General features: G+C 38.8%; 6 protein-coding genes, 1 long non-coding RNA gene and 1 pseudogene across 10 annotated transcripts; 3 read left to right on the top strand and 5 right to left on the bottom strand.

Moving 5' to 3' along the window:
• Window positions 1-7968: 7968 nt before the first annotated feature.
• On the bottom strand, window positions 7969-8811 carry LOC112171656 (agamous-like MADS-box protein AGL80). Its single transcript, XM_024308804.1, has one exon. It carries the CDS (start codon window positions 8809-8811, stop codon window positions 7969-7971), a length of 843 nt encoding a protein of 280 aa, XP_024164572.1.
• A 21957-nt stretch (window positions 8812-30768) lies between these two features.
• LOC112170315 lies at window positions 30769-33187 on the top strand. Its single transcript, XM_024307565.2, has one exon. The coding sequence runs from the start codon at window positions 30858-30860 to the stop codon at window positions 32940-32942; it is 2085 nt and encodes a 694-aa protein (XP_024163333.1). The 5' UTR covers window positions 30769-30857; the 3' UTR covers window positions 32943-33187.
• A 242-nt stretch (window positions 33188-33429) lies between these two features.
• LOC121049832 (probable LRR receptor-like serine/threonine-protein kinase At4g29180) lies at window positions 33430-34323 on the bottom strand. The gene is made up of 2 exons (XM_040508055.1): window positions 33742-34323; window positions 33430-33569 (listed from the first exon to the last, which is right to left on the bottom strand). Exons 1-2 carry the CDS (start codon window positions 34173-34175, stop codon window positions 33551-33553), a joined length of 453 nt encoding a protein of 150 aa, XP_040363989.1. The 5' UTR covers window positions 34176-34323; the 3' UTR covers window positions 33430-33550.
• Window positions 34324-34893: 570 nt separating this feature from the next.
• On the bottom strand, window positions 34894-36100 carry LOC121049833. Of its 2 annotated transcripts, XR_005801431.1 has the most exons (4): window positions 35960-36100; window positions 35464-35872; window positions 35242-35359; window positions 34894-35095 (listed from the first exon to the last, which is right to left on the bottom strand). It is a non-coding gene; the product is annotated as an uncharacterized LOC121049833 (long non-coding RNA). The 2 variants fall into 2 exon arrangements; XR_005801430.1 differs by having other exon boundaries at window positions 35242-35872.
• Window positions 36101-36571: 471 nt separating this feature from the next.
• Window positions 36572-40153, bottom strand: LOC112173162 (cyclin-A1-1). Its single transcript, XM_024310735.2, has 9 exons — window positions 39852-40153; window positions 38554-38962; window positions 38211-38440; window positions 37891-38024; window positions 37690-37765; window positions 37513-37589; window positions 37207-37390; window positions 36962-37096; window positions 36572-36887 (listed from the first exon to the last, which is right to left on the bottom strand). Exons 1-9 carry the CDS (start codon window positions 40029-40031, stop codon window positions 36828-36830), a joined length of 1485 nt encoding a protein of 494 aa, XP_024166503.1. The 5' UTR covers window positions 40032-40153; the 3' UTR covers window positions 36572-36827.
• A 3475-nt stretch (window positions 40154-43628) lies between these two features.
• On the bottom strand, window positions 43629-48692 carry LOC112172480 (cyclin-A1-4). 3 transcript variants are annotated; one of them, XM_040508015.1, is made up of 12 exons: window positions 48543-48692; window positions 48222-48455; window positions 46652-47081; window positions 46325-46461; window positions 45719-45826; window positions 45324-45457; window positions 45119-45194; window positions 44944-45020; window positions 44821-44854; window positions 44420-44569; window positions 44186-44320; window positions 43629-44002 (listed from the first exon to the last, which is right to left on the bottom strand). In XM_040508015.1, exons 2-12 carry the CDS (start codon window positions 48423-48425, stop codon window positions 43931-43933), a joined length of 1557 nt encoding a protein of 518 aa, XP_040363949.1. In that variant the 5' UTR covers window positions 48426-48455; window positions 48543-48692; the 3' UTR covers window positions 43629-43930. The 3 variants fall into 3 exon arrangements, with proteins under 3 accessions (XP_040363949.1, XP_024165607.1, XP_040363950.1); XM_024309839.2 differs by having other exon boundaries at window positions 45719-45811; XM_040508016.1 differs by having other exon boundaries at window positions 46883-47081.
• Window positions 48693-50058: 1366 nt separating this feature from the next.
• Window positions 50059-53675, top strand: LOC112173232 (replication factor C subunit 4). The gene is made up of 12 exons (XM_024310822.2): window positions 50059-50208; window positions 50303-50381; window positions 50486-50565; window positions 50940-51062; window positions 51173-51242; window positions 51329-51402; window positions 51828-51948; window positions 52069-52131; window positions 52283-52342; window positions 52900-53025; window positions 53113-53196; window positions 53401-53675. Exons 1-12 carry the CDS (start codon window positions 50165-50167, stop codon window positions 53494-53496), a joined length of 1020 nt encoding a protein of 339 aa, XP_024166590.1. The 5' UTR covers window positions 50059-50164; the 3' UTR covers window positions 53497-53675.
• Window positions 53676-55297: 1622 nt separating this feature from the next.
• Window positions 55298-70930, top strand: LOC112171655 (annotated as a pseudogene).
• The last annotated feature ends 262 nt before the right edge of the window (window positions 70931-71192 follow it).

The following is a 71192-nucleotide window of genomic DNA, read 5'->3' as shown; positions in this document are numbered from 1 at the left end:
ATGCAAAAAATGGTTGAGTGGTGATGGTTCATAGGCGAATAAGTGTTGGATTGTAATTCATATATATAAATATATATATTTGTGCCCTAAAACATGAAAATTACTTGTTCTAAAAGTCTAATTTTGTGTTGACTAATTTAATTCTATGTTTTATAGAAAATCTTTACATAAGGAGAAAAAGTGAAATTCCGGTGAATTTTCCATGCACCACCACTTTTGGCGGCACAAGTACTTCATGAAGCAATCCCAGAAAAATAGGAGTTTAAATGGAGCAATGAAGCCATGAACCGTAAAGTACTGATGCAAAGGACTAAGTTTGATCACTCTTTTGGCCGAAAATTACAACAAATGTCCACGAAAATCGTTATGCAAAATAGTTGCTGCGAACAAGAAAACTGCAGTTTGAGAATTAGCTTTTCGGGAACAGTATTAGAGAGCATTTCTTACATTCTTCCAACTGAAGATTTACATAAAGGGCCAGTATTCCTTAAAGATATGATGTTTTACTTCAACATGAGTCAAAGAACTAGTCAGAATCATCAACGAGGCAACAGAAAATCAAGTGCAAAATAAGCTTCCCGATAAGACAGAAACTGTCAACTTTTCACGAAGTGTTTGGGAGATCTTTTCTGACAACTTATTTGGAGTTTGTCTAGAAGGTTATCGATCATTCTTAAAGGTATGATGTCATAGATTATGGATAAGTCAAGAACCATCTAGAATTACGGCAATATCAAGTCAATCCTTGTCCAGGAAGGAAGCTTCAGAGAAAAAAAACATATTCTAGTCAAAATAGGGCAATTTGGCTGAAAATCTTCTTTGAGCGGATTTCTTGTGCATTTTTAGAAGGTCTATGATGCTGCAATTATCAAGGAGAGTCGTAGAAGAATTCTACAAGATTATGGCAAGATTAATCTATCATATTATCTTTTGGATAACAGGCATACCTATGCACACTTTCTCTCATATGCTTTTTACTTTGACTTTGGTGACCCAAAATCACTTCAACACGCTTCATTTTCCTGCTTTCCATGCACAATAAAGAGAGCAAGTTGCTCATCTCTTCTCCGTTAGCCATATTTTTCTACTATACTCTTTCAATTGCTGATTATTACTTCCCTCTTTTTATTCCATCTCTTCCATACCTTTATCTCTTGTTTTTGGAATCTATTACCACTTTCATAATCCACCTCCATGCTTCTTACAATTCTTGAGCTGCTATCTTGGCTTCTCATCATCATTTTCACACCTTTATCTTCATCTATTTAAACATCTCTTCTCACAAGGAAGAATCATCCATACCACCCCATTGCATCTCTTTTCACTCTCCATCTTCACCACAAAAACTCCATCTTCATCTCCCAAAATCCAAACTCATACTATCCATACTACTCTATCTCCTCCATTACCACCACCATTTCTTATCCTCTACCTCCATTAACATCACAACCACTACATCATTTCTCCACTATTTTTTCTATCATCATTTTTTCCATCTAGTCCACCTATTCACACAATACATAATACAAGTTTCACTATCTTTTATCATCAAATCTTCAAGAGCAAGAAGGAGAGGGAATCGCCACTACCATCATCACCACCAAGACATGAGCTTGGGGACCATCTGACACACCACTAAGCCAACTCTAGCCCTTTTACTCTAGATCATATTTTGGTGTTTAATTTGATTATGAAGTTAGTATATGTAATTATGAGTGAGTAGTACTTTGTTGGGGTTAGGGTTGAAATCCCTAGCCAATCTTGTATGGATTGATGTTAAGTGATGCAATTTTTTTTTAATATGCCTACATGCTAGTGTTGAGGAAAAATATGCACACAGTGAGCGAAAATGTCACCCAACATAATTTCACTCGTATTCATTAAAAGAATAGAGTTTTAATTAGTTCGGGTTCGACCCATTCAAAACAGAATGTGTCTCTTAATTACGATCTCTTGTTACAGGGAAACACCCTTTGATTCCATTTATGAAGAAACCAATTGCGGATGTGTGTTTGTTTGTTTGTTTTTGCGGTTGCACCCGGATATTTGAATGGGTTGCCTACGTACCCTGGGAGAGGGATCAAGCCACTCGTAGTTCAAGAATTCTAATGGGTGAATGACCCACTGGAAGGTATTGCTTTTTGGAATAAGAATAGTGTTTGGACAAATTTGGGGTAAGTGAACCAGGGATTCGATTTGTTTTGGATTTGTTTGGAAAGGCTGTGATGTTTCCTGGTGTTTGGCGGAATTTGACTGATGAGGTCAGGGATTCGGATTGGATGAACCAGGGAGTCATGGATTTTGTTTGGACTTGCGTTTGCATCTAGTGGGTTGCTAGATTGCCTACATACCCTCAAGAAGGGATCAAACCGTTGTAGTTCTTGTGAATTTGTATTTATGGTGTTGGGAGAATTTGACTGGAGTCAGTGATTCAATTTAGGACTGGCTGAATTTGACTGTTGGAGTCAAACATTTTGTTTGAATTTATGGTTGCATCTAGTGGGTTGCTAGATTGCCTACGTACCTATTGTGGGATCAAACCGACCGTAGTTCATAAGAATTGGTATTTCTGGCTTTATAGCAACTTTTGTGTTTGACGGATGTGTATATATGTTTATTTTTTTGAATCTGTCAGATGTATTTCTTTTGCACATATTTAAATCATAGAGTGCCTGCTGATCTAATTTGGGCACCCAATATGCCGCATTTTGTAATGGGCCGTGGAATGGCCTTTTGTGTTGTATTCGACTAGGCCCGAACTTCTAAAGTAAACTGTCTCGAAGTGGGCTTTGTAGTGCTTCAGAATTTGTGGGTAAACCCATAAACTGATTTGGACACCCATTTTTCTTTCCAGGCCTTTTAGCTTCGTTTCGCGTTAGGCCCAAGTAAGAAAATGATCTATACACCCATGTTCTTTCTTCGGGTTTTAGTCTCCACTTTAGATCAAGCCTAGTTGTATTTCTTTCTTCTAACTCATCAGAAACATCGATTATCACTTGGCAAATCCGATGGTTAGCAACTGGAACTAGAGAGCAAAGTGGGAGATGGGAATCAACATCCTCAATCCAATTCAGAGAAGGGAACACATCCCTGTACTCTCCATAAAATGGAGGAATCTACCAATTCTGCTTTGACACTGAGTTCTGCATCCCTGTCTTCAGCGCAGAGTCTGGTACTCCACCTTTCTTGAACTTTGTCATCTCTTCTTATGGGGTCTTTGATTAATCAGAATTCTTGTTTGTGTACTGACAGAGGCTCCTCAATTTTTTCTATTGCAAGTTCGGACTTTCCTCTGCAGGTTTGAACTTTCATTGCGGCAATTCGTCAATTAGCTGGTGTGCAGAGAGCTTGTGACCCATTTTTTTTTACTTCTGGTACAGCCCACCTCTCTGAATGATCAGTTATATGTTTTGTTTTCTTGTCGTTCATGTGTAGCACCACTTCAAACTATTATAATTACCACGTAGAAACCCAACAATTGTTCAAGTGTGAATTGTTGTTCAAATCGAGTTTTGTCTCCGTCTCGTTGCTTCCCTGCTTATAGATAGCACCTCCATTATGCTTTGTCTTCTTACTGATAACGTCATGTCCTCAAAAGATTATTTAATTAATCTTGCCATCATTTGTCTTCTTGCTTATGACATGCAGCAAGTCCAAATTTGAGTTCATGTTCTAATTAATCAATTAAGTACGTTTGCCCCATTTTGTTGTCTTCCACCACTTTAACAAAGCAATACTTTAATTGATCATTCTTTGTCTTGCTTCTGAGCATTTGAGCCTTATCTTCTAATTAACTTGCATCCACACTTTGACAATTGCTTTTGTATTTGTATGCAGACCTTAATTGTTCTTCCACCAAACTTTCACCGCCAAGACATCATTTTGTTTGATATTTTGCTTGGTGCGGTTTTCTTTGGGTTTTGTATGGCTTGTTTGGAAATGGTGTGAGGCCGTTTTATTATCATGGTGAATGGGAAGACAGAATAGGCTGAAAAGTTCTTTGGTGATGGCTGGTTACGTCTATTTTGAGAGGAGGTGAATGTCATTTTATAGCAGCGTTATGTGCATAGTCTTGGCATTGGAACTCAGTTGTACATGAATGGCTTTGTGTTCCAAGGCTGCAAATTACAGCAACCATATTGTATTAAGACCCCAGCCATTCTTGAACAACCATATTAGTCTTAATGCAGGAGGATTGAGATCTCAAAGAAGCTCGGAAGCTCGGCCGTTCATGAACGACCATAGTTGTTTCCGGTAGCCAACAAAAGGGTATAGGTTGTTCATGAACAGCCCCCTTTTGTTTGAAGCAAGCGTGCTAGACCGACATGTTTCCCTGTCAAATAAGAGAAGCATAGCATGGACGTGAGGTATACCTGAGCTTCTGTCTTGGAGCTTAACTTGTTGATGGATCTCTTTAAATTTCACTCACTGTTTTGGCAGAAATATAGCCTCTGATTACTGCTTTTCACCTCCTCCTCTTTTTGCTGATGTAGAGAGCCTTTTTATAGGCAACTGAGGATCACAGTATGAGTTGAAGATGACGATAGCTCCTATTCAAATTTAAATTTGAATATATGATCAAAGCAGCAACTAACTCCCATTATCCACGTTGAAAATCTGGTGGCTTTTGTTTTCCTTGTTGGATGGACAATTTCAAATCTCACCTATCTTGAATTGGTCTCCAATATGAAGCATATCCAAGACTAGTTTTGAAACTTGATTAATTGCTTCGTACTTGATTAATTGCTTCGTACAAAAGAGCATTACTCTACACGAGGAGTCATCTTGATTGCTCTTTTTTTTTTTCTTATTTAAACTTAGAGACCTGCAGGTGTTCTTTTCCTTTGTTTTTGCTTTTGTGTTACAATGAAGCAAGGAGTCCACTCTTTCATATTTAACAAACCCAGTAGTAGTTAACTTGGATACTACTATATTCTTCAAGGCTTGCAACGTGTATTTGCTTCCTCTTCTCACTATAAGTCTTGTACTTTTAATTGTCTAAGCACTCAACAAAATTTGAAGAACAAGGACCCCATTCAAAAAAAATGAACCTGTAAATTTTCGGTCTCAATAGCTAGTTCAAGAGTTGAATGCATATGCTTGCGAGGCTAACTTGTGCGGGGGATAAGCGGGCCTAGCGAGGCCAACCGGTGCCTAGGAGGTGTGGGGGCACGAGGAGGCGCGCATGATAGTGAGGCTAGCTGCTGACTGGTGCATGGCCGGGTTTGCCTGCGTTTGGCTGAAGGTGTGGGATTTTTAACTTTCTAAGGTTTAGGTTATTTGATTCAAAGTTAGGGCTTCATGCTGATAACGTGTTTAATTAAGAGAAAAGAGATGCGGGAGAATAGTTGAATGATTTCATTGATAATTGGGATCTCTTTATATAGAGGATTACAAGTATAAAATCTAGTACAAAGAAACCTAATCAAACATTGATTAGGAGATCTAGAATATTCTACCCTATTACAACGGAAACAAGGACAGAGATGCGGGAGAATACTTGAATGATTTCATTGATAATTGGGTCCTTTTATATAGAGGATTACAAGTACAAAATCTTAGAGAATCAAACATTGATTTTTTTTTTTGAAAGGATCAAACATTGATTAGGCCAGACATACATATGCAAAGTTTTAGGAACTGGCCACTCCACAATTGCTTTAACCTTAATTGGGTCGACCTCAACACCTGCAGAGGAGATAATAACTCCCAGAAATACAACACCTGGCTTCATGAAAGAACACTTCTTCAGGTTAAGATACAACTTCTCTTGACGAAGAACCATTAGAACTTGCCCCAAGTGATTGAGAATATTCTACCATATTACAACTAAAACAAGTAATCTTGTTTAGGCTAGACATACATATTTCGAGTTTGAGTGTTTCTATTGGGACCTCTAAATTTACTCAATTAACCTCACTCTATTATGAATTATTAAATTATATATATATATATAACCACTATAAAATGACTACTAAGGACAATAATTATACCAAAGAAATATTATATAGATTTTCTCTAGACTTTCCAATTCAATAATATTATATTGTATTCTTCATTATTTTCCTTATCTATTTTCATTTTTCAATTTCACTACATACTCATTAAAGTATTCATATATATATATATATATATATATATTTCATAAGAACTAAAACTATTATTAAGATCATGTGACAAAAAAATGTATGATATACATGTTAAATGCATATTGGTGAGGAAAAACAAAATAAATCATATTATGACCTAAATATAAGTCTATCCATTATATTTGCAAAAAAAAAAAAAAGAGCTAGCAATTAAAATATATATATATATATTTAAATAATTAATCATGAGGTACAAAGAATAGAGAAAATAAAATAAACATTAAGGAAAAATGATTAAGCTTTTCTTTTTTTGCACAGCCAAAACAGAAAAAAAAAAAAAAAAACCACAAATTACATAATAGTTCTTGTCATTTTCTTGTTGATCAAAAATTAATTTTTGAAACTCACTACCTTGTGTTTGATTTTCTCTTATTGAAAAAGAGATTTGTATTTAATTAACCGATCAAAAACCAATATGGATTCGACCTTCTCAATCCTAACCAACCATCTATAGAGCGACACTCCTCCCCACCACTGCAGCTGAACACAACGACGCCACGGCCTTGACTCTATCATACGAAATCCAAGGCACAGTCAAGGACAACGCAGCCGCTAGTCCCTAGGCTAAAGGTTTTTTTTTTTTTTTTTTTTTTTTTTTTTTTTTTTTCAATTTTGGATTGGGGCTTTTTCTTCTCTCTAGTGAAACTTGGACCTTTTTTAGGAATTAGGTGAATTAGTCATGCATTAAATTATCTTCTTTTGAGGGATAGTCATACTTTAAATTAAGTCTTAGAAGACTGGAATGTCCATCGATTATGTTACATCATCATATGTTGTTTCCAAATCTCCCTTATACATTATACGTACATTATATTATGCACGTGTCTTAATTAGTCACATATTTAAAATACCCGCTTTATATTTATTCGCGTGCCCCATAATTTTGCATGTGCTCTATATTCATTCATGCATGTCGTATGTGTTTATAGGGATTATATACAAACAAGAAATATTGTGCATGTGAAGAAACCGATCATTAGATGTTTGTAACTATTTACTTCGTTCTCTCCTCCTCACTATAAGGATGGTGAAGTTGAAAATTACTATTGGTCAGTTGGTCACTATTTTTTTTTTTTTTTTTTTTTTTTGCCAATGATCAATCTCTAATTTTTACGCTATTATTGCCTTCAAATGTTATGATAAAGACAGAAAAGATCGCTTAAGCTGCCGCATTCCTGAATTAGGAGTAACTCTTTCAGTTGAATTCAGATTATGGAAGAACATATATGCTTGTTATTGCAAAATAAACAAGAAATCATTGAAAAAATCTGACTTCGTTAACGAACTTCAGTTGTACAAAATAATAATGCTTCAAAATAAACTACAAGATTTTCTCATCACACTTAGAAACTAGGATCTCTACAGGCTCATAGTCTTTGAAATACAAAGCAAATGTGGTTTTTACATCAAAAAATAAGCAAATACATCTGAAAATGAAAAAAAAAAATATTGTTCTAGATTACATTGGAAAATAAGCAATTACATATGAAAATAAAAGGAAATTATAGATTACATCGAAAAATACATCTGACAAAAGCACCAACAATATATGAAATACATAACCAAATAATATTAAATCATATCACAAGATAAACACCAACAATTATGAAATACATAACCAAAACCAAAAATTGACCCAAAAAAAACCCCAAATCAATAATAATTAAGCAAACCAATTCCAATTCACAAACATAAGTAATCCAAAAACAATAACTATAAAAAAAAATTAAACAGTCCATAGTCCAAGCAAGAAAACCAAAGAAAATTGTCCGAAATTAACAAAAAACCACACACAAAAGAAACTCAGACCATACACTCTTCAAGGGAAACGAAATGACGAATTATTTGGCCATGTAGCATTTCTGCTGCTGTTGTCTCCGAACACTCCTGGTGGAAGCGGTGGTAGCGGCTGCAAGAAGTCCATCGTCTGCGGCGATGGTGGATTCATGATGTCCATGAACCAGGGTTGCTGTTGGAGCATCTGTTGAGGCTGCCTTTGCGCCGCAACCTGCATCATTTGGTAATGCATCTGCTCCATACTCTGTGCATCCATCGTGGCAGGGTGCTGCTGCTGCCCCACACCTCTGCTTGTTCCCTCTCCAAATGCATTCCTCGTCAAGTCAAGCTCCACAGCAGCTGGCACACCTGGCATCTGGTTAAGCTGGTTCTGCTGGTTCTCCTCCTGCTTGTGCTCCTCCATAGCCTTCTCTTTGATATCTAACTCCCTAAGGTTCTGTTCGATTATAAAAGTGAGGTCATTCAGATCCTTCTTTTCAAGGTTAGAGATGGTTTTCCCCTTCAAGCAGTCGAACATAACTTGAGTAATCTGCTTCTCCCGATTGTCTCTTTTCTGCTTTCTTATCTGCTCTCGGGTTTTGTCTATTCGTTGTCGTAAGAAGATCTCCTGGTCCATCATCCTTCTTGTCTTGTCCATTTCCGGCATATTTCGAAACCTCGTCAGCATTTCGTGGGCTTCCGGATGATTTGGGAAGACCTCAGGCTCGGTTTCAAAGGGACTGTAGATGATCGCCGCAGCCTTAATGTCACAAAGAGTGGTGATCTCTTTCATCTTCTTCATAAGGCCCTTCTTCCTTTTCCTAAATGTGTTTTTTCGAGAACTCACATTGGCTATGTAGTGCAGTCTCACCTTTCTTCTAGCCATGGCTGACTAGTTAGCAAAGAAAATGGTGAGAAGCTAGGGATCGAACAAGGGAAGGAAGAAAGAGCTTTACTTTCTTGGAGTGGAGAGAAATGAACTACTGAGTTTGCTATATATAGTGCTGGCAAAAGGGTACCTAAATCAAATTTTACTAGAGTTATGTTCTGATTTGAAAACTTTATCAATTCTTAAAATGAGACAGATAAATTTTGTTGGTGTGCTTGGGATGTGAAATTTAATGAGGGCTTATGCACGCATTGATGGGACCAAATCATTGTTAGGTATGTTTAAGTTTTATAAATTGAAATGGAAATTAACTTCATCTGAAAATTGGGCATTATTCATTGAATTTCAAAAATTAAAACCTTAGGATATGGGGATTTTAAATGAATGATATTTAAAGTGAGTTATTACAAAATTTAGGTCACAGATACCTTGCAATAGAAATGTTTGACAAGTTGTCTACATGCATTTTATTGAAACTTTTACTTTATTTGTTTTCTATTTTGGTCCGCCTTTGGTATTTATGTTAAATTCCGTTACTTTTTAAATGCATACGTACAAAAAAGCCTAGTTTTTTATGTATTGCATTTTGCATTTCAAACTCAATTGTTGTTTCCATCTTTGAGAAAATATCAATTATAGGTGCATCCAACCCTTTATGGTTTGAGAATTCCAAGCTTCCCTTATATGCTTTTGATTGTTGTCTCTGCCCTGTTCTTTAATTATCTCTGACACCACCATTAATTAAAAAAACAAAGGTTGGACAAGAACAAAAGAAAGAACTCTTCAACGAAAAAATAAAAAATAAAATTCGGCCAACATTCTATCTCGCCTTCATACCCATCGATTCCTTGATCATTTTTCTCACTTAAAACTAAGACAAAATCTTAAATTTTCAGCATCTGACTTCAACTTATTAGGAGTTAAGAACCATCGAAAATTATGGGTGAAATTTGCAATCCTTTGGATTTAGAGTTACAAAACATGTCAATCAAAGTTATGATCTTTTCGACAAATCTAAAATGCTATTGTGAAAACTTAAAGGGGATGGCCATGAGATATGTACAAATGAGAATTAAAAAAAAAAATACAAAATTACAAAACCTCGGGGGACATAAGAGTTAAGTCTTAAAGCATGAACAAATCGAAACAAAATTTTTGCTAAATCATTGTTTTGAAAACTCAGACTATTTGTATTAAGATAAGAGAGGGGAAAATGTGGTTTTGAATTCCACTTAACTGAACCAACTAAAAATGAATCGTATTTTGTTGGAGAAATACTTGATGACACGTGATTCTCTTTCAAAAGATGCTATAACAAAAATTAAAATTAAAATACTTATGATATACAGATCTTTTGTGTTTATAGAAAATAAGGATGAACAAGAAGAAGATGACTAAGAGATTAGAATTGATTAGAGAACTAACTGCCTGATTCTCATTTCGAAAGATACAACATAAAAAAAAATTCTTAAGAAAATATGATGATATACCGGTTTTTTATGTTGCTTTGAAAATAAGGATGAACTGAAGAAGATGACTAAAAGAGGGAGATGAGTTTTCTTCCTGTAATGGTACTTTGGTGCCTCATTCATCAGCCTTTGAGTTGAAATTAGCAGAGAGACCGGGAGAGAGGAGGCTCGATGCAAGAAATAGGAATTAGGTCATTTTCATTGTCTATACTCGCATATAAATATTGAAAAATATTTACCACGTAGACCTCATAAAAACATTAGCCACGTATGCACCAATAAAAGTATTAACAAAACCGGCACAATAATAAAAATAAACCACCCATACAGATAATATTGTTTGTGTTGTGGTGATGTAGGTTAGCGTGTGAGTCATTACCAGATAGGATTGTGATATATGGATTGTCATTAAATCCACTAGCGTTTTCGCCATTGAATTTGGACTCCGATTCGTTATTGGTTTCCCATTTGGAATCCTACTCTCTCATTTTTTTTTTTGAAAGAATAAATAATTTTATTACTTATCAATGACCACATGGTACGTTATATCAATTGTTGTCTCATACCAAAATCATAGATGGCACAAGCACAAAAATAAATTGACCGGTAACCCTCATTGCAAAAAAAAAAAAAAAGAGCTCACTTATTCGGGCATAAAAACAAAATGACCCAAACCCTCACGACCTAACTCTCCTTTATAGTAAATCTAGTCGCCTAGAGACCTCAATTGGTGTACAACTAAAGAAACTAAGAACTAAGCCGACAAAGACCCAAATCCAATTGCAAGCAAAAGGAACTAAACTAGATTGGGACAAAGCCCACTAGAACACCAGAAAAGGCCTGGAGAAACTAGAAAATAAAGTTTTTTGGACTAGTTGCTCAATCATGGTCCAAAGGAGAACCTAGCCCAAGGTCGAAGCCCCGGCCCAAACCCATCTCCACCTTGCAGCATGTATGCCCGAGCAGCAGCCACAACCCCCGTCGTCGCCCTTCCAGGAAAGCCACCTCCCATTTCCGCTGCCACCCAAGTAAATGAATCCGGATGCCCACCAAGGCCGAGCCAATCAGGTATGGAACACCCAATACACCCCACCATCTACTGGATACCAACAACACCTCCACAACCTCTAACCACAGTCCCCGGAACTCTGTCACAACCTACAACATAGCCAAAGAGGATCGAAAAGGGATGAAACGCAGGTGAGCCAAAGTTAGTTTCAACCCCGTCTAGAAACCCAAGAACCACCACTGACCTAGTAGACCACTACCCGTTTGGCACCATCGCAACATCACCTCGACCAGAGGTCGGTAGTGACGTTGGGCCACCGCCGGACGAGCTCTCTTGAAAAACTAGAAAAGCGCTAGGGTAGAAACGGTGGCTAGAAAGGCTAGAGATAAGTAGGGTTTTTTAGAAGTTATCTCCCACTTTTGCAAATATGAACCAGTCTCAAAAAAACATCCCCCACTGTGTGATTATTTTTTTAAAAGAGTTATCTCTGTTATGCTATAAATTGATTATTATAATCGTTTCTTATCATATAATTGCTTGATCCTTCATATCATGGACTACAATTTTTTTTTTTTTTTAATTTTTATGAAGAAATACAAGAAGGCAACAACATAGCTCCCCTAATACAACCTACATGTACATTATCTTCAAACATAAGAAGAAAGTAACGAAAGTAATTAAGGAGCAGTCATGGAGAACGCGCTTGAGAAAGAAGAAAAGTTCCTGCTCCTTGTTCGGCAGTGAGCCCTTACGGTGCCATCGTCGGACGAGTCTTTTTCCAACTTGGGTGGGTCTCATGTGAGGCTAGGTTCCTCGATGGTTTTCTGTGAGTGGAGGGAGGAGAAGATTGCGGCGGTTATCAGGCTTTGGTTCTTATTTCGCTGGCCGAATTGGCGGATTGGCTTGGAGGCATGGGATCGGAGGCTACCTGGTGGCAGCAAGCTTGTGTCGACGCGGTTTGGATCGGATCAGAAAGATCTGATCTGGATTGGGTCCCATGATTCAGATTTGGGGAAGGGTTTGGGTGGAAGGGAGCTCGTTTCTCCATGGCTCGACCGGGAACGTGGTGCGACGATGACCGCGGTCCGGTGAAGGGGGTTGTGCGGCGCTGAGCGTGGTCAGTCGGTGGTGGCGGGGCTGGGCCAAGCTTGGTTGGCCGACTGCGATATGCTTACTTCCTGTGTGGCTACTTGGGCTTAGGCCCAACCTGGGTTGCTGGTCTTTTTATTTTTGTTATCAGTTTTATTTACTTTAGTATTTTAATCTTGTCTCGCCTCTGGCGTGTAATAAGCCCCTACATGTATCTTGTAGGGTTAGTCGGGCTCAATGCCTGTGTGTGCACTCTTAGTGCCTTGTCTGGCCTAGTGAGGCGACGTTCCATTGTTAAATGGGTGCAACCTCTTAGTGGCAGGATGAAACTAGGTGTTGTCGGATTTATCCTCCAATGGCAATATAGGAGCAAAGCTGTGCTAAAGCTGATAATTATTCTATGTTGTAATCGGGTTACATATCGAGTTATCTTTCCGCTGTGTCACTGCTATGTTAAAGCAAAGGAAGTAGCTAATTGTGCACTCTTTGCTAGTTGGTGTTTGTTAGAATACAAGTCTCCTGTAGTGATTTTTGATATTATTTCGAAAATACTCTAGATGCTTATTGTAATCAGGGGTTTAGGCTCAATGTATCCCCCTTGTATTCGACAATTTCATTAATCAAGGCTTGAGAGCAGCCGCACCAGCCCTTTATTAAAAATAATAATAATAATAATACAACCTACATTTAAAAATAAAAATAAAAAGCATTTTCTACAGAGAGAGGAAGAATGCCATGCCAACTTGCAACTGGAGTAGTGTGGCTTAAGTGTGAAAGGGAATATGTCAAGAAATTGGCCTCTTTCCAAGCATGCTTGAATGTGCAAAGGACTGCATAATTTTCCAAATATCTTCAACAATAGTTTTGATTCTCCAAGAGGTTTGAATTCTTCTAGTGATGCTATCAATGACAATCTTGGAATCTCTTTCAACTTGTGATCTTTTCACTCTATGAATGGTAGCAACAAAGAGGCCTACTCTTAATGCCCAAGCTTCTACATTAAGAATATATGTTTTTCCTATATTCTTAGTTGAAGGTAGAACATGATACCATTTTTATTTTGAAAAACAAAAGCAGAAGAAGATGAGTTATTTTGGATCACAGAGCCATCATATTTCATTTTGATGTAATGATCTATATGAGGAATCCATCTAATCAATTTCATATGATTTCTTTTCTACTTAATAGGGATTTTTTTTTTTTTTTTTTTTTAAATCGACCAAGCGAGCGAAATTTATTAAAGAAAAGAAGGTTACAAAGAGAAATAAGGTAGGACAGGTATAAGAAACGCCGCTAACCTCCTATCAAAAGAATACAAATCAACAAAATCGAAAATTAGGAAGATCTAAACTGTCCCTATTACAATGACTCATCATATAATCTGAAGTTGAGACAACAGTGGCACTCCAAATCAGACAACAATTTTCTCCTGTCGTCTACAACGGTGGCACTCCAAATCAGGCAACAATTTTCTCCCATCGTCTGATAAGGTTTCTGGTGTAGTGCCACCAAGTAAAGCCATCTGATGAAGCACCATAGTTGGTAAGGGCATCAGCAACTTGATTGCTTTCATGAAAGATATGGCTATATTTGAAATGCATTTGAGAGATACGATACAAGCAATTGCTCCATTGCACGCGAAGATATGTCTTTAAAAAACAATACTCCTCTTTAGCAGTGAGCTCCCCAGATGAAGAAGGAGACCAAATCAGTTTGTTGTCAGCGGGAGTGGTAACAGAGATTGGAATCCTATTGACAAGATCACATAAATTTGGGAAGTGTAGTTGCAAAAGAAAGGGCAAGTTCCATGTCCCCTCATGGACATAATGAATAACTTTTGCATCCAATTGATGGGCGGTCCCTCCATGCACGTTGAAGAAATTAATAAGAGGCCTACCCATGTAATTATCATGCCAAAATGAAACTTTTGACCCATCTCCAAGATTCCAATATCCATTTTCAAGGTCCCAATATTTTATTTGGGGCCGTGACCACTTACCTAATTTTAGCTTAAAAATTGCCCACTTACTCCACTAATTTTTTTTTAAAACCTATTTATCCAATCTAATATCTAGTGACAGTTTTACCCCTATTAATTAAATTAAAACTCCTCTCTCTCTCTCAGTTCGTTGCAGGAACATCGTCTCTGATTACGTCCTCTGCCACCTCCAAGTCCGATTACTTCATCTTCTTTATCTTTCTCCATCGTCCCTCTGCCCTCAATCTCCGATTGGCGGTGTGCTGGATCACATTCGAAGCTCGAAGTCGTCCCTCTGCCCTCAATCTCCAATCTCCGATCGGCGGTGCGCTGGATCGCATCCGAAGCTCGAAGTAGTCCCTTTGCCCTCAATCTCCAATCGATGGTGCGCTGGATCGCATCCGAAGCTCGAAGAGGTTAGATCCGGTAGGTTTTCGTTATCGGAGAGAAGGCTCGAAGCTTTGGATAAAGACGGAAGTGCTGGTCTCAGCTTCAGAACTCCTGGGGTTTTAGGCAGAGCAGGAAAGACTCATTCGGAGCGGGACTCGGCACAAAACACTCCGGCTAGAAATCGAGCTTCGATTGGAGGTTGTACGCTAAGCAAAGCTCCGGTGTACAATGGCGGCAGAGCAGGGAGTCCTTCTAGAAAATCTCGGGAGATTTCGGTGGGGAATTCTGAGTGTTGATTTGGTGATTGGATATAGGGTTAAGGTTTTGGTGGATTTGATTAGTTTGATTTGTGTTTTGAGTTTCAGGTACTGATTCGAATTCGGCCTCTGAGATCGATGACGGCTACGCCATTCCCTTTTTTTTTTGGGCAGACCACATGCCACAAGTTGTCTAGTATGAGAAAATATGCAGAAAAAATGTTTTAATTCCAGTTATGTACTAGAATAGCATCTGTTTGGTAGATCTACAACTGCCTGTACTAATATTGAACTGTTGTAATTGTCTTGTTGCAAGTTTATTGGTGGGCAGTAATAAGATTACTGGGGGGCAATAAAATATTTATTGGGCAATAATAAGATTATTGGGGGGGCAATAATATGATTAGGGAAAATTCTCATACACTCCAAATCTAGCAATCTACTCCCCATACACCCCAACAACTTATTTTTATTCCCACTCACACAAAACTTTCCACTTTTTCTCCCTACTTTTCAAAACCACTCACTATTCATCTCACTAATACCCTTTTCCATCATCTTTTTCTTTACATCTTTATTAATTTTTGATAAAGCGTGGTGGGCCCATCTTGAATTTATTTGTCTAGATTATAATTGCAGCTATAATTCATCCTCTGTATTCAAAGGTAAGCAGTTAAATTTTACTATCCATAATTTTGATCGTTGACAGACTTGAGTTAAATGTTATCTGTAAAAGTACTAGCAAGGAATTGAAGAAAGAAAGAGAAAAGTTGAGAAAGTTGAAAGACTTTAGAAACAGTCTTAAAAGAGAAACTTCTGGCTATTGGGATATCATATTCCCTACCCAGACAAGAATTCATAAAGTTGAGCAAGATATTGAAAATCTCTTGTATATGCTTACAGAGGAACAAAAACCTCTTGATTATTTGAGTATTGGTTAAATCCGCAAATCACTGGTATTAGAGCTTGTAAAATAGCTCAAAAAGGGGAATCCCCAATGGGGACAATGTCTGATTTAATATTAGAGAAATTGAATTCTCTACTAAAATCCTCTAATGAGAAACATCAGATCCTACTGAAGGAATTATCTAGATGTCAAGATCATTTAGACAAACTACCTGCTATAATCTACCAATTAGAAAAATTGGAAAACAAACTAGATTATATCAAGGAACTTCCAAAAACGGAAGAAGAAAAGCTAACACATGTTAGTAGAAAAATCACTGAACAACAAAAAAACGCTGGATTCTATGAAGAATATACTGAATGACAAGAAAGTGCCTACAGTAAAATCAAAGAAAACTAATAGATTTAAACCATTAGAAAAACCTGAGAAGAATCCTGTTCCAAACATGATTTTTCTTGGACCATCTACTAGTCAAACTAGTATTCGGTATGAAAACCCGAAAGATACAAGAGATGTCAAAATGATGAGCATCTTCGGGAAAAAGAAAGGAGTACAACTCCTAAATGCTGAGGAATTCAAATTCAATGAAATTGAACAGGAGGTAAAAAAACTCCTCAATTCCAAAGTTAGATTTTAAACAAATCTACAAAGGGGGAAAATTTGATGTGTTGGATAGCCACCACTTCAAATTATTGGAATTTACAACCCCCTCAACAACAGGAGAGACAGATCTACTGATGATCACTCCTGAAGAAGTTGCCTGAGCAAGAACAAAAAATTATCAATTTATGCATATTGGAGCAGTCCAAGTAGGCATAAAACTTCTGGCTCTAGAAGGCATAAACTGTTCAGTTCTGTGTGTCTTACAAGACAATAGACTAACAGATTTTCAAGCTAGTCTGTTGGGAACACTTGAGGCATCTTTATGCAATCAGGTGGCTTATTTCAACTGCTTCCCAAATTTCTCAACCAGCTTGAAAGATGCAGCTCACTGTCTCAGACTGAGAGTCAAGACAGATGACATATCAATGAAAAAAGATATGCAAGAACTGGCTATAGTATACAGAATATACTATAAATTAATCAGTACCACAGTGGAACCTAAAACCAGGATATCAAATATCCCAGGTCTCACTACTGGTTTCCTCACCAGCCAAAAAAACCATTCACAACAGATTCACAAGGTTACTTGTAATGAAGTAACTTTTCCTATTGAATGGAAACTATCTGGTCCGAAAAAAACTAGCAGAAAATGCCAAAGCGGCAATATATGAAAGCAGAAAGACTGGAGATATCAGTCTAAAATTCGACGATCACAGCAAAAGTGACGTCTGTCCTAAGACCATCAGGGTAAACAAGAATCTTCTCAGAAAAAGCTACAGCACTAGAGAAGCTAGTGTTAGTGGTACCAAGTTCTCTGTTGAAGAACCAACAGAGCCTATCACTTAAGAAGAATTGGAAGCTGATCTAAACAGACCAGTCACTATGCTTAGAGCACAAAAGCTCTATGATCTCTATGATGAAGCAGAAATCTACGAAAATCCTGAACGATTAGAAAAACTAATCGAAGAAATGAAAAAGTTCAAACCAGGAAAGGAAAGAAAACTCCTTCCCTATTAGGATATTGAAATGGAAGAAGGAGAAAGCTCTAATTCCAAAACAGTCATCACAAGGGAGAAGGGAAAAGTAAAATTTCCTTTTCAGAAAGCCCCTACGGGCAAAAATGGAGAAAGTAATTCTCAAAGATTTGTCCTAGAGGACAATATACCCAGAGTACCAATTTCTTCTCATAGTATTTGGTTAAATCTAGACAAAGCTCTAGACAAGAGAAAAACTCTTGACCAATGGGCTGATAGCCTGATGATGGCTTCTGCTCTAACCCTTGGAAAATTTGAAGCACCAGATCTTCAGGTGTACTATGAAACTACTCTCACTGGAGTAGCAAAAAAGTATTATTTCTCTTTTAAAGAGACTGCCAGAGGGAAAGACTGGCTAGAAGATATAAAAAATTCAAAATCTCCGTATGATTTTGCAGTACCCCTGTATGATCAGTTCTGTGGAGATCTCTCAAATCTGAGTGAGAAGGCTAAAGAAACGGCCAAATCAAATATCTATGCTCTCAAAATCTGTGACATGAGATATTTTGAAGAATACTTGAATGAATTTCAAGAATATTACTGTACGTTTGGCGAACTAGAGAATACTGATCTAGTTAACCTGTAGCACAGGAAACTCCCTGAACCATGGAGAACAGCTGTGAGAGAAAGCATAGCTGAAAAATCAATTGAAAGATTTTCAGTTGGAGGAATTGCCGATAGAATCAGGCAATTACTAAAAGAACAATGCAAAGCCAATCTTAGAGCTAAGATGGCCAAGAAACAACTCAAAGGAGTTGAAAATTTCTGTTATGGAATACTGGATATGCCAACCAACTGGGGATGTCATGAATCCAAGTTCCACAGAAAAAGAAAAGAAAAATATTACTCGAAAAAATTCAAAAGGAGTAATAAGAAAAGAGATTGGAAATTCAAGAAAAGTTCCAATTATAAGAAACAACAGGATGAAGATCCTAAAAAGAAATTCTTCAAGAAAAAGAAGAATCACCGAGTCAGTCATCAGAATACTCAACCTGGCAAGAAAGCTTGCAGATGCTGGTTATGTAAAGCTAAAGGGCACTATGCCAACGAATGCCCGGAAAAGGGTAAAAGATCTACTAAAACTCTGTACGAAGAATACGAGCCTATAGTAGAAACAACAAACATGAAGGGCTACGAAATAGCCTATTCTGATGATGAAGATGACAACAGATCAGTTTACTCTGCCTGGTCTGAAGAAGAAGAATCATCTGATTCTAAAACAGATTCTGAAGTAGAGTACTTAGAATCTAGACAGATGAATGTTCTACAGGTCAAAAACTGGGAAGAAAGTAAGACAGAAGCAATAACGTCTTCTTATCAGGTGAACCCTGGTACATTCATTTGTGAAAGGTCTTCCTATGTCATGAAAAGAATGGACTTCCTATGTTCTGTGAAAGGTCTAAAAAGACTTATCACAAGGAATGCTTCATAGCTGAAGCAAGAAGAAAAACCAAGAATGGTCTTGTTAGCCAATTAATAGAGCAAGAGTATGAAGAATATTTCTCTGAGAAAAAAGAGAAAGAATTAGAAACTCAGTTCCAAAAAATTATGGAACCATCTTCCGCAAAGATAAAGGAAGAAAAAATCGAGGAAGAAAACCTCGATATAAAAGAAGAAATCGAGGAAGAAAAACTCGATCCAACTATTGAACTGGTTGAAATACCATAAAATGTTCCAGAAGAATGTAAACCATTCATACCTCAGGAACAAGCTCAAGAAAATGAGCCACAACAATCGAAAGTCGTCTCTACTAGTAGAGACAGCAACTACATAGAGATTGGACTCAAATTCCCTTACCATAAAAAATATCATTTACATGCATTTGTAGATAATGGATCAGGATTTACAGTTGCAAAGAGATTTGCAATTCCAGAAGAACTCTGGAAAGAAGATAAGAAAAGAACAGCTACTGGTGTTACGTTTGATGGAAGCCATCTTACGATGAATAAAGTAGCAAAAAATGTTCATATCACCATTGGTGGAGGAACATTTATCATCCATAATGTTTGGCAATCTGAAGGCCAAGGATCAAATTTCTTGTTGGGAAATGATTTTATTCTCCAACAGAGATTCATCCAAGATGAAGAAGTGATGGGCTTCAGAAAAGGAGAAAGGGTGTACTGGGCAGATGGGCTTACTCAAGCCAAAAGTGTAGTAGGACCAAACTTTACTACACAATATCAGATATCGCAACAGAATAGTGGTGATCTTACCCCCTGCAAACCCAAATTTGAAACCATCCTCCAAATTAAACAACAAGGAGAACTACTTGTTGAAGAATCATCTTCAGAAGAAGAAGAAGAAACAACTAGCGCAGATGAAGAGGCTAGTTTCATTCATGAGCATAACCTCAAGCACTTTCAAAATAAGCTTGAGTCTCAGAAAAATCCCACTCTTGAGAAAATCAAGAAACTACTCGAGCAGAACATCGATGTAGACCCTCAGAAGTTTTGGGAAAAAGACCCAGTGGTCTGTGAATTAAGATTACATGATATGAATGCTATCTGTCATGTCAAAGTCATTCCTCAGTACAAAGAGGAAGACCAAAAAGAATTTAGAAAAGATAATGAAGATCTCCTGAACAAGAGATTAATTCAACCTTCCACTAGCCCTCATCATGCTCCAGCATTCTACGTGAGAAATCATGCACAAAACCTTAAAGGAAAAGCTAGAATGGTGATTGACTACAGAGACGTCAACAAAAAGATTGTCAAAGACGGTTATCAAATTGCTCAAGTAAGAGTACTGATCAACCAGCTCAGAGGAGCTAAGGTCTTTTCAAAATTTGATGCAAAGTTGGGTTTTTGGCAAGTCAAGATGCATCCTGAGAGTATTCCTCTCATTGCATTCGGAACACCACAAGGCCATTACGAATGGTTAGTAATGCCTTTTGGTTTAAAGCAAGCTCCCTCAATCTTCCAAAGAAAGATGGACAACATCTTCAAACATGTTGCGGAGTTCTGCGTCGTCTACATTGATGCATCCTTATCTTCTCCAAAAACAGAGAAGAACATATGAAACACCTCCATGAGGTTGTAGAGCTAATAGTTCAGCATGGAATTATCCTAGAAGAAAAGAAAATCTTCTTTATCCTCGATGAAGTAGATTTCCTAGGAATAAACATCAAGAATGGAGTAATAAAACTCCAACCTCACATCCTTGAGAAGATCTGGAAATTCCCAGATAGAATTCCTGATGCGAAGAGTCTAGAGAGATTCTTAGGAGTTATAAATTATAGGAGAGATTTCATTCCCAAAATCTCAGGACTAACAGCAATGTTATCTCCTAAGACAAGTTTCAAAAGAAAATGGAACTTCACTGCAAATGATGAAAAAATTGTGAAGCAGATAAAAAATCTCTGCAAAAACCTCCCTCCTCTACAACAACCAGAGGAAAATGATGAAATTATCCTCCAGACAGATGCGAGTGATAATTACTGGTCCGGTGTTGTTCTGGCAAAAATGCCTGGAACTAACATTGAAAAGATCTGTACATTTTGTAGCGGCAAGTTCAGCCCTACAGAACTGAATTATCACACAGGGGAAAAGGAAATTTTGGCTGTCAAGAAAACAATTTTAAATTCTCCAGCTTTTCTTGGAAAACCCTTTACTGTCCGCACCGATTGTGTTAGAGTAAAGAATTTCAAGAATTTTAAACTTGATAAAGCTGCTGATAGAGGAAGACTAGAAAATTGGCAATTATTTCTTAACCAATATGATTATAATGTTGAATTAATTGCAAGAAACAAGAACTATCTTCCAGACGCGTTAACCAGAGAACTGGCCATGTTCAGTCGAAAAGATGACGACGAAGGTCGTAATCCCAGAAGCAAAAAACCTGGGAAAGAACATGAACCTGCTGAGGATCCTAAAGAAAAAAATCCTCAAAAGATTCCTGCTAGGTCCAAAAGGACTAGCTTCAACTGATCAATCCCAGGGTAAAGGATTGGCTAGCCCGTCTCAAACGGCAGACGGTAAAGACTTATCAAGACCGTTGACGGCTGCTGCTTTGCCAAAAAGCAGACCTTTGAATTAAGAATTAAGAACCTTTGATGCTCCTGTTTTCAGAATTGGTAGGAAACTAGCGTATCACCATAAGGCAATCCTGGATAACCTTTTATTTGCCTTTCAAGAAAGAAGCAGTGGTCTGATGTTCCCAGCTCTCTTTGCACTAGATGAAGAACTCTATGAAAATGCTAGGCCACAGTTTGAAGAAATTCATACAGATCAGAGTGCTGTTAGAAGTGAAAAACTATTTGGAAGATCCAGAAAGTGCTAGAATTCCTATCATAGCTCTAAAGGAATCAGATTGGTTCGAATTCCATAATCTGATAGGAAAGCATAATTCTGAGGCATGTATTCCTCCAACTCTCTTCATTATTGCTGGACCTTATGTTGGAAGATACTTATTCAATATTCAGAGTGAACATCCTCAAGAACACAAGCTTTGGCTTGTTGAAAATGGTTTTGTCCATAATCTATGGACTAAAACGAATAATGATCTCAAGGGACTGCCCCTATAATCGTCAACATAGTCAAGAATGTCAGAAAAAATGACTGTATGCTGAGACTGAAGTTCAGATTCACCCCACCAGAATGGATTCAGAAAACAAACGGTGAAGTTGTATACATTTCTCCGTATCATTATGTGAGGCTCATTCAAAAAAGATACCTTCAGCCCGCCTGTGTTGCTTACAATGGCCAGCCAAACTCAAGCATTTCATGGATGAAGGCCATGTCATTGGAATACATCAAGAAGATCATCTCTGAAGATACCAAGAATACTTTCCTGGTAGCAGGAGAAAAGACAATTATCACTGCGTACGATCACCCTGACGTAGTCAGCAGTGACCTCTTCCTATCTCTCACAAGAAAGGAGATAGACTCGACAATTGCATGCTTACAGTGGGTTGAAAAGCTTGAAACAGACAACCACTACAAGATATATGTTGATACAGATGTCGAAGACAATGCAACAACTGATCGAATGGCCCAGGCAGACAACGACTCGTTTGTCCTTGGTCACAATTCAGAAACAGATGAGAACATGTGAAACAGTAGGTGTAGAAAGCATCGAAAGTACTTTTGGATTTTTCCTAAAAGCTACTTTTGTTTTTCAGAAAAGTAAGATGAAAAACATTTCACCTAGAGGAATCTGCTTTTCCCCATCCGACCTCCACCAGCATGAGCACTCAAGAAAGCAGGAAATCACGGAGTCGTTCTGTACATTTTGTTGTTTTGAATTGTAGTTTGAGTTCCGCTCCTTATATAAGGAGCTTTAGCTTCTTTAGGAAGGCATTCAAAAAAACCTCTAGATGAGTTCTAGATTAGAAAATTGAGAAGAATCAAAATTATCTCAAGAAGTAAGAAAGCTATAGTAGCAGTGTGCTCTTTCCTTCCTATCTAGTGTGAAGTAGCGTGCTTTCATTACAAGTAAGTATCTGTAATCATTCTTATGGATAGCTAAACAGCTTCTTAGCTATTTACCTGAGAATGAGGCTCTGAATTTCAGTCTGTAAATTATGTTTGAATAAATAATTCCAGATTGCTCATCCACCTTGTCAAGAATGTTTTAAATTTTAGTTCGATATTTTGATATTTTAAATGTTTATAAAAGTTTCTGCCTTATTCTTGTACTATTTTTAGGCTTAGACTTTCTTTTCCTAAGAAAAAATGAACTCAGCTTAAGAGCGAAGCAAGCAGCAGTGATTCCGCCTGTTAAAGTAACCGTTAGGCAGGGAGCTGTTAGGTGAAAATTGGGCATGTTGAAGGCTAGTTTTGTTTTTCTCAAAAGTATGAACATTTTTTCTAAAGAAAAGCAAAGGTTAAACCTAAAAGTCAGCATAGGACATATTAGGCACTAGTTTAGAAAAGACTATCCCTATAGGTCTTTTTCCCTAAGATTTGTGTAAATGGGCACAATACAAACTTGTTGGTGCAAGTGGGCACAATACATGTGATTTCTGGGTAAACATGAATTAACCCATATGATTATTTATTTGGATAAACCTCCTAAAACTTTCAAAATTAAAAACATCTTCATTTTTCACTAATTATTGATTCTCAATAAACTTGTTATTGAGGGGCAATAACTTTTTTATTGGGGGGGGGGGGGGGATAATAATATGATTATTGGGGGACAATAATGTGATTACTGAGTATTATTAGGGGGCAATAAAATTGGCCGTCGGAAACCGGTCACCGGTCCGGTAGCCGGATACGGGATTTGGTCTCCGGTTGCAAGATTCTGGTCGTCGGAGTCCGGGCACATGAGTCTTCGGTCGGCCACTGGTCACGGGAGTCCGACAAGGTCTCCGATGACTTCTCTCTCTAAGTGACAAAGAAAGAGAGGGAAAAATTGTCCCAAAAATAAATAAAAAGGAATTAAAAAATACTTAATTGGGTATTAGGGAAATAATCTCTGTGTTTGGGTAAGTGGGCAATCTCTTAGAGTGTTTGGGTAAATGGGCAATTTTTAAACTAAAATTGGGTAAATAATCATTTTCCCTTTTTTTTATACCTGGCCAAATTGAAAAAGTAGCGTAAGAGCTTCGAGGTTGATCATTTCTCCAAAACCTGGAGCGAATGAAACCACAACCCTCAGAGGAACTAGAGAAAACCTCCCAAGCCTTTTTCAGAAGAAAAGAGCAATTCCACATAGTTAATTGCTTAAGACCCAACCCTCCTTCGTCATAAGATGAGCAACACACCTTCCATGCTACCAAAGGCATACCTCTCCTATCAATGAAACCTGACCATAAAAAGTTTCGACACCAAGTCTCCATCCTCCGAAGCAAAGAAACGGGCCATTCATATATTTGAAAACTGTAAACCAGCATACTAGATATAACCGATTTAATTAATTGCAAACGACCCGCCATGGACAACATAGAACCTTTCCAACTAGAAAATCTCATGCGGACTTTGTCCGTAATAGATCTAAAATGAGTGGCACGTGGTTTACCTCAAAAAATAGGTACACCCAATAATTAAACGGGGCAGTCCCTTGAGAAATACCCAGCTTTGATACAATGGCATGCCTTCGCTACTGAAGATGCTTGCTAATGAAAACTCTTGACTTAACCTTGTGAACAATCTGACCAGAATTCATACTATACTCCTCCAAATAAGACATTATCACCCCCAAGCTCCTACGATCACCACGACAAAAAATAATAATATCATCTGTAAAAAGTACATGTGAGGGAGCTTGAATACCACATGGAGAGGAAATAGTATGAAGCTTCCTTCGATTAACCAAGTCAGTGATACCTCGACTAAGAACTTCTTCGGCTAAGCAAAAAAGTAATGGAGAAAGCGGATCTCCTTGGTGAACACCCCTTCCACATGAAAAGTAACCTACAGACCTTCCATTGACTAACAAAGATAACTTCGCCGATTCAAGAATTGCTTGCACCCAGACAATAAAAATCTGATTGAAACCAAACGCCTTAAAGCAAATTTAGCAGAAAATCCCAAGAAAGAGTGTCAAATGCTTTAGTGATGTCAACCTTGATAGAAACACTCCCACCGAAGCACTTATTGTCAAGTATGTTAAAGCATTCAGAAGCGGCCAAGATACAATATGAAATATTCCGCGCTTGAACAAAACCATGTTGTTGGGAAGATATGATTCGTGAAGCGATACCTGCTAGTCTTAAAGATAAAATTTTTGAGATTATCTTGAAGACAAAATTTGCTAAGGCAATTGGACGGTATTGAGTAATTGAATCTGCATGGTTCACTTTAGGGATGAGAATGATCGAAATTGAATTAAATGAATTTGATAGTGTACCAAACCTGAAAAAATATTGAACTCCGGCAATCACTTCTTGCGCCACAATGTCCCAACAAGAGATAAAGAACTGCCCATTGAAACCATTTGGACCTGGAGCACTGGATGGGTCCATTAATTTTACCGCCGGACAAAATTTCCTCCTCTGTAGGAGCTTTAGTAAGAATATCGTTTTCCTCATCAGTAACCAATTAAGGTAGGAATGACTAGAGAAATAAGTCCGGTGTCGCTAGAAAAATTCATACGAGCAAATAGATTTGTGTAGTAACCAACAATATGATCTTGAATGGAAATATGGTCATCATAAATCTGATCACCATCACGAAGTAAGTGAATTGAAGACGTAGCCCAATGAACTTTACACATAGCATGAAAGAAGTTAGTGTTTCTGTCCCCCTCAGCCGACCAACGTGCTCTTGACTTTTCTTTCCGAAAGATCCCTTGAATTCGCAAAGACTCTGATAAATTAGCCTGCAACTCTCTTTCTAATGCAAAATCAGATTCTGAACCCCCAGAAATAGCTATATCATTTTAAAGAGCTGCTAAGTTAACAAAATCAGCCTCAACCTACATCTCCAAAAACCTCCCAGTTCCATTTACGATGAGCTTTGCGTAAGACTCACAATTTGTGCTGCAAGATGGTTAAATGACAACCATAAGTCTGAGAAGAGTTCCAACATTGTCTCACAAATCTGTGGAAATCCTTATTCTCCAACCACATTTTACGAAATCTAAAGAGGCTATGGGTGCCCCAAAAGATTTAGAAAAAGACATTAAAAGGGGATTATGATCAGAACATATACGAGGCAAGATACAACAAACAAACTGATCCCAAGCATGATTCGCCAAACACCTGTCCAAACACATCTCCACATTGCCTCTGAGACCCCTCCTCCGCACCCAAGTGAATTGGAGGGATCTTGTTAACTTTATTGTATTTATGATACATGTTTGCAGAATTAGAACAATTCTTACTTGTTGAAGTAAGGTGTGGAATCGTCATTTAGCCTGACGGGGTCCTAACCCCTAAAGCTTTTTCATAGATATATATAATTTATGTATTTTATTAATTAAACTAATGACATTATGTATATGTGCTGCTACTGGATCCCCCAAATCAATTGTATGTATAATATACTTAGAGCAGCTCTAACAGATTCTCTATAATTTTTGTATTATATGGAAGCAAAAATCAAACCTTTAAGCAATTTTTTTTCTCACTCCAACATATTCCCTATTTTATAACAATCTCTAAAACCTTCATAATTCTTCCTTAAAATTTTGGAGATTGCTGTAAATTTAGGGAATTTTGTTTTCTCTTTCCTCACTATCCCTATAATGGGAATAGTTATAGGGAATCTGTTGGAGCAAACAAGTATCATTTTTTCCTAGACAAAAGAAGATGACCGTCCACCATTAGTCTCCTTTAACTAGACAAAAGAAAAAACTTTTAAATGCCTTTTGGGCCCAAATTCCAGTCTAACATCCCATAAACCAAAATAAGGTCCAAAAAGCCCAAGTCATGGAAATTGCTGTGGACACCCCGCAACAAAGTCCCAAAACTTTCAAGCCACCAGCACTGTGAGCCTGTGCCACCATTGCAGAACCTTCGCCACCCATAGCTCGCACCGCCGCCGAGAAAGAAGCAATAAAATAAGAGAAGAAAGTCAAAATAATAATAAATAAGTATTCTTAAGTCATTAGGATTTTGACGGCTTTATCTCTATATATTGGGGTTGACAATCCCACTTTGTATTCTATAACCTTTTTTTTTTTTTCTCTCTCTCTCTTAATTTGCACCAAGCAAGTGAATTGCAAAAGGTGTGATGTTTTTTTTTTGCTGTATTATATTTTTGTTTCTTTCTTGTCTATACTTACTATTTCATCAATCAAATTCTCAACTGAATTCTTGTACCATTCTTATTTTTGGAATTTTCTTAAGTATCTGGGTGTTTCGCATACACTCATTTTGTTGAATATTTTGGACCATTAGATTAGCAATATATTCAATGGTCCAAAACATTTAAAATTTGGTAACCGATTTACCCCTTATCCTCTTCAAACTATTAGTTAATTGCTTTTTATTAGTAATTAATTATATGATTAACCAATTCATGTTTGATTATCGATTGACAATTACACAATTGACAATTATGTATTTTACTTTTAAATAAAAAAAACCTTCTCACCTAGGCTTACCAAATTATTGTTAGTTAAATAGTCTTCATTACTAGTTAATTATATCATTAGTAGTTTCCTTAACCAATTATAATTCTTTTACATGTATTTTAGGACAACCACAATAATATATTAATGTAAAAATAGATAACCTTTGTTTTACATGTAGTAACTACTTCAGGTGCAACTAGTTATTATTGATTTTTGAACTCATTTACTAATGTTACCGCAATATTATCATATAGGTAAACCGCTATATTTTGAGTAAAAACACATATGTCCTCGTTGGTGTAATGAAGTGAGTTGTCTAGTTTTAGAGTTCTTACTGGCTGGACGAGAGGTGAGATGTCAAGGATTTATTGCTCCTACGCTTGTTGTCTTTGTCATATAGTTGCAGTGCAAGTTTAGAGTCAGTATATAGGTTTCCAGTGGGAAGTCTAGTGGCCATTTCTGAGTAAGAGATGTCGCCCAAAACTCGTTGTAAGCAGTTCATTATTAATGAAGTTCTTATTTGATCCAAAAAAAAAAAAAAAAAAAGTTCTCCCTTACAGAATAAGTCACCCTACCCAATTTTGATTACCCTGATTCAGCACGGTCCGGGAACTGTAGCGAACCACTCACAGCCTCTGTAAACTCCCACAGGCACCGGGAGCGAACCGCAACCACCGCAACCCACGAGATTGATCTCCCACAATGTCAGGAAGCGCAACAATAGTCACCTAGAACCGATGCCGCCTCCTGTAAGACACCCTAGTTTATTTTGCTCACACGTGTGAGGTCACTAGAGGATTCATATAGAGGCCAGCTTAGGCACTTGTCTAGACTGGATTTTTGAGTTTACACAGGTTTGGTATAGGCAAGGTATGTGAAAATGACAGAAATAGGGCAAAAACCAGGACAAACTCTTGACAATTCCCTCCAAAATCTTTACAATTGCCTCCAAAATCTATAGCTTCCCTCTAATTTTTCTCCCTTCTCCTTTTCCTTCAACCTGCCATTGTCTTGCCTTACCTTAAATTTTTTTCTAAATCCGCCACTGTGTGAGGTGCGTTCTTCTCTGCTTGGACCCATGCAAATTTTCAATATTTACTTTTTAATCATTAAATTTGGGCTCCGATTCGTTATTAATTTCTGATTTGGAATCCTAATCTCTCATTTCTCTGCATAAAAAATTGTTTGCAAATATGACCCAATTTTTACAAAAACAGTCCTCACCCACCGTGTGGTTATTTTGTTAAAAGAATTATCTCTATTATGCTATAAATTGGCCATTGTAATCGTTTCTGATCGTAGAATTGCTTTGATCATTCGTGCCGGTTGAAGTTCATCCTCGTATATAACTTCCCATTTATTCATTTCTTCGTCAAGGTTTTTTGTACGTTCATATTTCCTTTTGCTCTTATTAAGTTTAGGGGAAATTACTAGGCCCCCCCTGTACTTTGGGTGCGTCGACAGTTTAGTCCCTAACATTTTAATTTTAACAGATAACTCCCCAAACATTCAAATTTCACACAATTTGGTCCAAAATGACCATTTTACCCCTCAGTTCCTTTTTTTTTATATATAATTCTTCTCTCTCTTTTTTATTTTTTTGCTTCTCTCTCACTCTCTCTCTCGGCTCAGAAAGACGGCTCTGCTCTCTCTCCTCGGAACTTGATCGCCTCTATGTCATAAGCCCTGGCTGCCTCCTCCTCCGTCTGGAACGTCCCGAGCCAAACCCGAACCACGCGACGCTGGTCACAAATCTCCGCCGCCCATTTTCTCCCTGGTCTCTGCTGCACTCCCCTGTACTTCCAGTTTCAACTACATTCATTGAGATCAAAATCACAGTTCACCTTCAAGCTAACATAGCATGCATCATTCAGCACTAGCCAAATAAGATAATATTGCAACAATTTCAACACCACCAACTCGCACTACATGTCACCCCTTTCACTTCCCCCATTCCTTCAGCAACTGAAAGCCAGTCACAAAAATTAAATCCCACAACCAAAATCAAATGCAAAAACAACAACCCACGATCAAACAATCCCAAAATCCCTAAATTACTAAACCCAGAGGAAAAAAAATCACAAATTAAGACAGATAGAGCAAGAAATCAAAAACAGCATATACCATTTTCTCCATAACCACAGGATTGGGCGACCCATCAAGAAATTCCTGCTAGGACTGAGCCAAGACCTCTTCGCTTGTTGAACTTCGCGCTTGTTCTTCCTGACCCGGATTCATCGGGCCAACCCTCAAATCCCCAATTCCACATAATCAACTTCCCTTCTCGCTCCAAATCTAATTCAGTTGATAATTCATCCATGAATTCATAAATCGAAATCGAAATCAAGTCTTACCTGCAAAACCAAACAGATCAAACTGAATCCTCTTTTCTCTCTGTTTGCAGAAGCCAGATGTCTGTCTCTCATCTCTCTCTCTGCATGCTCTCCTTTATCTTCAAGGACCACGTCGCCGCCGCCAAGGCTTCCGCGGCTCCATCCTTGCCGCCCAAGACCGCGTTGCAGTGCCGTCATAAGATGAAGAAGCTCCGCAAGCGGTACCGTGCTGAGAAGCAGCGGGCTTCTAGGTACCCGGGTCGGTCTTCCTCCTCGTCGTGGGCTTTGTTTCATCTCATGGATGACATGGAGTCCGACCCGGATCGGGGATTAGATATATAATGGTGGTGAGTTTGGAGGTGGGTTTTCGTTAAAGGCTCTTAATTTGATGAAATTCGATGGAAATGGAGGGTGGAATGGTCGGATTGGCGGCGAGACGACGAGGGAGGCTCAGGTGAGTTGGCGAGAAGAGAGAAAGAGAGAGAGAGAGAGAGGGGAGAGCAGAGCTCTCGTTTTGAGCCGAGAGAAAAGCAAAAAAAATAACAAAAAGAGAGAGAGAAGAAATATATATATATATAAAAAAAAAAAAAAAAAAGGAAGTGAGGGATAAAATGGTCATTTTGGACCAAATTGTGTGAAATTTGAATGTTTGGGGAGTTATCTGTTAAAATTAAAATGTTAGGGACTAAACTGTCGACACATCCAGAGAATAGGGTGTGAATAGTAATTTTCCCTTAGGGACTAAACTGTCGACACATCCAGAGAATAGGGTGTGAATAGTAATTTTCCCTTAAGTTTATCTATGGTTGCGTATCTGTTACAAAATCACCATCAGAGTGTCCCCACAGGAACAATGATCTTTTCCCAGAATATGCCACGCGGCAAGTTCTATCCTAAACTCATCACGTTATCATTAATCTCCTCCACCTCAAATTATACGGAGGATTTTACTCACCCAACGCAACCACTCACTCACTGAGCTCCACACAAAGAATCAAAATCAAAGCCAACATGAAACCCAATTCAATTCTGTATTTGTTGCTCCATTTGCTGGTGCTTAGTTTCTGTTTAGCGGCGGATCATGGCCCTTCCAGCATCGTCTTCACCACCAACGGCAGATTAGATTACTATTTCGACATCTTCACCCTCCCGATCGGTCACCCACCGCACCCAACCACCGAGACCCGAATCACAGATGCCCAGTCCGTCAACTTCAACGGCCACTTCCCCTCCTCCACTTTCTTTCCCAACCAAACCCGAATCCGATCCCCCACCCGACCCGACCCCTCTCTCCAGATCATCTACGTCACCGAGAGAAACGGCTTTTCCAACATCTACTACGACGCCGTTTACTTCGATTCTCCGTCGAGCATCAGGAAAAGGTCCGCCCTTGAAGTCGTGGACCGGGTTCAGGTCCCTCTGCTGGGATTGGACGGGGTTTCGATGAAAGACAAGCCCAGTTTGACAGGGGAGTATTTGGTATACGTGTCCACTCACGAGGACTCCGGCGTGCCCAGGACGAGTTCCGCTGCGGTTTACTCGACCGAGTTGAACTCCGGTTTGACCCGGAGGCTGACTCCTTACGGCGTCGCGGACTTCAGCCCCGCGGTGTCGCCGTCTGGGGTTTGGACGGCGGCGGCGTCGTATGGGCCGAAAGGTTGGGACGGCGACGTCGAGGAGCTCAGTACAGACATCTACGTGTTCTTGACTCGGGACGGGACTCGCCGAGTCAAGGTGGTTGAACACGGCGGCTGGCCGAGTTGGGTTGACGAGTCAACGATTTACTTTCACAGAAGAGGAGAAGACCAGTGGTGGAGTATTTATCGGGCGATTTTACCGAGAGGGGGGCCGATTTCTACCGAGTCAGTGGTGGTGGAGCGAGTTACGCCGCCGGGTCTCCACGCGTTCACACCGGCCACGTCACCGGGGAACCACGACTTCATCGCCGTGGCTACCAGAAGACCCACGACGAGCTTCCGCCACGTGGAGCTGTTCGACTTGGTGAAGGGCGAGTTCAAGGAGCTGACTCGGCTCGTCGCGCCGCGTACCCACCACTACAACCCGTTCATCTCCCCCGATTCGAGTCGGGTCGGGTACCACAAGTGCAGAGGCAACGCGAACGGGAAGAAAAGCCCGAAGCTTTTTCTTCAGAATATCCACAGCTCAATTCCGAACCTGTCCGTGCTCAGAATCGACGGTACGTTCCCTTCGTTTTCACCCGCAGGTGACCGTATCGCCTTCGCGAACTTACCGGGTATCTACGTGGTGAACCGCGACGGTTCGAACCGGCGACAGGTCTACCCTGGAAAAGCTTTCTCGACCACCTGGGACCCGGTTCGCAAGGGCGTCATATACACCGGTGCCGGACCGGAATTTGCACCGGAGAGCGCTGAGGTTGATATCATCTCCATCGACGTTGACCAAATCGCTTTCAAGAAGTTGACCACAAACGGGAAGAACAACGCCTTCCCTTCACCCTCGCCCGACGGAAAACGGATCGTCTTCCGGTCGGGTCTGTCGGGTCACAAAAACCTGTACATAATGGACGCCGAGGAAGGTGAGACACTTGGGCTCCAGAGACTGACGGAGGGTCCATGGACGGACACGATGTGTAACTGGTCGCCGGACGGCGACTGGATCGCGTTCGCGTCGGACCGGGAGAACCCGGGTAGCGGGAGCTTCGAGTTGTACGTGATCCACCCGAATGGAACCGGGTTGAGGAAAGTGATCCAAAGCGGGTCGGGTGGACGGACTAACCACCCGTGGTTCAGCCCGGATGGGAAGAGCTTGGTTTTCACTTCGGATTATGGGGGCATATCAGCTGAGCCCATCTCAAATCCGCATCATTACCAGCCGTACGGTGAGATTTTTACTGTGAAATTGGACGGCTCTGATGTTACGAGGTTGACACAGAATTCGTTTGAGGATGGAACACCGGTGTGGGTCCCCAGCTTCATCAGGCCGTCGGATGTAGAGTGGCCTATTGATAGGCCTAGCTGCAGCTTTGATGATTTGCACTGCCTCAGTGATTTTCCTAGCCATGGTGGTGTTGGGGCTGTTCCTTGGCTCTTAAGCAAGCCTCAATGTGGTGCATAGTTCTCTATACTAGTTTAATCTATTTTGTGTACTACTGCAATGTACATATATAATGTTATGTCATGGATGTACATATATAAGTGTGGGGATAAATGCTATATGCCATCGATTTCTAGCATCTTAGGTGCAATCTCTTAGTTCTTCTTTCTTGTGTAGGGTTAAAATACAAACCTCTATATGGCTCTTAGACATAGGGCCTCTGTACTGCAAGTGAAGGTAAATAAGCCATTGCAAATTTCCAGGCAGATTGTTATGTTGTAGCTTTGCAATCTTGGGTCAACTATATTCTCAATTTCTTTTCTTTCAACATAAGGAGTGACCCAATTGCAAATCTGTAGGGGTGGAGCGCCTTTTATTATTGCTGGAAGGCTAGTTAACAGAACAACCCCAAAATCTATAGACATCACATTTTCTACCGAGCTTCCCAGTACTGTGATATCTGTGCCCCAAAAAAAAAAAAAAAACAACAACAATGAATTTCCAGCTAACTATGAGTACACTTTGCATCAGTAGATATGAGAGCTTCATTTTCAGTTGTGAAAACTTTGCAGAGCCCAAATCGCCTATCTCGGCTTGCATATTCCCATTTAATAGGTTTCTTGCAACAATTATGCAGATAGTCCAATCCTGCAGATCAAGTTTGCTACTAGCTAGTAAATTTCTTCCGAGGTAAACAAAGATAAAAGGTTACAAGTTCAACTCAAGACTAACGGAAAAAAAAAAGATATTGGAAAGAAATTGGCTCAATTATGAACAATTGAACTCATACATCAGTTGGCATCTAAAAGGTTTGAATTACCCGATTGTCGTATTGGAGCCACCAAGGCTGATTCTTGAAATCAAGGCGAAAGATGCTCCAGCTGCTCCAGCACCAATTTGGTAAATAATATTGTCCATATTCCCAAGTTCCGATGCTGAAATGTATGGTACTCCAGTATTATTGTTCACAAGGCACACTTGTATAATATCTATCAAGGGACCATGTATAATCTCATAGACCACATATGCATCTTTCACTGTTATCCACGGATTAACACCAAGATAAAGTTCAAATACTGGTTTTTGATCCTTGCAGTCATAGTTTCCACACATGAACACAGCTCTGATCAGATAGTTGTTCATTTTGCCTTCATCAGGTTCCAAGGTGTAGCTGTTGAGATTATATATACATCCCACATGGGAAAAATGGGACCTTGCATATGGTTTTATAAGGGTTTGGGTCACTCCATCCATTGTCAATTGGTTTTAGATGTAAACTTCAGATTACTTTATTATGGTATCAGAGCCAGGTTACCCACGTGTGCATGTCTAACGGCCACACGGGCTCCACGTCACCCAAGTTGTCCACTTGTATGACTTGAAAATTCGCCACACGTGCGGGGGCGTATTGAGAATATATATACATCCCACATGCGAAAAATGGGACATTGTCTATAGGTTTAGCAGGGTTTGGGCCACTCCATCCATTGCTAATTGGTTCTGGATGTGAACCCCGGGTTACCCACGTGTGCATGCCTAACTGCCACACGGGCTCCACGTCACCCAAGTTGTCCACGTGTATGGCTTGAAAATTGTCAATTGGTTTTGGATGTGAACCGTATATTACTTTATCAGTAACAATTAATTTTCTTGTCCTTGTGGGAAATATCTTAAGCTCCTCAGCTCCATGTTAAGACATGGATAGATGAACTCTGAAGATAACAGTGAAACCTTGTATCTGTCTGATCATGTATGTTGGATTCATTTGGATTCTCCACAGTTGCTCCACAATCAATGCTTGTGAAACCCTGAAAGTTTGTACAGAAAAAGTGTAAGAGCAGGTCCACCCGTTGAGCTTGACCGGTCAAGACTATTCACTGCTTTTTTGCCTTGTATTTTCACTATTGAGGTTGGCAGGTCAGATACTGTTCACAAAATGTCAAGAATTGTCACTTTCGTAGTCAAGAATAGTGGAAATACAAGGCAAAAAAGCAGTGAATAGTCTTGACATGTCAAGCTCAACGGGTGGACTTGCTCTTATAAATATCATGACCTAAGATAACTTAACACCACCAAAACTGAACTACACCAAAGAATTAACTGGAGTTCTAGTCATGTATGTACCAGGATTCATCGAAGCAAGCTTCCTTTTGTGGTCATGATGATTAAGACCTCTGCCAGAAATGAAAGGAGCAATGTTGAAGGTCAGCCACACCCAAAACACCAAAACAATGTGTAGCCATGGTACCATTAATGTTAACTGTCAAGGCAGTTGAAGCTATATATATGTAAATTTTGTATATTCTACTGTATTTATTACCTGACAAGCAAGTCATGCATTGGCTAATTCTTGTTTTTCTGTTCTTACATGTTCAACTCTTTTCTTTTCTTTCATGTTCCTTTGCCCATGGGTGGAGGGGGTTTGGTTTGGCTCTCCTCTAGGATTACGTGTGGATAAACAAAAATTGACAACTTTGGATGTTTGGTTCCTAAAGACAGCAAGAACACATCACAATGATTGCAATCGGAACAGAGTACTTACTTTGATGAGTTTCATATGCTGGGCCATATGGAAGGCCAGATGCCTGTTTGTGTATCAATCCAAGCCCTTATCACCACACTTGGCCATCTCCTCTGCGGTATCCCTGGCTTCAGATTTCCATGCAGCAATGATGATACCCAATCTAGAGATGGGAGTGCCAATCCCGTTTGCAGCTACTAATCGGGAAGTGCGTACCCAGACGCATTGGGTAACCCCTCCTCATGATGTTGTTAAAATAAATTGTGATGCTGCCTGGAGACCACCTTCTATGGCAGGGTTGGGAGTAGTGGTGAGAGACTCAACTGGGATGTGTATTAGTGGATCTGCCACTAAAGCCACCTGTGGATCAGTTGCGGAAGCGGAAGCATCTGCTCTTCTCCATGGTATCTCCCTGGCCAATTCACTGAACCTGAGGAAGGTTCATTTTGAATCAGATGCTAAAGAGGTAGTATTGGATCTAAAAGAATTAGGTCGGGGAAAGAATTGGAAAACCTACCAATACTGATACGCATTCGAAAGCTAGCAACTGGTTTTGAGGAGTGCAAATGGGACTGGGTTCCCCGTGAAGCGAACATGGCTGCGCATTGTGCGGCATCGCTTGCCAATGGGACGGTGGGTCCACTGCGATGGGCTGACCAGCCACCACCATCCCTAACCTTGGTTCTAAGAAATGACGGCCTCCCTTGTCCCCGGCGACGGAGATGTGAGTGGAGTTTGTACTCTGTACTTCTCTGGTTCTTTTGTGGGTTGTTTTCCTGTTCCTATCATCTGGACTGATTTTAGGTGGAGATGGACCTTTTCTTTTATGTTTGTATTTTCTTTGGCCTCTTAAGCCTTTGCTGGGCCGTTGGGGCTGTGTCCCTCAATGAAAGTGATTTCATTACCCAAAAAAAAAAAAAAACTCTTTTCTTTCATCATCATCTTCTTCTTTATTTGGTGGCCCCCTAATGAACCAAGATAGTTCAATTTAGAGTCTTGGTCGTATGAAGTCCTGACAGAAGTAGTCTTGATAGTTCAATTTAGAGTCTTCTATCAATTTTTATTCTTTATTGGATTATTTATTGCAACCCAAATAGAAACAACATAAAGCATGAGCAAGCTATAGCACTTGAGAACTTTATCAACTCGATGAGCTTTTTTGTTGGACTGAAGAACCTACTACATGGTCCTAAGAGAAACCCTAATAGCAAGCACAAAACTATTGGGGTTTTACATTACATCAAAGATAATCCAAAGAAACTAAAAGGGGGAAACTTTACAATGGCAAGGAAAATTTGAATTCATTGGCATGGAAAAAATTAGCCGCTAAAAGTTAAGCTACCAGAAGTCCAACAGAGTATTGGAGTAGTAATACAGTGCCCTTGTTATGCTTGGTACTCTGTAGGAATTGTTGGTGGGCAGTACTTCTTGGCTACATACTTGTACTGAAAATAACAAAAGAAAAATGTCAGTTAGGGAGGGAGGGAGGGAGGGAGAGAGAGAGATCTTTGTTTACCACCTTATGCTGACTGTATTTCTCTCTGATAGCAGGTAAACTAGAATTGTGGTTATCACAACATAGGCGATGGAGATCCTTGACGCATTCACGCAAATCAGAAGGCTGGTAAAGTGTGTAATGCTGCAAGGTAGCATTCTGCTTCCAAAAACAGCAAGTAAAAACTTAAGGGATTGATTAACCGAAATGGGGTATATGTTCTGCGTAAGCCATTTATAAAAATCTATATGGGAGTATGGGACACATACCCATGGTCTCTTTGAAGGGAGTGTTATGTAATTGGCCAGGAAGATTGCAGAAGCAGCTACAAGTGACGGAGCATAAGAAAGCATGCTGTAATCTAGAAGAGATAGTTCTGCAAGGTAGTTTGCCAAGCACTCCAACTGCATTGACGGAAGCTCATTGGCCCCTTGAGCAGCACGAACAAATCGCCTAGAATTCATATCAGTGATGGTCAACACCAGTACAAAATGTGTGATGTAAAATATACATAATTATAAGCTATCAATCACCTTAAGAAAAAAAAAAAAAAAAAAAAAGAAGCTAGCAATCACCTTAAGAAACATTTAGTTGTTGCGGCTGTCATTTCAAACTTCAAGTAATTCAAAACAGAAGATTCCATTTCCAAGACCTGCCACATTAAAAATGTAAGTTAACCCAGGCTTTATGTGCTACTGCAGCTAGAAAAATCTAAAATCCCACAGTTCACTCAAAGTAGAATGAAGTCTTACCTCTTCCTTGAAATATGTGTTATCAGTAATGTAACAAAACTCTTCAACCTGGGGTGCACAGATCTCCTCATATTTTCTGGAAATATAAAATATTTTGTCAAAATCATGTGCCAAGTGTAAAAGAGAACAAAACAAAAGATGAACAATCAATACATAAGTTATTTTAGCACACTGCAAACAAAGAAGGATGTAAGTTCTTACGATGCAATCATCATACAAGCAACACCAAGTAACTGTAACCGTTGTCTATTCATAGGGTTCCCTGAAAGATATCGGTCTATGTAGTTCACAGTCAAATATAATGTATCGGGTACAAGCCTGTACTCTTCAGCCACCTGCAGTTGCAATTAGAATTTAGCCTTCCTAGCAATACAAGTAAACCATTTAATGAATTTACACTAACGAGGAGTGAGTGAATGAATTTGCACTAAAGTCCATTTTTAAAGGTAAAAAGCTGTTCCTTATTCCATGTACACAGACCAACTAATAACTATGTCAAGCTATCAAGAAAGATCAATTACCTCCACAAGCCAGTCAACAAGTATTGCACGCATGCTCGGGTTAATGTCCTTCTGAATTTTGTCCATGTAATCTGTGGAAGGCCTTTTCTTCACCTCAGATGCACGCAAATGCTTGTAGATATCACAAGCAAAGGTTGCACAGAGCTGTGGATCCATGAAACGGTTATCAATGTCAGCAATGCTACCATCTCCTTCCAACTCTACAAGTAGTTCCCTACTGCAGACAATCCCTGCAATCATATCAATAAAAATTATATAGATTATAGTAAAAATTAAGTATTTTTCAAAGCCATGAAAACTAAGAACACAGGTGAAATTTCAAAGTGTTGTTCAAATATGCTACCTGTTGTTTCTGCATGGTCTGAAATGTGGAGGTGGCTGAATGTCTTTCGATCAATAGAATCAATTCCTTGAACATCATTGTTATCTATGTACTCAACTTGCGGACTCTTAAAAGAATCACAAGTTGACATTGTCTCATCCATAGAAACTGAATCTCCATCCGATTTACTTGGAGAATCATCCATGTTACAGGGGACAGGTACGGCAATGGAGCTAGGAGCAGCTTCTTCATTCCTTTGGGCAGACGTAAACTTTGGGAAAGCTTCAACACTCCTTTGGATAGAAGTAACTTTTGGTAGAACAACTGCACTTGGTTTAACATTGAACGAAGCAGGTACATTACTTCCTCTGTTACTGGCGCTAGCAGGAGAACCCTTTTTCACCTTGGCAATCTTACTTGCGCATGGTACCTTCAGATATGAAATTCATTCAATTAATCATCTTTTCAAACTAAGAACACAAGACTAAAAGTTAAAATTGTGCATCAATGGAGTTGATTTAAAGACAATTGAGACCGAAACCAGAACTAATATCCTCTGAAAGTTTCACTATAAGCACACATTGGATGACTAAATGATCATGTGAGCAAATAAATGCACACCAAGCCAAGCTATCACTGTAAGTACTACAACTTTTAGCTTCTTACTATTCTCAGCAAAGATCAGCAGATCAATCATAAATTTGGATTACCCACAATCCAAATTTCAGTTCAGAGAAACACACTAGTGTGGAAAAAAGTAGCTCAAATTAAAGTGATTTGTGTATGACTCATCAGTTTAGTAAAACCCCATACCAGTTTGGGTTTATCATCTTGTGGAGCTATATGGTATGAGGACTCATCAAATAACTTTCGTTTAGGTGTATGGTATGAGGACTCGTTAAACATCACCATAGCAGAAAACACAAAACAAATACAGCTCCAAAACCCAAAAACTCCTCTAAAACCCACAATGAGACCACAAATGTGTCAAAATTTAAACCCAGAGCAATCTTTCACTAAAGGCAGGAGATGCTTCCAACTCTTCAAGCTTGCTCTAAACTTCACAAAGAGCAGAATACAATACCCTATATACACATGAACAAGCTCACCAATTTCAACTAGGAATACACTAGGCACACAAAAAGTAAATCTTTCTTTCATTCACAGAAAAGGGAAAGTAAAAACCAGTTCAACATTCAAAAAACAACCAAGAAAACACTCTAATCAAGCAAAGATTCAAACTTTCCTGATCTCTCTTCACCCCACATAAACCTAACCAAGAAACAAGAACCAAAAACAGAAACCCAATTCGAACGTACCAACGAGCTCTTCGAAGCACTATTGGACACATTGCTCCGATTCGTCAGATTACTCAACGGCGCTCGCTTCTTGGCCAATCTGGGCTCCGCCACCGGAAACTTCCCGACATTCGACGACGACGACGACGAGGCCTGCCGCTTCGCCACCGGAAACGCTGATCGGCGGTTCTGGGCCGACATTTTGAATCCAACCCAATTCAAATTCCGGGTCCAAAAAAAGAGAAGAAAGAGAGTGAAAGACACAAAGACTCTTTCTTTCTTTAGCTCTGAGCAGAGAAAAGAGAGAGAGAGTGAGGGTTTGGTAAGAGTGACCGTGGGTGATATAATAATTGGGTAATTATACTTTTAAGGCGGGGAGATTGGACAATTTGAATTTGCACGAGATCCGGACCGTTGGCTGGGCTCGGTATTCGTTAGGAGCGGACAGCGGTGGGGACCACGTGCGTTTTTTGAAACCGTGGACTTTGTGTTCTCTCGGGTGAAATTGATTGGTCCGTTGTCTGCGTCGTGAGCCACAGCCTGTGAGATTAGGTTTGCTGCTGCGTTTTCGAATTCAAATTTCAAACGGTCCGCGAACTCTGTCTTTACTGCTCTACGGTCACTTTAGGGTATGACCTAAGCAGAGAGGCAGTGTCGGACATGGTTATAGACCGGGGGGGCTACGGTACTATTTCTGATGAAACAACTGAGGAAATAGGATTGCCGAATCTTTAGAAGTAAACAAACTCATGTTTGAATTTTATGACTATGAGAAATTAATATTGATCAAAGCTTCAAATTCAAAATCACTATTTTCAAATCAAATCATTTGAACACATTCTGTCTTTATTATTACTTTCAATTCTATTACGAGAATTATTATTGTGAAGTTGAACACGACATAAATAATATAAAATTAAGAGTATCTACAATGATGTTATCTAATTTTTCATCAAATTTATTAGACAAATAGCTAAAAGTTAAATTATGAGTCACACTTTTAGGAAGTCACAAAATTCTTACTCCAATCATGTTCAAATTTATAAGGAAGCAAAATTTATTATTTTCTTCTATATATAATATTCTAATTTCGGAATTACGATAAAACTTATTGAAGCGTACATACTTCTTGCTGTTATGTATAGCGTAAGGACACGAAAACTGATATAAATGGAGATTTGACGTCATACTTCACATCTTTGGGTACACAACATTAGTCAATTATTGCCATCTTCTCTCTCCCCCTTTCTTTACTGTTTTTAGACCGGATTCATATACTAGAGACCATTGTTTCAAGTATCCCCAAATCAATCTACCTCAATACTGAAAATAATATGTCAATGCTGATGCAAATGGAAGAGCAAGAAGAGAGCATGAATAAACATTACACGTTACTTGATTATTAACCGTTATCACCCATTACTAACTGTTATCGTTACCGTTGAACTACCAAACGTTACCCGTTACCTGTTATACCCTAAACCCTAAAACCCTAAACCATAACCTAAACCCTAAACCACAAACCCCAAACCCTAAAACCAGAAACCCCAAACCCTTAATCCCTAAACCACAAACCGCAAGCCGCAAACCATAAACCCTTAACCCCAAATCCTTAATCCCTAAACCCTAAACACTAAACACTAAATCCCTAAACCACAAACCCCAGACCCATAAACCCTAAACCCCAAATCCTTAATCCCTAAACCACAAACCCCAAACCATAAACCCTAAATCCCAAACCCCAAACTCCCCATAAACCACAGACCCCAAACTCTAAACCCCAAACCATAAACCTTAAACCCTAAACCGCAAACCCCAAACCCTAAAATAATGTACTCCATAGAAAACAAGTAATGTTATTCTTCTTTAACTCTTTGCATTATGAATGAAAGTTGTGTTTCTAGTTTTACATTGATCATTGATAATTTTATTACTTGTTTTCTATGGAGTACATTATTTTAGGGTTTGGGGTTTGCAGTTTAGGGTTTAAGGTTTATGGTTTGGGGTTTGGGATTCGGGGTTTAGAGTTTATGGAGTAACTATATTTCTTTTGAATGTGAAGAATAATTTTGTAAAAAGATAGATTTTAGTTTATACGATATAGAGCTGCTTGTTTTGATACCGGAAAAATATATATATATATATATATATACACACACACACACACTGAGGCGTTCCAAAGAGGACATCCGCACTTTAGCGGCCCCGCTTGCCGGACGGACCAGTCTGCAGTCGGGTGGAGTCGCCGGCGACGAGGTTGCAGCACTGCCCAGAACCTTACAGTTGCAGGTCAGGTCGCTACCCAGAACCTGCAACCTCGATCTCCTCCGACCTCGATCGCTACCCAGAATGGCCTGGGATGCCTTTGGCCCTCCGTCCGGCAACCCCCGAGTCACCGTTGCCGCCTGAAAAGCCGCAGAAGGGTCGACGTTCTCACTTTAAGGAAGTGCGGACGTCCGCTTCAGAACCCGCCGCCTGTATATATATATATATATATATATATATATATATATATATATATATGACTAAATACTGTTTAGTCCTTGAGCTTTTGACCATAAAACACTTCAGTCCCTGGCCTTCTAATTTCACACGTTTAGTCCTTGTACTTCAAAATTTTTGACCAATAGGTCCTTGCCGTCTAAAATCTCAGTTAAGTCGCAGCGAAATGTCTATTATGCCCTCGGTTCTTTTTTTTTATAATAAATTTATTCCTTTCTCTTTTTTTTCCTTCTTTTTTTTCCTTTTCTTTCTTTTTATCTCTTCTCCTCCACCCCCTACGAGGAATGATGAAGAAACAAATAGAAAGAAAGAAAGGGAAAAAATAAAAAAAATTCATTTTCCAAAAAAATAAAATAATTAATTAATTTAAAAAAAGAACTGAGGGCATAATAGACATTTGCCACGAATTAACGGAGGTTTTAGACGGTAAAGACCTATTGGTCTGAAATTTTGAAGTACAAGGACTAAACGTGTGAAATTAGAAATTTTGAAGTATAAGGACTAAACGTGTGAAATTAGAAGGCCAGGGACTGAAGTGTTTTATGGTCAAAATCTCAAGGATTAAACAGTATTTAGTCCTATAGAGTGTGTGTGTGTGTGTATATATATATTTGGAAAAGAGAGATGCTCCAAATCTAGCAAATCCTTAATATTTTAGGTATCTGATGCCTCACTGGTGGGTGGTTAAACAACAAAAGTGAGTATAAAGACAAAGTGCAAAAACATAATTTGGAGAAAGACAAAATGCACAATCTGCATCAAATTAAACCCCTTCCTTTTTCTTCTTCTATACCTGCTTGCAGCAGCACAAAAGATATGCAGAAGTGGAGAAGAGATAATGCCACCTTTTTCGGTTAATGATCCATCCATCCCAAATACCATAATTGATTGCTGTAAGTGAATACTTATAAATTTCGTATTGGAGAAAACTGCATATGCTATTGTTGGAAACAATCAGCTGAAGGATGTAACACCGGCGTTTATGACGTAGCTGATGGAAGACACAAATCAAGCGTCAGTGAACCAAAAAATGAGAATTATGCGTTATTTGGGACTTGGTTGACAGTGAAAATGTAGATTCAAGGACTAAAATCTCAATAATATTTGAAGTTTCCTCCAAAATCCGGTTACAGACAATTCAGCTTTCTCAGCAACTCTACATTGCCTGTTCTAGGTTAGTACTAGTAGCTGAGGTGCATGTACCGGAAATCATAGTTTCTTTACTGTATTTCCACAAAAGAATGAAACTTCATCTAACCCTTATGGAAATAACAATCATAAAGCATATACAACAGATTTATCACTGGACATCAATCTTATTGATCTTAGAGAAAAAGCGCGTAACAAATAAGGGGAAGGGTTGTCTGACTATATGTTGATCTCTTATATTGTAGACCAAAGTATCTATACAGCAACAACAATTGCACCACATTCTTTGTACAAGACTAGCTTTTGGTGAGTTCTGAACAAGGAACAATACAAATCAGAGCTAACTGATTATCCCACAACAGCAACTTGCGTCAAATATGCGTAGGGGATGTAATAGGAATGAGCCTCACCAACTCAACAAAGAACTACAAACATCAAAATGTGAGCTTCTAGTTGCTCAGATCGTGGAAGAACTCTGGAGGTATTGACTGAGGGCAGTACTTCTTGGCCACAAACTTGTACTGAGGCAAAAAAGAAACGTCTCAGATTAGAATAGGCCATTTGGACATGAATATAAGTTCATATGAATTTCAGAAAAAAAACATAATATCAACGAGTAAGAAGGATTCTAAACAGCCGCTGCTTACATCATTGTTACTTCGCTGGGAGAGGAAAAGAGAAAAAGAGAAAGAGAATCTTCTTACCTTGTGTTGACAGTACTTCTCCCTAACTGCAGCTAAGTTAGAACCACTGCCATTACAACACAGGTGATGCAGCACTTTCACACAATCACACAAATCAGAGGCTTGGTAGGTTGTGTAGTGTCTTAATGTAGAATTCTGAATCAAAAAAAAGAGAGAAACCAAACTCCATGTCAGGCAAGAGGGAATAAAATGTCTTGGCAAGAAATAGAATCTGTCAAATACTTTCATACATACCCAAGGCTTCTGTGAAGGGGAAAGTATATATTTCGCCAAGAAAGTAGCAGAAGCAGCTATCAGCGATGGGGCATAGCCAAGCATGCTGTATTCTAGAAGAGATAACTCTCCAATATAGTGGGCCAAGTACTGGAACAGCAGTGGTGGAACCTACAAAAAGTTTGAAGTTGGTGATTGAACACCATTGTCTCAATGCTATCAAAATAAGGTGAAAATAGACAAAGTGAATAATAACATCAGTATATAACAGCAGCCCACGTTCAAGTCAAATTCAGTCTTACTGCTTTCATTAATAACAGTCACAAAGAAACTGACAACCAAATATTTACACATCCAAACATGTAAAGACCTAATAGTGTGCAAAATTAACAAGTAAAGGCAGCCATGTCCGAGATGAATACCTCACTGGTCATTTCAGCAACAGAACAAAATCGCCTGCAGAATTGTCATAAACCAGAAATCAACATCCATACTAACAAAAATAGACTTCATGTTTGAATGATAGTAACAAAGCTAGACATGACCTCAAAAAGCACATAGCTGTTGGAGCTGTCATTTCAAACTTCAAATGATTCAGCACATCAGATTCCATTTTCAAAACCTGCACCCATCATATAGCTGAGGACTTGCACAATATAGAATCAACCAACTCAGAGAGCATCAAGAAGTATGACGACTATTCAAAAATAAATTACCAACCTCGTCTTTGAAGTATGTATTGTCCGTAATGTAACAGAACTCTTCCACCTCAGGAACATGAATCTCCTCATATTTACTGGAAAAGTTGACAATAACAAGAACTCTTCCTTCACATTCTTTAATATATTTAGATAGCCAAGGAGATGCACATCCACATGCACAAAGAGATATTGTTCAGTAAATAAGAAGTAACTTGAAATCTTACGCTGCAATCATCATGCAAGCAACACCGAGCAGTTGCAATCGTTGCCTTTTCATCACATTGCCAGAAAGATAACGATCTACATAGTTGACAGTGAGAAATAGTGTCTCCGGTACCAGCCTGAACTCTTCAGCAACCTGTAGATTCATTAGAAGTCAAGATCGCCAATCAAGGAAACTATCCTACATCCAAATAGTGCTTGATGATATTGACAATGAGACTTTTTTATAATGCAAGAAAACACCCACTATCAACTTTTGGTTTGGAGAAAAAAAGAAAGATATGTAATGCTTGGTAGACGGTAAACATAAACCAGATAGTGGGTTACGGAAGAGGGCAAAATTCTTGCATTATAAAGCAACACCCTGGCAATATCATCATCACCCATCATAGTTTACCTCTACTAGCCAATCAATCAGAATAGCCCGCATTCCAGAATTAATGTCTTTCTGCACCGTTTCCATAAAGTCCACTGAGGGCCTTCTATTTACCTGAAACCCAAGAAACTGAACAAATCAGATGACTCAGAAGATGGGAGGAAAGTGATAGAGGACATCAAGTTTGAACAGGACAGATAGAAAATAAGATAGCTACTCTTTTTATATCTTAATAAATTTTTAGTGCTACTACAAACCCATGGGGTACCAAACAGAAATACAGGATTATGGCTGTGAAACTCTGACTCTTTAGACTTTAGAGAATTAGTGTAACTGAGGAACTGTACAATCCAGTAACAATATAATTACTGGGATGAAATATTTCTGCAACTACAAAAACAACTTTTGCAAAGCACCAGCAGTTGCAACACCCTACGAATTGTTGACATGTGGCATACATGTAGTTCTAGAATCTTCATATACTAACTTAGTTTTAGATAAAGCTCAAAACAATTCAACACATTCACATGGTAACAAAAAGTGATTATAAATATGAAGTTCACAAAATCAAAAGAAATATGTATACATAAATCAATAACATTCATTACTTAAAAGGTAATGTCAAACCTCAGATTCAAGCAAGTACTTGTATATGTCAGAAGCAATGGTTGCACAGAACTGTGGGTCCGTAAGATTGTTATCTATATCAAGAACTTCTTCTATTGTCACTGTATCTGTAAATATATCTCTCTTCCGAATAATTCCTGAAATCAAGATTTAAAAGATATATGGAAAGGCCAGTCAGTATTATTTGCTTGATTATCTAGCTAGCAACCAATTGATCATGATGTATACAAAGTCCGTTTTGACAGTTTAAATGAAGGAGGATCCTGAACTAAAAAAGATGGGATATCTATAGAGATAGAAAGAGCAGGGGAGAAAAAATGTTATGACCTTCTATTTGTGGGATGTCTGTAATGTGGAGGCTGTTTATCGTCTTCTTCTCAATAGATTTAACTTCTGAAATGTCCTCATTGTCAATATATTCAAATTCTGGACTCTTCAAAGAATTAGAAGTAGACATGCTCTCGTCCAAAGAAACTGAACCACTAACAGATCTGCTTGGAGAGACATCTTTGCTTCTGAGAGCGTGTATTATGCTACTGGGAGCAGGAAAAACAGTACCTCTACTGTTGGGAGAATGGTTAGTGGCAATTGTTTCAATAGACTCAACAGTTCCTGAAATTGACGTGTCACTGAAAGGAACCAAGATGCTTGACTTTGAACTCAGTGATGCCAGAAAAACATTCCCTGAGAGGCCATGATTACTAATGAAAGTAGATGTTTCCTTCTTCGTCTTCACAACTTTTGTTGTACATGGCACCTTCATATGAGAAAAAAATAGTTAATCCTTTTCTCCAGAATAATAATAATTATATTCATCAATACACACCTCTATAGCCTTCGGCTGCAGTCAATACACAATGGAAGATCAAAATGCTTACTGTAACAATAAAACGAATCAAAATTTGATATAACCATTCCACTAGCTTCTCATGTCAATTTCAAAACCCATTGCACCCTTTCAAAGGAAGAAAGCTCAAGAAAATATAGAATTATCTCACAAAACGACATAGTGACACTACTATCATTAACAATGTGCAATAAATTCCATCTGAACCTCTAAAACAAAAGGTCAGACAACTACTAAAACAAGCGAAATATACACTTGTATTGCATGTACTTCACATTGGATAAGAGATTATGGTATTAATTACTAAATCTTGTTATGTTTCTAATAAGGGAAGTTCATAAGTGCTACATAAATGTGTAACTGACTAAATTCCATAGCATGAAATACTCATGTATAACTAGAGAAACTATGTGATCATATAATGGTTGCCATCATTGCCACGCCAAACTTATACTAGTACAGAATAATGAACCAATGTTACAAATCAAGAAAGAGGGACATATGAACATGTACATTCCCTGGATGTCCCATCTACATTTTGAACATTTTGATCCAATACAGCAACTGGTCAATTACTATTCCTACAGAAATAGCTCCGCTTCATTGTATGCGACTTATACTGTAAACATTGATAAGTGATACAGTTAAACTAAAGCTTGAGTTCTGAAAAAGCACATATTAAGTAAACACAATGTTTTTCCAAGAAATAATCCCGAAATCTTCAACTGGTCATGATTTGTTTCTCACAGTAAAAGTTGTTCGGCATTTTATTTTCCTTTGAAACTAAACAACAAAACCCGATTGTGTAAGATAATTGAATAGCCCCATATTGCATTTAAACCCTAGGTCACTTCAAATTGACAAGGAAGAACCATACCCAGTAACTGGGTTACATATACAGCAAAATTCAAGGTTCAACTTCAAGTAATAATCCAATAAATTCATGAATTCAAGAAACAGAAAAAGAAAGTAAAATAAACCAATAATAGCACTGTAAATTATAAATTACCCCACTGTAAATTAAATAGGAATATAGACGCAGTGACGCACCATAGGCTTCGACGAAGAAGCAGAGCTCCGTGAACCAATTTGAGACCCATTTCTTTGGTTCGTGACGTCACACAGAGCGGTTCGCTTCTTCGCCACTTGGGGTTTCGCCGCCATGGCCTTCTTGTTCGGATTCTGCGGAATTGGGAGCCTATTCGCCGAGGACGAAGATGATGAAGGCGGTGCACGGCGGTTCCGGGTCGACATTTTGGGGCCAAAAACCCTAACCCGATCACTCTGCAAGAACCGCAAAAATTGGTTTAGTTTCTAAATCAAGAAAGTGAGTAGGAACTGAGGGAAATGTAGAAGGAATCGGGGTCGGACCTTGGTGGATTTCGTGGCGGAGTTGGGTTTGCGGGCCGGGGTTTCTTGGGGAATTTTCCTTTTCTTGGTTTTTTGGGATTTCTGGAATTCTGGGAGTGGTTTTCAGACTGGGGGAGACAGAGAGGTTTTTCTTTCTGGGCGGGAAAAACGTACGGACTTGGAGTCTTTAGAGAGATCGTGACCGTTCATTGTCTGTAATGAAATCTGGACCGTACGTGTATGGCGGTAGTAATCTTATGTCGGTCTGAACATTAATTCTGGATGATAACGTTGACTTTTGGTAAATAACTGATAAAGTTTGTTAATGGCACCCTAATTCCCTTCCATTTTTTTATTTTATTTTTTTGAAATATTCCACTTTTTCTTTTGTAACTATCAAATACTGCCAAAAAAAAAAAATTAAGTGGCTGAGGTTTTTGTAATGGAGCTTAGTTCTCTTGGGTCAGGCTGAAGATATATCTTTATAGGTTTTTTGAGTGTGAGTTTTATCGATGAATGAATATTATTTTTACAATACAAAGAACATTGAGTTAATCGGTTACAGATATTATTTCATTTTCACACATTTTTTGTTTACACGCTATATTGTTCCTTCTAATTTGTTGCGAGCATGATTTTTCGATTTGGTTCAATCCATCTCACATGACACTACTCTTCACATAGCCATATTCCACATATTTTCTCCGTTAATAGAGTGGTGGGATTTCATTAGCAATTTATGTATTAATTATTACCCGCCGATCTTTTTAATTCTATAGAATATCTACTAACAAAAATTATATGCATGAGTTTTAAGATATTGAAGTAAACTAATTAATACCACAACTTATAGATTAATTTATTATTGGTTAATTAGTTTATTGCTAAATCACCAAGAGAAATATGCGAATTTTGAAAAAAACAATCCAGATAGTCTCTAGTTTTTTTTTTTTTTTCTTTTTGAGGTAAAGATGAAATTTTATTAATGATTTATACGATTACAATCGTAGTGTAGGGCATTCAGAACAAGATAATTAATGAGTGTAGGTTGATATCAACTAGGTAACACATAAGAAGATATGCATTGGGTGTCTATCGAACATCAATGCCGTGGCTCGTGATTATACATTGTTTGTCCCTACTTAGCCATGTTACCTACAACTGTAGTGAAGAATCCTTAATTTCACTAAATATTCTTATTGTGCTAAATATTCAATACATTATTCGTAGCTATGTATTGTTTTAGATTATATGTAACTTTAATTTTGTTAGATTCATGTGATCTAACAAAGACATAACCTAAAACAATATTATTGTATCCGTCAGATCCAAGTTTTTGTTCATCGTGAATAGTAATACTTGTATGAATTTTCCAGTAATTTAAATGGAAATCTTTTATTATTATTTTTTGAAATTGGGAAGTCTTTTATTTTTATTTTTGTTCAAAAAAATTAATGTTAACTGGATCAACAGTAGCCCGGTACTAAATATCAGTATATGGGCTTGAACCCATTTAGAGGCCTGCGCCCAACTATGATCTATTTTTCTTTTTCGTTCACACATCATCGTCCCTCTCAAGTCTTAGCCAAAGCGGGAAAAAGCCCTACCGAGGTTTCAGGCGGGAGTCTTGGAGAAAGAGATCGATGGCGCCACTGGTCCAGAGCTCTCAGCCATGGGTCGAAAAATAGTACACTCCTATCACTCCCAGTAATTACACAGCTCTTAGTTTCATTCTGGGTATTCATTCAGTTTCATTTCGATTTTTGATTTTTCGTGGTCAGTCGGCCGAAGCAAGTGAAAGATGTGGCTCAGCAGGATGAGGTGGTCCGCGTCCTCACCAACACCCTAGAGACCTCAAATGTAACAACCCTTCAGCTTTGCATAACCCTACTGCTATTATTTGATGGATTCCTATTATTTCACGGAATTTCTGTGCTTATTGTTTTGGGAATTGGGGGTTTCAGTGTCCGCATATGCTCTTCTATGGCCCGCCCGGCACTGGAAAAACCACCACCGCTCTCGCCATTGCCCACCAGCTTTTTGGGTTAGACTCTATATTGAATGAACTTGAATTAAAACGATTGCATGCTTTTTACTCTTTGTAAATTTGTTTCCTCAAATTGATTTGTAATTAAGGCTTGTCATGATTCATGAAATAATCAAATGTGTGACTGAGGTAGTAGATATTGGATTGGACTTTGATCACTCCAATATGTGGTTTTGTGGCTTGAGGGGGATTATGCGATTATGTGGGAGTTCAAGTGAACAATAGGAGTAACAGCAGTATCCAATTGTCTATATCATTTTAGTCATATTTCAAATTCTTGAATTGGGTTTTTGTTTTTTGTTTTTGTCCACACTACCATGAAGTTTTATTGGTTTTGTTTGATTTTGATTTTAACAACATTCTCTCTACAGACCTGAACTCTACAAGTCTAGAGTTTTGGAGCTCAATGCAAGTGATGATCGTGGGATCAATGTTGTTCGGACAAAGATCAAAGACTTTGCTGCTGTCGCTGTGGGTTCTGCTCAACGACAGGGGTATATTCTCATATCTATAAAAACTATTATCTCCATTTTTTAGTTCATATATTCTTCTTTTCCATTTTTTTTTTTTTTTACATTTATTCTCTCTTTCTTCACTGCTTCAGGGGTTACCCTTGTCCACCATTTAAGATCATTATTCTTGATGAGGCGGATTCAATGACAGAAGATGCTCAGGTATGCTTGTTAAATGTTCATTACCTAGTAGTTTTTCTTTCTGTAAGAAGTATTACCATTGGTATCTCACAAATTCTGTTATGCAGAATGCCCTAAGACGTACAATGGAAACTTACTCCAAAGTCACAAGATTCTTCTTTATATGTAATTATATCAGCAGGTGCAGTTTCTTTAGTCTTTACTTTGTTTGATTTGGCAATAGTAATTCTGTTTCATATTCTTGCTTTTACTTATAATTTTGGTAATTCAAATATCTTTCGACCGTCTTTTGAGGGTGGGGTGATAAAATACATTTGAAGAATTTGGGTTTATTTGGAGGGATTCGTATACATTGTCATGGTCAATTCACAGTTCTTGGTCATTTGCTCTCCTTCATGAAATTGTTTTGAAAGAACTTGTTAAAGTATTTTGAGGCAAGTAACTGTTGCTGTATATTTGTATTGTAATCGTCTGTAGAAAGCGTAGTTGAAATGCACCATAAGGGAGGTTTCACATGATGTCGTTATCTTTTGTCATGAAATTGGAATATACATGAATGAAGGGTAGGTGTTGCTGCTTGGTGATCTATGTGGTTGTATTTTGTAGGATCATAGAGCCACTTGCTTCAAGGTGTGCAAAGTTCAGGTTTAAGCCACTTTCAGAAGATATAATGATCACCCGTGTACTGCACATTTGCCAAGAAGAAGGACTTGACCTGGAGCCAGAGGTATGCATGTCATGGCTAATACCTTGACTTAGATATGGTGGTTGGTTTAAAATTTGGGTTCTTTGCATCATTATTAGGTTTTTGACATCATCTTAATATAATGTTCTATTGCTGTTGTAGGTTCTGTCAACACTAAGTTCTATCTCACAAGGTGATCTTCGTCGAGCTATCACATATTTGCAGGTAAGTTGTGTTTGGTCAATGAAGGATTGTATCACGAATTTGATCAGTAATCACCAATAAACTAAACCTTTGGATTTAAGTGTCATTGGCCATTGTAATTTCAGCATCCAAAGTTGCTGTATATCTAAATTTTACTTTTGGAATTTTGCAGTCAGCTGCTCGCTTATTTGGATCTTCTATTACTTCAAAGGACCTGATTAGTGTCTCCGGGGTAAGTAAAAAGATACTTAAACATGAGGATGATTTTATACTAGCTTCTTTGTTGTTAGTTATGGTTGGGATGACCTTCATATTGTAGCGCAATGTCTGTAGTTGCAAAAATGGCAAGGACTATTTCTGGAAAAATAGGGTGTTTTGGGATGGTTGAACTTGAAGTTGCACCCCTGCTCAACTAGTTCTTTGATGCCAATTTTGAGCCAATTTTGGGATAAGACGTTGGCGTCCAAAATAACCACCATGTGTCTGATAACCCCTGAATATTTCTACTTTCTTGTTTTTTGTAACTGGGCCAACTGAAGAAATTTGTTATAGAGGTACAGTTCTAGTGTTTCACGCCTTCAGCCATCAACCCAGTGCTAGTGTTTCGCTACAGTGGTCACAGCCTAGGGATGGGAATCTCTGGGTTTAGTCCTGGCATTAAGCATTTAACATAAAATGGCCCCTCTTAGGATTTTTCATACAGTCATGTGTATGACAGCCCAAGACTTAAAACTTCAGTCTTACATCAAAGTCCTTCTTGTCCACATATCTAATATTTCAGTTCTTCAGGTAATTCCACAAGAGGTTGTCGATTCATTTTTTGCTGCTTGCAGAAGTGGCAACTTTGATTTGGCAAACAAGGAAGTCAACAATGTAATTGCAGAAGGATATCCAGTCTCCCAAATGTTTTCACAGGTTCCATGTTTGCACTTTTACTTTTGTTGCTCTGAGTTCATAATGCTTGTCATAGAAATATGGATACTAATAGAATGTTGCTTCCAGTTGTTTGAGATTGTGGTTGGAGCAGATGATATATCAGATGAACAGAAGGCTAGAATATGCAAGAAATTGGGCGACGCAGATAAGGTAACAATGGACAATTTTAACATTTCATAGGCATGTCACAAGTGTTGGTTTTTTAGTTTTGATATCAGTTAAAGATGAAATTCAGCCGGTTACCTAAAAACAATGATATTCTCACAATCAACTCCACTTTTAGAATTTTGATTAGAAACAATACAGGCTGGCCTATATTGTGCAAATATTTATTTTGGTCCTGGTATTTTGCAGCGTCTTGTTGATGGCAGTGACGAATACTTGCAGCTGCTGGATGTTGCAAGCAGCGCAATGCGAGCTATCTGCAACATGCAAGAAGAATTCTCTTAAGTGAATCATTTCAGAACTCAGATGCAGGTGTTTTCTATATTGTAGAAACTAGTTATTGAATATCTTTTGCTGGAACATAATGATGTTGTGAAATAGACGGAGAACTAGCTAATGTTTATTATCTCTTAACATGCGATAGCTTATTGGATTAATGGATTTAGCAGTGAGCATGGGAGACATGGTTAGTGGTTTACCGTTAATTTTACAGGATTATGATTAAGAAAACAATATAATTGAGTCTGTTTCACGTTAACATAATGAACCCACCATTGCAGAGTACTATATATACTTTTTGTCCCATCACTGAGACTTTAAGATTGCTGTCTCGAGTTATTCTTAGATTTGAGAAAAGGACACACTTGAGAGTTCTTCCCTGAACAAAAGTCCGTGAAAGGAGTTCAAATTTATTTGAATTCACGAGTCGGAAATCCTTGAGACGTTGGCAGCTTACTTGAGTAAACTGTGAAGCCCGTGCCCTACCGTACTGTTGGTGTACAGTATTATGGTCATATCAGTTGCTTTTTCAGATGTTGTGTGTGATCAATTTACTAATTTAGAATTTGAACTGTATAAATACGGCCAATCTGGACATGCTACCATGTAATTCATCTAAACTTCCATCAAATAGTGCATAATACGCACGGTCCGATTTCCCATATGTCATTCATGTAGGCGTGTAAGTCTGGTAATAGCGATGATTTATTATTTGTGTGTGTGTGTAACTCTAGTTAGTAAAAGCGATGATACCACATTTCTGTCGCACCTGAAATATCAGAGTTCGAGTTCTTCTCTCTCGCTCTTGTCTTCCTTGTCCAAAAATTAGAGTACTTCTTAAGCACATCCTTAATTCCTTACGTCACAATCAAATCACCCTCCAAGTGCAGTAGTCAAGTAGATCTCTCGAGTTATACTTGGATTTGAGAAAAGGACACACTTGAGATTTCTTCTCTGAACAAAAGTCCGTGAAAAGAGCTCAAATTTATTTGAATTCACGAGCAGGAATTCCTTGAGACGTTGGCAGTTTACTTGGGCAAACTGTGAAACCCGTGCCCTAATGTGTTTTTGATGCACAGTATTAGGGTCATATCAATTACTTTTTCAGATGTTGTGTGTTCAATTTAGAATATGAACTGTATCAATACGGCCGATCTGGACATGCTACCATGTAATTCATCTAGACTTCCTTCAAATAGTGCATGATACGCCCAGTCGGATTTCCCCACATGTCATTTATCTAGTAATAACAATGATTTATTATTCATAACTCTAATGAATAGTAATGTGATATTTCTGTCGCACCCGAAATATCAGAGTTTGAATTCTTCTCCCCCTCTCTTGTCTACCTTGTCCAAAATCCTTGTATGTCACAATCTAATCACCCTCCAAATACGCTAGTCAAGTAAATCACATAAGCACTAAGAGCCAGTCACTAGGCACACATGACTTCAACTTTTAGTGCCTTTTCCTACCCGTGGCGGACTCTGCTAGTCTCAACTAGCAAATGTCACATGTAAATTCCCAATCATGGGACCAAAAAACGTAATGCCTCTGGACCATGTTACCCTCTATACCACATGGCTTTCCGTTATTGCATGATTGAAATTTCTTTGGGCGATTTAATTTATAGATTAAGGTCATGTACTTGACTAGACCAATGACCAATCTATATAGTAGTAGTGGCCGACCCACCCACTTGATTTCCCTCTAATCTCGCCGGGTCCAACCTTTGAATTTTCTCCACACATTAAAACCCTCACTTTCTATATAAACCCTATCACCATTTTAGTGTCACACAGCAGCCATGGCGATTGATGAGTACGATTTTACAAAACCAGGAGCTATCCCATTTCAATGGGAAATACGCCCCGGCGTACCCAAAGTCCAACACCAAACACAACCACCACCACCACCGTCACCGCCACCACAAACTTGTGATTACAATCTTAGTCCTCTCAAACCGCCACCAGCCGGGTTCGATTTCGTGCCTCTAGCCGAGCCGCGGACCTGGTCGTTTCGTTCGGGTTCTGCAACCCGGTCGCGTTCAGAGCGGTGGCGATTTGAGCAGCCCAATATGCTGGCCCGGCGACCTGAGATTGTTTCGTCACCGGGGTGCTTCTTGTCTCCTCTGCTAAGGAGAAAGCTGAGCGGCGGGAAAAAGGGGAAGAGTGGTGGTGCAAGAACAGTACCCGAACCCGAACCCGAACCCGACTGCAGTTCTGACCTTGAAACACTGGCCCGGTGGTCGCTTTCTTCCCGGAAATCGCTGCTTTCGCCGTTCCGTGACTCACCGACGTCGATGTCGTCGTACTCGTCCTACCAGTCGTCCCCGCGACCCGTAAGTGACGCAGAGTGGGCCGGGTTCGGACTGTTTTAGCAAGCTTGCATGGCTTTGAAAGTTTGAATGGTTAAGAGGTTTTTACAGTCATATTCTGGTGTTGTAATTCCAAAGCAGCATCCTGCTTGTAGTAAAAGCATGTTTTCTTTTTACCTTTTTGCCTCTTCCATTATGTAGTATATGTATTATAGTTAGTCAACTCACAAGATTCAAGATCATGAAATGTAGTTGTGGAAAAAGGAAAGCCACTGGGAAGGATGCCCATAAGTTGAAAAAGGAATAAGATGAAGATGCTCTCCATGATTTGCTCACTCTTTTTTCTTCTCAAGGGATTAAAGTGTCCCCGTTTCATGGAAGCAAAATCCCCTAAATTGTGGGATCACAATTATTGTGTGTAAATTATGTCAAACCTCACAGACACTAATCCCTCCAATCATGATTATTTCAGGGTTTGAAATTGAAAAACCAAAACTCCCCAAATTGTGTGATTTAAAATTAGGCTAGATTTTTCTAGCTATACTAGTAAATGCGAAATAAAGTCCCCTAAATTGTGTGATTTAAAATTAGGCTAGATTTTTCCATACTAGTCAAATGCAAAATTTATAGATGCTAAGTCCCCTAAATTTTGGGATTAAAATCCAACAATCAGAATGACAGTTTAGCCCTAGTTCTAGGCTTGAACTAAGAAATTAGGGGATGACTATACCACATGGAGGAAGATCTCAATTGATAGTCTGATAAGTAAAGATTGATTATCTCCCAGTTAAATCTTCAATCATGAAAGACATCTTTCACCGGGTCATTTAGGTCTAACAATTTCAAATTAACATATTCTCCGTGAAGCGAATTGTATTCTATTTCAAGGACTGCCGCTATTCGTAGGAATCATTTTAAAATTGATATAGTTACATTTTTTACCTCATGAAATCCCAATGGTGGGTCTAAAAGCCCAAAAGTGTATGAAACTACCTCAACCCAAACTCACACTAACCCAACAAGGATGGGTTGGATCCTTAACTTTAAACCCAATATAAACCCATCATCCTTCATGACCTCCATGTTCAAATTTCAGACACCTTCTGCCTTCCCTCCCAGTCTCCCATCAAGTCCCAACCCCAACCAGCACTTAGAACAACTTCAACAATGGCATTGACAAGCTCAACCCAGCTCCCCATCTTATCAAACCCAGAATTCACATAACTCATTTTGCATCAACATTCCTTCTTAATCTCCCACCAATATAACCAAAACAAAATACAAACTATGAACCACCCAAAACTTCTGAACCGCAATTACACACCTCTAGTGAACCAAGTCCTTAACTTTAGACCCAATCCCCTCAATTTCAGCCACCACCTCTCAACCATGGACCCCCGACTCAGTCTCCCAAGTCCTAGCCTCCATACCTAGATTCTTCTTCCAGTCTCCTCGCTCCATCGGCCGCCAGGCTAGTTTCCGGCACCGTGCTCCGTTAAAGCAACGCAATCTCAGGTAAGAAACATATAAATTCCACAAAGACACGCTCATTCTTGGCCCAGCTGCCCACAGAGAGCTCAACAAGGTCAATCTGGGTGTGGACAAAGCACTCCAATTTTACTACTGGGTCGAAACCCATTTCAGATTCAACCATAATGAGTGAACTTGCAGAGACATGGCTATTGTTTTGGCTAAACCGAATCGGTTGAAGGCCCTATGGGATTTTGAAAATACAAGGATGAAACGTTTTTCTGGAAAATGGGGATTACAAGGCACGTATCAATTCTTACTGGACAGAAACCAAAAATAATAAATAGAACACCAGATTTTTTGTTACGCAGTGAAAATCTCAAACATGAGACTAAAAACACTGCGGGGCTCTTACTCTTGAGAACCCAAAATAAGAATTAACTTATGATGAAAGATATGTTCTTTACAAACACATATAGCTCTCTACGCGGCTACAATCTCTAGACTCACTACAGTGGTGCTTATCTTGAATCTTGACCGTCTTCTTCACTTGAACGATCACCAAATATCGCTCTTCTTTCTTCACAGCCTTTCTACTGATCTCAAGAGAATCTAAGCATATAAGGAACACAAACAAAAACACTTAAGCAAGGAACAAGTGTCTTTGATTCTTATGGCAAAACTGATATTAAGCAAGCAAGACTCCAAACTAATTCTTGTGTCCAAGGTGCTCCATCTGACCATGCATTTGTAGCAAATTATAAGAGACCAACGCAATATTTTCAATGCACAAAGATTCTACCCTAATTAGACTCTTATTAGGAAAATATCATTTAATTAAAGATATCCAATTAAAGTCAATAAATCCAAAATCACTTAGGATTTTGATAACACGTTTTGACAATCAGAAAATATCTTTATATAAAAGATGATAAACCCAAAAGATACTTTCCTAACACACATGACTAACTCAAAAGGATACTTCAATGTTTTGTATGGGAATGCCAATCCACCAAGTTCTGCAAAACTTGTACCTACATTCTCCCCCTTTGGTATTCCTATATAAAACTACCATATTTGAGACAACACTCCCCCTCAACAACTACTTGAGGAACCCTACTTGGGAAGAAGCCATCCCTGAAACACTTATCACACATTGGTAAAATGCATAAGATAGAATAATGTTAGCATAGTCACACATCTAATTAATTAATTTCTCCCCATTTTTTAATAGGAATGACAAAATGAACTTATGTAGCGGAAGCAATGTAGAAGGAGGATCACAAATAGATGGTGCACAATAGACACAAGCCCAAGTTGAATCAATCAGAGGAAGATATTCCAAGTATTAATACTCTCCCTAAGTGTGATCATGTGATGAGAGATGCAAGAATGAAATGCAAACACACAATGAGTGGGTTGTATCCAAATGCTAAGAACAGAGTTAATTCGCATAGCTTTTCCAACAAGAGTAATACCACTTAACCATAAATAAGAGTGCAATAAAATAAGTTCACACGAGTGAATTGATTCCGACAATCACAAGGTAAGATAGAGGGTGATCGAGTATTCTATACAGTGGCGAAGCCATGATTTTGAACTTACTAGGGCACAAAATAATAATAATAATAATAATAATAATAATAATAATAATAATAATAATAATAATAATAATAATAATAATAATAATAATAATAACAATAATAATAATAATAATAATAATAACATCAAATATAAAAGCTCTCTAAATGAAATATCTAGTGCAATGAGATTTCAGATTCTGAAATCATTTCATATTAGTTTTCATAATCTATACTATTAAAAATGTATTTCTCAATATATGAAATAAAGCAGAAAATTCTCTTTTTGAGAACTATAATATTTTGATCTGAATTATCTAAAATTAAATTCTCTAAAGTTATGTGAACTTCTTGAAATCACACAATCCTCCGTCAAATCTAACAGGTAGAAGAATGAACACATCAACTAATACATATTGAAAATGATTTTCAACATTTTCTCTTCAAAATTGAGGTTAACTTGGGTTGGTTTATAGGACTCCTCTTGAATTGTTCTTCAATGAGAATATTTCATGGTTGTCCATTTAAAAACCTGTCATGATCGTGAAGTTCAATATGATTTGTGAAGTTAATTACTTAATTAGATTGTTTTGGCCTTTGATTTTCATTAAAAATAAATAAAATCCTTTAGATATTCACAGTTGACATACATGAAAAGATGAAACTAGCCATCATCTCTCCAAAAAAATGAAGGTGAACAAATTAAAGAGTAGACTAGCAGAGGATCAGGCACATGGGAACTCTTTGCAATTAAAATGATAATAGCCAAATCAGAATCTTCCAACAGCAAAGTGGTACAATTAATATATTTTGTCAAGAAATTTTACTGAGGCACGGGACCCAGTTGGTCCCTTATTGCCTCCGCCCCTGATTCTATACCTCTTGTTGTGAAGAGTGAACATATCTCAAGATGGGGTGTGTAATATTTGTGGAAACTTGAAAAGTAAGGCTCACATACGAAACAAATTTAAGCACGGAAACTATATTCCCCCTTATAACACCGTGTAGGCATGGTTTTGATTTTGATTTTTTTTTTTTGCCTTTCACACACATTAACATTTTTGCTTAAGAAAACTACGACCCATGTAACGAGTATTATGCTAGCAGCTCCCAAGTCAGATAACTTTAGGGTACTAGATGTAACAAGGACATCCCAAAGAGCACATCTACTAGAGTAAATAGTTTCACAATCCACCGGGGTGACCAAACCATTCCCGTTTCTTCCCAATCCTCATATCGTTCGTCACGACCGAGACCTGTTTACTTTGGGAATAGCCAGGCCATGCTCCATAAATGATTTTTTTTTTCAAGGAGCAGCAAAAATAAGGAAATATTCCGTACAAGAGTATTGAGAACATGCCAACCAACAAATATGACTTACCACCACTTAGAGTATGTGTGCATGTGAGGATTCAAGGTGATAGAGAATATGTTGTTCAAGCTCACAATTACAGAGTGACGCAAAAGAAAATTCAAAAACGTGCTAGGCACCTCATTGCACACAGATTTAAAGAAAAGAGTACAGCACTTGTCAATCTAAGTTCAAAAATAATCTGTTAGACATTCGGGGATTCAAATCACCATTTCAATCCAGAATTTCTAGAAACTGAACTAAACACTGCAGAGACAAAACTAATAATGCACATATACTATGACAAAGATAATAATGCACCTATCTTACGATGAAAACATACAATATGAATGCATGCAAAAATGGATCAAATGAAGTGAGAGTATCAGTACTTAGAGCATCCACCAACAGTGCTTCTAAGTAATTCAAATTGAGTTCTGTCTAAAGGCCTAGTAAATGAATTAACCAATTTGTGTTCAATAGGAACGAAAGCAAGCTCAAGCATATTATCAAGATTATTTGTATGAGCAGAAAAATGATTATTTGAACCTTTTTTAATCCAAATTTTCTTCTGCTTTGTTTTTCTTTCCGGATCCACGGGAATTGAAGCTAGCTTTGCAATTCTGGCGATCAGATTCAGACCCTCTTTCAACTCAGCTTGCAACGAGGCAGGTGAGTTAATTCTCAACGTTTTCCTCTGATTTTGAGTAACCCTGCGAAGCACATTGCACCTAGGACGTATGTGTCCTAATTTTCCACAATAATGACAAGTAGGAATAAAGTTTTTGGGGTTGTGAATATACCTGGGCTGACAGAGTTTGTCAGGACTTAGTGAGGAGCTTTTCTGAAGTGTTTGGTGAGCCATACGTGGTTCTGATTTTGCAAGCAACTTGGAACCAGACCAATTTTTACAAGAACTTTGTGGCTGACTTGATGAGCTTTCACATTCCACACCTTTTACAAACATTAAAGACTTGCAAGTCTCACCATTGTATCCTAATGCTGCTTTGTTGCAATGAGCTTTGCCTAATCCAATCATTTTTGAGACTTTTTCAGACCCTATAGAGAACTTGTTCAAGCTTTCCTTGACCCTCAATAATTCATCCTGCAACTTCTCATTTTCAAGGGTTAGTGAAACATTTAGATTAGATTGAGCTTTTATTTCAACCTGCAAAACTTTGATTTTGTTAGTGAGCTCATCATGATTCTTGTCCCAATCTTGAGACCCGGCCTTACCCTGCAAAACTTTGATCTTATCAACAAGGTTAGCATGCTCTTCTTCCCAATCTCTGAAAGAAATTTCAAAATTTTGCTTAATTCTTTCTTTTTCCACTCTTAATGATTCAACTTCTTTTTCAAGTTTGTAATTTTTTTTAAGAACAATTTTTGAAGCATTATACAATTGCTTACACTTTTCATTTGTTTCTTCATCAAGAGTATCATCTTCTAAATCAGAAACATCACATAATTTAGAATCAAAAGAGGAAGTAAGAGCACGATTTACCTCTTCACCATTAGATTGAGAGCCTTCATCACTGTCACTCCATGTAGATTTTAGAGCCTTGTTTCCACGCAAATTATACCTCTTATTGGCACAATTGGCAACAAGGTGTCCAATTCCACCACACTAAAAGCATTTAGGTTTGTTAGGAACAATTTTCGAAGAGTTTCCAAAGGATTATTTGTTTTTCAGAAAATTTTTGAACTCTTTTGTCAACAACGATAAATCCACATAATCATCATCAACATCATCTTTCTTTTTAACAGAAGAGAAAGCAATATTTTTTACCTTTTTCTCGGGCCTGATCCTCATCTCAAAAGTTTTGAGATTACCTATAAGTTTGTCAAGAGAATAGGTGTCCAAATCTTGAGTCTCCTCTATAGCTGTCTGTTTGGATTGAAACTTTGATGAAAGAGACCTAAGAATTTTCTTGACAATCCGATGCTCTTCAAAAGGATCACCAAGACTGTGACACTGACTTGTCACGTTCATAAGACGAGCATGAAAGTCATCTATTGATTCATCCTCCCCCATTTGCATGTTCTCAAACTCCAAGACAAGTCTCTGAAGCTTCTGACCTCTAACCTTTTTATTTCCTTCATAAGTGACCTGAAGAAGATATATCCCATGCTTGTTTAGCCGTGTCACAATGGCTGATTCTCACCCTCTCCTTCATGGATAAAGCTATGTATAAAGAATTTCGTGCCTTGAAATCACAACTTCTATTCTGAACCTCCTCTTCTGTCCATTCTTTCCTAGGTTTAAGAATTCTTGCAGATGATCCTTCTGTTTTCTTTGATTCTTCAGCCTTGGTTGGGTGTTCCCATCCATTCTCAACAACATTCCACATGTTTTCATCCTGAGAGTAGAGAAAAGCCCTCATCATAATATTCCATTGTGAATAGTCTTCACCATCAAACAAGGGTGGGCAATTTATAGACCTAGAGGCTCTCTCACTTTCCATCCTTGACTAGGGATAAACTAAAAAAAGCTTTAGAACCTGCTCTAATGCCAAGTGAAAATACAGGGATGAAACGTTTTTCTGGAAAATGGGGATTGTAAGGCACGTATCAATCCTTACTGGGCAGAAACCAAAAATAATAAACAGAACACTAGATTTTTGGTTATGCAATGAAAACCTCAAACATGAGACTAAAAACACTGCGGGGCTCTTACTCTTGAGAACCCAAAATAAGAATTAACTTAGGATGAAGGATATGTTCTTTACAAACACATATAGCTCTCTACGCGGCTACAATATCTAGACTCACTAGAGTGGTGCTTGTCTTGAATCTTGACCGTTTTCTTCACTTGAACGATCACCAAATATCGCTCTTCTTTCTTCACAGCCTCTTTACTGATCTCAAGAGAATCTAAGCATATAAGGAACACGAACAAGAACACTTAAGCAAGGAACAAGTGTCTTTGATTCTTATGGCAAAACTGATATTAAGCAAGCAAGACTCCAAACTAATTCTTATGTCCAAGGTGCTCCATCTGACCATGCATCTGCAACATATTATAAGAGACCAACACAATGTTTTCAAAGCACAAAGATTCTAGCCTAATTAGACTCTTATTAGGAAAATATCATTTAATTAAAGATATCCAATTAAAGTCAATAAATCCTAAATCACTTAGGATTTTGATAACACGTTTTGACAATAAGAAAATTGTTTAAGGAAAACTGAATTGGGAGAGAATTGAGTCATACTTTCATTGATAATATGGGCCTCTTTATATAGAAGATTACAAGCATAGAGATAGAGTTGTACATGGAAACATAATCGTACATTGATTGGATATCTCCTAAGATTCTCTGAGAATATCTCTAATATAAACCCTATTTCAACTAGAGCAAGTAACCTCGAGTTTGGGCCAGACACATATTCTGAATTTACTTGAACACTTCCCCTTGTGTCGCCCAAACGTGGTGCTCCTCTCGTTGCCTCATTAAAAACCTTGCCGAGTAACAAAAACCCAGTGGGACAAAAATAACCTCGGTCGAAGGAGAAAAAGAGCACAACGCACCATTTACGTTTCAAGACCATACATGTAGACACCTCCCCCTGACGACTACGGTCATTGAAGTTTGGATAACTTCCGCAAACGATGCTACCAACATGTTTCTCGAAAGTGGAATTTAGGCAATGACTTAGTGAGCAAGCCTGCCGCACTGTGCTCAGATGGAACCTAGTTCACTTCGATCTTGAGAAGAGTTTGTTGTTGCTGATTATACTTGGTATGGTCGCTTTTGATGTAGCCTTGCTTCAAAACAAGCAGCATTATCCTATATACTCGTAGGCTCATATGTGGTAAACTTCAAACCACAATTGTTCGAACATGCATAATTATGGATCCAATCCATATACATTCACAAACCACTTCGTGAAGAGCAAGAATCTCTGCATTATTCGAAGATATAGCGACTAAGGTCTGTTCTGTAGACCTCCAAGATATCACGGTATTTTCCCATGGTGAACACTTAACCAGTTTGGGAATGACCTTTGTATGGGTCAAAGAGATACCTAACATCAGCAAAACCTTCCAAAATACTTATGTTGTTTTGGGATAGGGATAGTGGACGCAGGCTAGTGTTGGCGGCATTCCTGGTGTGTGATGGGTCCGAATCCATCATCTCTCTGTAGGGATAGAACAAGCCCATATCAATTGTGCATCTCAAGTACTGAAAGATATCTTTTACACCAATCCTAATGGCGTCGCGTTGGCTCAGAGCTATATCTTAGCTAACAAGCTTACTGCAAATGAGATGTTCAGTCTTGTGCATTTAGCTAAGTACAATAATGCGCCTATTGTACTAAGTCAGATACTTCTGCCTCTAGCACATCTTCGTCATCATCCTTTCGACGAAAAGGATCATTTTCAGGATCAAGACTATGGACGATCATTGGGGTGCTTGAAGGTTTGACCTTGTCAAAATGCCTAAGCATCTATCGACAATCAACACGATGCTCAAGTTCCAAACCGAGACATAATCGTGTTCTCCGAAAATCCTTCATCTCAAATTCAGATTTCAAATGTTCAGCGGTTTCCCTTAACTCTTCAAGAGCTTCCAATGAAGATCATGTCCAACATGAACCGCGATAGAATCCGAAACTTGTTATAGAAACGTGTGGGCATATCCCTTCCCAATAAAATAGTCACTTTAGTGAGCGTTTCAATCTTATTGTAAACGTGCTCTGTGGTCAAGAGCCACTTGACTTGGGTAGATAAAGTTCACCACGAACCTTCATGTATATTTCGTATCTAGATCCCCATATAGATACGTAGTGACCACATTTGTAAGTTGCATATTCAGTTATTTGGAAACTACCAAGCTGACAAGGTAGTAGAGTGCAATGACATCCATTACGAGAGAATATGTCTCATCGTAGTCGATTCCAAGGCGTTTTGTGAGAAGCCTTGCACCATAAGGCGAGATTGTCATCTCTTTTTCTCATCATGCTTTCTAACGAAGACCCATAAGTCAATATGTTTTATGTTAGGAGGTGTTGGCATCACTGGCTCGAAAACCTTCCTCTTTGTTAGAGAATCCAACTTAACTGGATCGCAACTTTCCATTTTGGCCAAATCTCTCTATGTTGGCATTCATTCATCAACGGAGCGTGGTCCTATATCATCTGACTCAAAAAACTCATGCGCAACGAAATGCACAACTACATCATCAATTATGATGGAGTTTCTATCCCACGTCTCATGTACACTAGTGTAATTTTCATAGAGCTCTATATTCTCAGGAATAGGTTCTGATGTTGAGGTGTCCCCCAACGATAACCATAACGTGGAAGATTCTCATGAGACGGATTTTGAGTGTCGATGATCAAAGGATTGGAGTGTGTCAAAGCATCCTTTGAACCCACGGGCCTCCCACGCATCCTAGCTGGGGCCATGGCCTGTAATGCCAGAGTGCCACTCTCTTTGGTGTTGGCGCCATGCCTACCTCTGTGTAGGGTGGCGCTACGTCCTCTTGTAGGGACGTACTTCCTTGCAGGCATATTTGCAGCAGATGTGTGATCTCGTCACTTTAGTAGGGATCGAGATGAGAAATAGTGGGGACAGGCCACGACAATTCCTGTCGTTTCTACTAAACATTCGTGTTCTTATCTCTCCCTAACGACGGGAAGACTGTCTCATCAAAGTGACAACCCGAAAATCTAGCAGTAAGGAGATCGCCTTGCAAGGGCATTAAGTGTCGGACGATTGTTGGAGTCTCAAATCCAACGTAGTTGTCCATTCGTCTGTACGGACCCATCATAGAGCGTTGTGGCGGCACAATTGGCACATAAGTGGCACACTCAAAAATGCGTAAGTACGATACTTGTACCCAGTCACTAGCTGTAACACAAAGGTAGATTGAGTGGCGGTGGGTCGTAGACGAATTAGCATAGGTGCATGCGATATTTCATCACCCCAAGCGGATATTAGGAGATTGGTGCGCATTACCAATGTCCGGACTACCATCGTAGACATTTCTGCGAGACTATTTGGGTGTGTTCATGGGAATGTGATGTCTAACATCAGTCCTAATGCAATAACCATCGAAAGTCTTCAATGTAAACTCGCTAGCATTGTCAAGTCCAATTGACGGAATAGGATGATCCGGGGAGTGAGCCCGTTGTCATATGATATTTGCTAGGAGTGTAGCATAAGCAACATTACAAGTGGACAATGGCAAAACACGTGACCAGCGTGTTTGCGTAACAACTAATATCATGAGATATTTAAACGTCCGCAAGTTGGTTGAATCAGTTCATAGAATCCCCATGGATTCTATGTAAGAACATAATGAGTATTTCCATATCCCTTGCATAGGACGGTCTCGGTCCTAATTTCCCTAAGGAACGGGCTTTGCAAAACGAGCGAGAGGCTTTAGAAGCAACCAATGAGAATTTTGGTTGGGCATGAGCGTCTGAAACGTTATTTGAAGCAAGTTGGTGATTGCAGCATCACCTAGGGTGCCATCACCATGATGGACGCCATCCATGGTGTCGTGGATAGGGACTGCGCCAACCCTAGGCTGGTGGTGGACGGAGGCGGTGCCCTAGGCAGCTGCATCGGTCACACTTAGTCCAGAAATCAACTTTTGATTCATGCTTCGTTTCGCTCGAAAGGAATGATGTCCATGTGAAGTCTTTAGTAGACAGATCATCATATCATGACTAGGATGATCTATCCTGTCGTGACAAAGCCAATATGTGTCTAAATCCAAGAGATCTTCTCTCATAACTTTATTGGATTAATAGCTCGAATAGTGACATAGAATCCACTAGAGAGACACATAAACTTCTCTAAGATGCGCCTTTGTTTTGCAATCATTAGAGGTATTGCAAAGGGACTCATTTTCGTTCTCTACATGCGTTTTCGCATGGAATCCGTTGGCTATTCATATGTGCAACTGGCCTTAGGAGCGTAGAGAGTTTATATGACAGTAATTAAGGTGCCATTTGGCAAGTGGAACTTGGGCTATTCCATATCCTTGAATTAATACTGATGGCCCAGCCATAGTAGTCACAAAAGTCATATGCTCAGAATCAAAATGGAGTCATAAAGAACTCGAAATTTTATTCATAAGCCAACGGAGTTACATCATTGTCTCTTTGACTAAACAAAATCTAATCCAAAATGATAGCCAACGCAAAACAATGGTAGTCGTCTAACTTATTTCGGTAATTCCAAAATAAATGTGACCAGGTGAGTAGAGAGATGTCGGTGGAGCAAGGCTCGCTTAAGTACCACTAATCTCAGAACCTTCCTAGACATCACACTTACTTTGAGTGAGCCTACTTTGAAGAAAAACTAAACCATTAGCATTTACTACAAAACTATATGGCAATTGCCTATTACCTCTCTTGGAAAAATAAAGACTTAAACAGAATTGGCTATCTATTGATCCCAGCCAGAATTGTAGTCTTCAACCCTTCACTCTAGATCATCTTCTTGATCTTCTTTTTCCATATGGTGAGCTTCTCTTGCTTCACAATATGCTTTGTAGGCGGTGACGATTTCTTCACGAGCTCTACAAATGTGTGCCTAATGATTAGACACTCCACATCGAGAACATACATCTCTTTGCTCAAACTTCATTGATTGAGGCGCTTTGAAAGCGTCATTCAGATGGTTCTTATTGTTGGTGGCGCCAGAGGCGTTGCCTCCTTCTCTCTTTCCACGTTGACCTCTTTGGTGTCGTGTTCGCCTATTTTGGCTATTACCTTCCCAAGTAGAGCGATTATATGGACCAGAAAATCCAAAAGTATCCCTAAGGTTAGGGTTTCACTCTTGGCGCCTTCTCTTAGGGGCGCGACTATAATTGGATTCTGGAATATACTCTGTTCCAACGGATCTCGAATTATAGTTCTTCACAAGGATGTTTTCATGCTTTTCAGCTACATTCATAGTTCCAATGAGTTCATGAAACTTTGTGATCCATCTTGCAGTAACATCGATTCGATAGTTCTTAGCAACCATCAATGCAGAGACGGGGAAAGTAGAGAGAGTCTTCTCAATCAACATCGCATTTGTGATCTCTTTACCACAGAATTCCATAAAGGAATTAATGCGAAGTGCTTCCAAGTTGTAGTCAAGAACTGAATTGAAATCACAGAAGCGGAGGCTATGCCATCTCACTTATAGGTCAGGAAGCAGGGAGTCACGGACGTTGCCAAATCTATCTTCGAGTGAGACCCACAACCTTATGGGGTCTTCTTCATTCATACACTCATACTGGAGCGAATCATCCATATGACGAGTCATTAGGATGATGGCTTTTGCCTTATTTGCCTCTAAGGCTGCTCTATTTGCTTCCAAAGCTTGAGCTTGCTCAATAGTTAGCACGTCCTGGCTAGGCTCGAGAATCCTATCCAAGATTCCATCAGCCTTGAGATGCTGGCGGATATCACGAACCCACCTGTGATATTCAGAGCCAGTTGTTCCCAATGGAGCAAAGTCCAATTTGTTCAGGTTACTCATCCTGAAAGAGAACAAGAAATTAGGGTTAGTTTCGGAATGAAAAAGGTTACCACGAAAACAAATAAAATTTCTGAGCGCAGTCGCTTCCAAGAAATTAGGAATTTCCGAGCGTAGTCGCTTCCAAGAAATTCGATTCCAAGAGGGGTTAGATTAGATCGAAACAATGATGTTTGCGGTCGATCTTTTTATCTCAACAAACTCTAAGTTTGGAGAACTCTACAAGCTTCAAGCTTGTAGTGAGCACGAACCCCCACAGTTTGGCTTAATTTGGTCTCCCCTATAATAAAGAAAAGGGGGTAGAAGAAGGGAGGTTGCAAGTCCCTGAAAAAGAAGAGAAATTAAATTTAAAAACTCTAAAAAAAGGGGAACGTTTAGTAAAAAATACCTCGAAATAGGTCACCAAAAAATTTGACCGGAAAAAGTCGCAGGAAAATGGCTGGAAAAGTCGTCGGAAAGTGGCTGGAAAAGTCGTTGACCAGGGGTTGACCGTCATTGACTGAGTGCTGACGTGGCACTGATGCTGATGTGGCAGTGGGTCCTGCTGCTGACGTGTAGTGATGATGTGGCAGTGCTGATGTGGCAGTGGGTCCATGTGCTGACGTGGAAGTGGGCCTCTGCCTTGGTCTTGGGCTTCTTTTCCTTCCCCCCTCCCTTTTTTTTCTTTTCTTCTCTTCTTCTTTTCTGCAGGTTCAAGACACAGATGCTCAGGTGGCCGGTTCATGTATTTTTAGGCCGGTTTTTGAACTTTTTCTTCCGGTTCCTGAAACTTCAGATCAGTGGGCTTCTGCTATCAAAATTTGGTGGAAATTAAAGGTCCAGAAGATGGTGAACCGGTGGAATATTTGCTACGTGTTGTATGGAGCTTCCGGTGGCCGGTTTGGTAGGTTTCCAGCCGGTTCTTGTGGTGTCGCCGCCGGTTTTGGATTCCTGGAATAGAGTTCTTCAATGTGTGAGATGGAGGCAGAAAGGCTTCAAGGTTTTGTATTCGGATTCAAGGTTTTTAGCTTCTTGAATCAGGGTTTGGCTATTTGTTTCAGGGTTAGGGCTTCGTGCTGATAACGTGTTTAAGGAAAACTGAATTGGGAAAGAATTGAGTCGTACTTTCATTGATAATAAGGGGCCTCTTTATATAGAGGACTACAAGCATAGAGATAGAGTTGTACATGGAAACATAATCGTACATTGATTGGATATCTCATAAGATTCTCCGAGAATATCTCTAATATAAACCCAATTTCAACTAGAGCAAGTAACCTCGAGTTTGGGCCAGACACATATTTTGGATTTACTTGAACAAAAATATCTTTATATAAAAGATGATAAACCCAAAAGATACTTTCCTAACACACATGACTAACTCAAAAGGATACTTCAATGTTTTGTATGGGAATGCGAATATACCAAGTTCGGCAAAACTTGTACCTACAGATTTTCTCAAAGACATGTCAAGCTGGCAAAGAGAGGGAGTGGTGAAAGCCCTCTTGTTACGACACAGTCCATCACCTTTTTGATGAAATGCCTAGGAGAAGAGGGCTTGGATAATGAAGCATTGGAGGCTTTCTATAGAATGAAGCAGTTTCATTGCAAACCGGGTATGTATGCTTACAACACTATTATTTACGCGCTTTGCAGAATAGAGAATTTTAAGAAGGCCCAGTTTTTACTGGAGCAGATGGAGCTACTGGGGTTTAGATGCCCGCCGGATACACGTACATTTAGTTGTACGATTTTGATAAGCTCTTATTGTAGATATGGGTTAGAGATTGGGTGTAGGAAGGCCACTAGGAGGCGGTTGTGGGAAGCAATCCACATGTTTCGGATATGCTCTTTAGAGGGTTTGTTCCTAATGTTGTCACTTACAATGTTTTGATCAATGGTTGTTGCAAGACTTACAAGATAGAGAGGGTGTTGGAGTTGTTTGAGGATATGAAGAAGAGGGATTGTACCCCCAACCGGGTTACTTATGATTCGTTTATTAGATACTATGCTGCTGTTAATGAGATTGATAAGGCTGTTGATATGTTAAGAAGGATGCAGAGGCTGAATCATGGATTAGCCACTTCGAGTTCATATACCCGATCATTCATGCCTTGTGTGAGGCAGGAAGGGTTACAGAAGCCCGAAATTTTCTTGTTGAGTTGGTTGATGTAGGGTTAATACCTAGAGAATATACTTATAACTTAGTTTGCAATGCACTGAGTTCAACGGGAGAGCTCAATTTGCTTGCAGCTTGATGATGGACTCTGCAGCTCCTAGTTTAACCCAGAATCATGATACATAGGTACAACCAAAAAAGGTAGCAATAGGGTCAAGGAAACCCAGCAAACATATAAAATTAAAATAAGGCCCAACCCCGGACCAGTCTAGATAGATCCACAATCCCCCCACCCACCACCTGTTATATTACAGCATTGGTAGAAACCAATGCTACAGGGTCAATCGGATCATTCGTATGCACTAAAGTTCTAGTTGTCTAACTAGGGATTCCTCCAGCTT

Source organism: Rosa chinensis, chromosome 6 (genome assembly GCF_002994745.2).
Source record: "Rosa chinensis cultivar Old Blush chromosome 6, RchiOBHm-V2, whole genome shotgun sequence".
Taxonomy (NCBI): domain Eukaryota; kingdom Viridiplantae; phylum Streptophyta; class Magnoliopsida; order Rosales; family Rosaceae; genus Rosa; species Rosa chinensis.
Note: the sequence above shows the minus strand (reverse complement) of the source record. Positions and strands in the feature narration are given on the sequence as shown.

What these genes read in the sequence shown, in the direction of transcription:
- LOC112171656 (XM_024308804.1), bottom strand. Translation starts at nt 8,811, where the DNA reads ATGGCTAGAAGAAAGGTGAGACTGCACTACATAGCCAATGTGAGTTCT.
- LOC112170315 (XM_024307565.2), top strand. Translation starts at nt 30,858, where the DNA reads ATGAAACCCAATTCAATTCTGTATTTGTTGCTCCATTTGCTGGTGCTT.
- LOC121049832 (XM_040508055.1), bottom strand. Translation starts at nt 34,175, where the DNA reads ATGGATGGAGTGACCCAAACCCTTATAAAACCATATGCAAGGTCCCAT.
- LOC112173162 (XM_024310735.2), bottom strand. Translation starts at nt 40,031, where the DNA reads ATGTCGGCCCAGAACCGCCGATCAGCGTTTCCGGTGGCGAAGCGGCAG. An exon ending in GTGCTTCGAAGAGCTCGTTG is followed by an intron (nt 38,963 to 39,851) that starts GTACGTTCGAAT and finishes TCATATCTGAAG; the next exon opens with GTACCATGCGCAAGTAAGAT. An exon ending in AGAAATACAGTCAGCATAAG is followed by an intron (nt 36,888 to 36,961) that starts GTGGTAAACAAA and finishes TGTTATTTTCAG; the next exon opens with TACAAGTATGTAGCCAAGAA.
- LOC112172480 (XM_040508015.1), bottom strand. Translation starts at nt 48,425, where the DNA reads ATGTCGACCCGGAACCGCCGTGCACCGCCTTCATCATCTTCGTCCTCG. An exon ending in GCTTGCATGATGATTGCAGC is followed by an intron (nt 45,195 to 45,323) that starts GTAAGATTTCAA and finishes CAACTTTTCCAG; the next exon opens with TAAATATGAGGAGATTCATG. An exon ending in TTGCTGAAATGACCAGTGAG is followed by an intron (nt 44,570 to 44,820) that starts GTATTCATCTCG and finishes AACTTTTTGTAG; the next exon opens with GTTCCACCACTGCTGTTCCA.
- LOC112173232 (XM_024310822.2), top strand. Translation starts at nt 50,165, where the DNA reads ATGGCGCCACTGGTCCAGAGCTCTCAGCCATGGGTCGAAAAATA. An exon ending in ATATGTAATTATATCAGCAG is followed by an intron (nt 51,403 to 51,827) that starts GTGCAGTTTCTT and finishes TGTATTTTGTAG; the next exon opens with GATCATAGAGCCACTTGCTT. An exon ending in GAGCTATCACATATTTGCAG is followed by an intron (nt 52,132 to 52,282) that starts GTAAGTTGTGTT and finishes GGAATTTTGCAG; the next exon opens with TCAGCTGCTCGCTTATTTGG.